Source organism: Lactuca sativa, chromosome 1 (assembly GCF_002870075.4).
Source record: "Lactuca sativa cultivar Salinas chromosome 1, Lsat_Salinas_v11, whole genome shotgun sequence".
Classification (NCBI taxonomy): Eukaryota; Viridiplantae; Streptophyta; class Magnoliopsida; order Asterales; family Asteraceae; genus Lactuca; species Lactuca sativa.
The window spans coordinates 68,327,025-68,399,113 of NC_056623.2; the positions used below are offsets into that span (position 1 = coordinate 68,327,025).

Below are 72,089 nucleotides of genomic sequence, written 5' to 3' on the forward strand. Positions count from 1 at the left end.
AAATTACAATTCACATGTCTTGGTTTCAAGAATATAAGATATTATTGTCTCACTAATCACCCGTGATAAAATCCATTAAGTGATTCAAGTGAGCGTGAGTTTAATCCAATACTCAAATCTTATTTTAGGAGCACTTATGAACACTGCAACATACTTTTGCTATGTCTAAAACGCTCCAGACAATCTACAGTCGAATTCATGATAGTCTTACCTCATTACCTACTTCCAAAGTATGATCGACTATGGATGGTTTGAATAATCTTATTATTCGGGAAGTCAAAACATGCAAAGTGAAACACAAGAATAATCGAATCCAATATGGCCCCAAACCTTTGAGTATAAATAAAACACCTTTTATTTAGTCACCATATTGATCACACATTATTCATTGTATAATGTTTCGGATAATCAACTTATTACTTGAATTAGAACAACAGTTGTCCCATGCTCCAAGCATGCACACTCTGTTTACCTATGGTCCATACTTTGTGAAATAGATCAATTGAACACATTTCCAATGATACCCATTTCACAACTCCTAATCCTTGTCATAAGCGTAAGAATACCAAAGTCTTGCCACTATTAGAATATGTTAGATTCTAACATTTTATGCAACGATCCTTTCGTAATGTCACAACACCAAAGCCACCAAGACTTTGCCAATGATATTACAAAGCGCTCTATTGGAGATTGTTACAAGGCAATTCCATAGATATGAAGTCTCACATTCAAAGTACATTCCTTTGAACATCCTTCTTGCATAAAAGTTTCTAATCTAGACATTGATTCTCGATATCCAACTCCCAATATGGAAACATTTCCATATTTTCCATACGACAACTCATTATTAATAGAATCATATCTAATCATAATAATGTCATTATGGCCCATTCGTTACTATACTTCCAACTGCCCACAAGTGACCAATCCTTGGTGAACCTTAGATTGTCCTTGACAGTTGTTTGATTATTTTAGTCATATCCGATTATGGCCTTTTCCCTCTTAATGCCCTAGGCATTTAGAAAATTTAGAACGGTCGAATATTATAGCATATGCAATCGATCTTATACCAGAAGCGTATGGGACACGATTCATAAAAAAACGTGATACTTTATCAGTTTCTTGCTATAATATTGTCATATATAGAATTCTTTTAAGTTGAACCGTTTCAACATAACATCCATATATGTCCTTTGACTAAGTTTAACTAAAATTTCTCAATCCAATCTTTTAGATTTTTGAAATGAAGTATAATATTCTCTCCCTTAATTATAGAAAAACAACTTTTCAACCCCTGCAACTTTGCAAAGTGAAACTTTTGTTTTCTATAATTAATAATGCTAACTTGCAACACTTAAAATAATAATCATGCTCCCACTAACATGATATTATATCCATACCAGCATAACATTTATGCTCCCACTAGCTTTGACACATATTCAGAAAACAGTTGGACTTCTAGAAATCAATACTTATTGACTTCCAAAGTTCATATTTCTAATACGATATGCTTCGATAAGCCTTTATCTAATCTTCTCAAACTCATACACCTTTCCTTAGATAGCTCATATGTATGTCTAAACTAATTCAAAACTTATAGCAATAAGTCATAAATGTTTAGACTAATTGCCAAATCTCACAATTCGAACTATGAAGAGGGATGCCGTAATCATAATCGAATTTGAGAACGCAAATATCACAATTGCTATCTCCTTGAAATCTCTCTTAGTGAAAGCGTTTCCTCACAATCATTTTCATGAAATGGAGAGAAACCTTATGACACTTAGATTTTATGGTGTATGTGCTCCTATCCATGTGAATTGTCATAACCATAATCATAAGATAATGTTTGAGACAAATCCAAACTCTTATGGACAGAACTTGTTCATTCTTAATTTCTTGCCATCAAGGGTCCCATCATTGCTTCCAAGTTATTTAGCAGCTCACCTATATTAGTCTTTCATTGAACAAGGTGCTTGCCTTTATGCAGTCAATTGAGAACTCGTAGAACTCATATGCATAAGTGACTTTACTGGAATGGCATAGAAACAAAATTGTGTCAACTAGTGATTAACAATAGGTTTACTCTTGATTAGTTCTTGAAACCTTTCAAGATCAATAAGACTCCCACTTACCTCTCGACATTTAAGATTCTTTTGTCAATAAACATTTATTGTCAAAAAAATATTCAAGAGTTAGTGCGGTTTCAAGATCAATAAGACTCCCACTTACCTCTCGACATTTAAGATTCTTTTGTCAATAAACATTTATTGTCAAACAAATATTCAAGAGTTAGTGCAGTTTCTTATCATGATAAACACCTCACACAATTGGTCCTAGTTGGTCTTTGTCTTATCCAAGACATCACAACTTACCAATTTCAAATGTACAAGAGTAAGAAACTTTTATACTCCACATTTGATGAGTGTTCTTCAACCTTTTCTTACTCAAGTCACAATCTTGGAGTATTACTCTAAGACTCGATTTTGGAACGAAGTATGACTCATCCTTTTGATTTAACCATTTCTCCAATTCCCAATTCCTCTTCTTAGTCATACTTATGCACTAAGGTGTCCTTAGAGGATCAATTGTGATACGGTTTCATAATCACTAAGATGATCATAAAACATGATACTTAAGTACTCTCCCTTCTTTTCAAATTGGAGAAACTTTTATCTTTCTACCTAATTGATTCTTCTTATTCATTCTACTATTCATTGGAACTTTTTTTCAAATTGGAGAAACTTTTATCTTTCTACCTAATTGATTCTTCTTATTCGTTCTACTATTCATTGGAACTTTTCCAATGATTCAGAATCACACTTAATCTTGTAAGCATGACCATATTTACTAAACTTTTAGTAAATTATGACGAATAGTCTTATCATTTTTGTGGTGGACTTGACCAGTGCACAACATTGTGTTCTAGTCCTTTAGTCCTTCACTTGACTCACATACTTGTGTGAACAAGGAATAAGTCTTAATTTCCCAAATACGAAGGTTCTCATTCATCACACAATACAAGTTGTATGATTCCAAGTTTCTGTTCAGTTGAAACTTGGGCGATGAAAATCTTTGCTTATTTAGTAAATTTCCGACACTACCACAAATAACATAACTAAGAATCACATCCATCTCAACATTGCTAATAATACAAACAAACATCAATTTTCACAAATGCCATTGCAAGGAATTATAAATAAGACAAAAAATTAAAATTTATTTTATTTATAAAAACACGGAAAAACTTGTCCTTACAGCGTAATTCAAATGAAAACTATGTTATTACATATTCCTAACCAATCTATCATAACTCTCTAAGTAGCAGATCAAAAATTTGATCATCGAGCCATGCGATCGAAACCTATTTCTTCGTGATCAGACTTAGCTCACTTTTCCTTTAAGCTTCCTTTCTTTTCTTTGATCCCACAAAACATCAAAATGTAATCTTATCACATCATGTATTAAGAATATCCAAATAGGAACTTAATAGAGTTAGATAGTGGATTTACCTGAAGCATAGTCATATATCTTGACTCTCCCATCCTCTTGATCCTTCAGGTAGGTACAACAGCTTCGCAACCAATGCCCCTTCTCTTGGCAGTAAAAACATATGGACTCTTCTGGAATGGTACACGGGACTATCTCAGAATCAACTTTTCTCTTGCGTAGAGAAAAATTTTCTGGACTTCCAATGTTGCCATTGTCCATAAAATGTTAGGACATTGATTTACCAGACAAATTTGCTTGATCAGTCTGCCAAATCATTGTTGATTCAACAACAATAAGCAAATAAGTCAAATTAATGAGGGTCACGTCGTGATCCATCATATAGTACTCTCTAATGAACTCACTACATGAGTCGGGAAGTGATTGAAGAACCCACTCAACAACCATCTTCCTGAGGAAAACAACATCCATCATTTCGAACTTGTCAATGTGTGACTTCATCTCCAAGACGTGTGCATACACAGGCTTCCCATCTTCATGTCTTTTTGCCAATAGAGCTTGAGTGATCTTGAAATTTTCAAGCCTTCGAACACATGGGTCAGGGAGAATAATAGGAGGAGGTGGATGAAGCGAAGAATGATCTGAAGTTCCTCGACTGAATCGTGGAATATCATCTTCATGTGCAAAGCTTTTTCCATGGGAATTGGGAAGACCACAGTTAGAATCAGACATTTACAAAATGGGAGAAAATTCAAGTTAGTTGATTGAGTACTTAATAAAACACCCAAATGAGATATTAAGGCTAGGACCCAACACAATATTCTACAACTCGGAAGAGGGATGCCATAATCTAGTTGCAGAACATTTGAAGGTAGGTAAATGACGATTTACCAATTTCCACCATGAAAAACGAAAAAAAAAATTAAGTTTTAAATGAATTGAAACTCCTAGATCTTTTGAGATTCATTGAACTTTTCAATGACATGTTTAATCTTGATTATGCCCTTCAAGTTTGTGACTGGGATGTCGAGGATCACAAACAAGGTGTGGATAACCATGCAAATTGGCTTGGTACTCTCGAAGATGTTCATCACCTAATCAATGTGCCGGTTAGCCACACACACTCCATTGATCTATGATAATCTATGAGCTATCCATTGCCATCCTTCATTGGTCCCATATTAGTGTGCTGGTTAACCACACGTGCTCCACTAACGACCAACAAGGTGTAATGTACAATTTCATGGATTAGCACCAACTCCACATTTTTCCTAAAGTAACTAAGATTTGGGAATTTGTAAAAGTGTTCAGTACTTCGTATTTCATTATACTTATAATGGAAGGTTGTGTCCTATCCTACCCGTTCGGCTAACGACCTTCCACTAGTCAAGGGTGCGGTGGGTAAGAGTGGATACCCAATGACAGTCATTTTACATGCAGCTTCCTTAAACACCTCTTATAGACCAACTTCGTGAATGAGACCTACTAACGGTAAGACTGACTCTTTACTTATACATATATAGTATTAGACTTTTAATTTTATATAGTATACAAGTGTATTTTACACTTTTAAAATACTAGGTGACTTAATCTAATAAATTTTACTTTTAATTTAATTAAACTTAAACCATATCATTATGGATTTATTAACTCTCTTTTAATTATACACTTAATTAATTTAATAAAGCCATAAGGGTGTCATTTGAACTTTTCAAAACACTAGGGTTCTAGAATTTAATATTTCAAAATTAATACCTTTTAATTAAATTATAAATTCCAAAACTTGAGGGAAAATTTTGAAACTTTTCAAAATATATTTTAGATCAAATTTGAAAAATAATCAAATATCCTATAATTAATAATTATCACATAATTTGACATAATCTATTTTTCTTACAAGATAATCCAAATCAAAATACAAATAATTAATCTTTATCTTATAAAAACAAGTAATTATCTTAAATTGACAATTATCCATTAATTTGAATAGGATATCAATTACCATAGTTGAAAAATCTGATTTTTATTTGGAAAAACAATTTATGATAATTATCCAAGATCAAATTAGGGCGAAATTTTCAAAATTTGCTGTCAGACTGTGTTCACGAGGTGAACACACTATGTTCAGGACATGAATCTGATAGATTCGAAATTCGCAAATTTTCAGCTTTGAATGATCAAACATAGCATCAAATACATTAGATAAACAACCTAGGCTCTGATACTACTGATGTGTTTTGAGCATTACATCAATCCTATGGTGCATATGCAAACCCTAAAGCTTTGGATCTAGTTTGTCTAGTTGTACATGCAATAATCATCCAAAAGTCATAAACCCTAGATCTAGCATACTATAATCGAAATTAACATATGAATAGGGTTAGGAATATTACCTTGATTGTTATGTAGCAATAAAAATCACAAACCTTCTTGATCTTGACTTCTGAAAGCCTAGTGCCTCAAATGTTGCACCTCTAATGGAGTCACAAACACCACTAGCAACAAGATGACTTAGGAGAGGGAGGAGGAGACACAAAATTCATCGAAGGTACTCTAGATAGGGTTAGGCACGAATTTGGTGGCCTTAAGGGTTTCTTTTAGAGTCAGGCTTCTAGGGTTATCAACTAGGAAACCCTAATCCAGTTACTTATTCCTTAAGCAACCCAAAGATCCTTCCAGAAGGCCCTTTGGATGATTTCTATATGGACTCTCATATAGAATTCATCCACTGCTTCCTTATGGATCCTAAGCCCAACTTTGTAACTATCTTATAATTACAATATCGGTCCCCTTTATTTAATTAATCTCTTTTGACCACAAAATTAAATCTTGATCAATATTAATTAAACAATATGATTTATCTTTTAATATATTATTCATATAATATATTAATGAATCATAATTAATCCTCTTTCTCCTTAATTCATCATATCAGTTGTTATGGTGAAGGCAACCCAAAAGAACCATGCTTATAATTGGGTCAAGTACATACCAAAATAATTATGAGCCTAGACACCTAATCCAACACATTTTATAGATCGATTCCTTATACCCCCTTAGAGTCTGGCTTCGTGAATGAGGCTTACTATTGATTTGACTGACTTGTTTTATACATATATAATATATTAAACATTTAATTATACATATAGTATAAGGTATATTTTAAACTTTTCAAAATACTAAGGTCTAAAATCAAATTTCGAATTAACCAATTAATAATTAATTAATTTTAAACTAAATGAGGATTTAATATTTTATCTTAATTTAAAAATTAATTAAATAAATTTAAATCATATTATTTACCAATTAAACAATTAATTGAATAAAATGGATTAAATAATTATATACCAATTAAGCAATTAATTAAATAATTTAAATTTAATTATAATCCCTTGCTTTCTAATTTTCGAAAAAGGGCAAAGGTTACCAAGTTTTTAAATATCCAAATTTTAAGGCATTTAAAATTGTAATTAAGGAAACTAGAAACCCTAAGGGATCCTCCATATTTTAGAAAACAAGGATGGAGACTAGGTTTCAAGAACCCTAGCCATTATCGAAATCTTTAGCCTTTAGGGTTGAATTTTCATAAACCCTAATCTTGCTCAATTCAATTTAGTGCACAATTAAACAGAAAACCTAAGGCTATGATACCACCGATGAGTTTTCTAGGTTATAAAAATTTCGTGTGGCGTAAAAACTCTTAAACCCTTAAGTTAATATGCAATCTAGAAATGATATATGTTTTCTCTATTGATAGAAACTAACTATGAATATCAAGAAACCCTAGGAAATCCTATTAGAATCGAAATCACAAAAGAGTTTAGTGTTATATACCTTTTGATTAATATATCAATTAATCAAGTAAAACCTCCTTTGACTTCCATGGAAAGTAAACACCAAAAGCTTGGATGCCTCTAATGACTTGTACCTAAAAACCCTAGCAACTAGAAAACTTTAAGATAGGGGAAGAGAGGGAATTTTCGGCTCTTGTGTGGTAGAAGGGATTCACAAAAATAAGGAACCCTTAAGGGGTTTATATAAGTGAGTAAGGAGGCTTGGATAATGCAGATATCCTTAGATAACCCTTATCCCTTTTTTTGCTCCCTAAGGCTCCTAGAAACTCTAAGAAGCCTCCTCCAAAACCTTCCCCCATATGGGAAGGTTCTGGAATTCTTCAATGCTCAACTTTTAAACACTGTCACCTTCAGTCATTGTATTTTTAATTAATCAAATTAATCACAAAATTAATTCTAATCAGTTTTTGATTAGTTCTTCATTAATACATATAATTTCTAATTAATATATTAATCATATAATATATTAATAAATCATTTATTTTGAATTTTAATTAATTTATTAATCATATAATAAATTAATAAATTATTCTATTAAGTTACTAGTTATAAGGGCAACCTAAAAATGATTTTGCTCTTATATCAAGAATATACCAATTTAGTTATTGACTTAGACATCCTAATCCAACACCTTGCACATAAGATAATGACATAGTAAATGGTGACATTCGATACCCATCGACATGTTAACATAATCACCAAAACATGATGCCCTAAACATGACGGCACGTTCTGGTGCGGGTAAACAGGCCATGATTTCTCGAACAAGTTTAGGTTTGCAGATTGTAGTCACAATCGGCTCTTATGTTATGTCATGCTACAATGAAATGAATTTTAATTAGGCCTTTGTTGTATGTTCCATACTAAAATAACTATGTTCCGGACAACATTCTGGACAATATGGGCTTTGTTCCGGCACAGTTCTAAGCATTCCGGAGATGTTCTTCGTATTTTAGAGTTGTACTGGGTAGACTCAAAATTAGGTGTGTGTGTGTTTTTTTTTTTTGTTGTTGTTGAAATGCACACATATACCCACATATAATCATACAAAAGGCTAACAACAACTAAAGTTCGAAGGAAAACGATTTAGAACTATGTAATCACATCAATTCATACAAAAAATGAAAACATCTTATTTTTAACATATATTCACAAATAAAAACATATAATCATAAAAAGAATCTACACATACACACAAAAAGTGAATATCTTCACTGCTAAAAGAAGACATTCTATGGATTTGATATACTCTGGAACAGTGAGTTTGAAATGAAGTTTGAAACGGTAATTTCGAATATGGGGTCTGACATGCTATATCATTTCAAATATAGAGGGGGGGGGGACCACATTACTGAGTCAGATCATTTTACCCGTTTACCCATTTCGGAATTCGGGTTCGGAATAAGCATTTCGGACTGAATGGTCATTTTTCAAAATAAAAATCGAACTGGTTATTTTTTAAAAAAACCCACAAAAAACAGTTAGATTACTTAATTTCCCATAAAAACAAAACATTTTACCTTGAATTTCATACTTAACAAACATCTTTCTTAAGTCGAATACGGTCTTCAACAACTCATATGTGAACTTCCATCTCGTTGTACAATCACCACACAAGAATTTCTTCATTTCTAAGTTGAATTCTTTCGTACACTGTTTAAACTTTGTAATCATACCGGTTGAGTGTCTAATATATCTTACGACCTTTTGAATACATTTAACATTGTATTTGTGTTTCTTAGCCCATCTTTGACAATTAGGTTAACAATATGGGCCATACATCTAATATGAAAATGTTTTCTACCTTCAAGTTGGACAATTTTTTAATATATAGTTTCTATCTTATCATTTGAAATGACATTGTTGATTGTCATGCTCACCTTCTTATCCCCTGCCCATATGTACAATCCAATAACAAACGGCCCATGTCTTCCCGGTTGTGACTATATATACGTCTAAAGTTTAGAATTCTTTTATACATTACCTCATTATCATCTATAAAATGACCCATTACAACCATATAGCTCACTTTTTGATAAGGGGAAGTCCAAGTAAATCTAATCAAGTGTATTGTGCTACTTTGGTTACTAAAGTAAGTAAATAACATTTTCTTTTATCAACATAATACTTAGAAATCATTATGACTAATTTTATGCCTAGATGATAAAGTAACTTTTTGTTAATAGCATTTGTGTATTCAATAAAGTATAAGTATATATTAAGCTAAATATGAATATTGAAGAACACTCAATTGCTTAGATGTCGTTATGTTGCTCAAACCATTGGCAAAGAAATCCGTTCTCAAATTATTTTTTGCGTAGGTTTGCGAAAGAGTGACACAAACAACAAAATCCATTCATAGAGTAAAATCGTAAAATTAGAGTAATGGTACAAAGTTTATTATATAAAATATCTAGTTACTTTATAATATTATTAATATGTGTAAAAGGTATAATCATTAGCGATAGACATAGATCCCCTTCCTATCTTGGGTAGTTTTATCACTTTATGGCTAGCCCATGAAATAATATTGCCTTCATTTTTGCCATGTTGGTAAGATAGAAAAGTAGGCAAGTAGCGTCAATGCAACTTGAAACCCCACACAGAAAAAAAAGGACTAAATCAATATTCAATACCGTAGGTGGGACAAATCGTTACAACAAAAATGGGACCATTTATGTTAGGACATTAATAACCCAATTATTTCATATGGTGTTTTACACGTAATATGGTTCATTTATATCCAAACACACATACATGCTTGTAACCAAAATCCTATCTATACGTCCAAAAACACGATTACTAAAATCAATGATAAAACAGTCGAAAATAATACTTGTTAAATATCGGTCTCCGAGGCTACGAGTATTCTCTAGAATTGGCAATCAATATAAAGGGTGTAAAGTGTAAATATTAAAACCTCATGTAGTTAGACTGTAAGAATCAAAACGAAGAATATTCTACATTTCCAACCCATAATACCAGAAAACCCCATCCTAGTCCGATTGAAATCCAATCCATTGGCCAACGTATTTCTGTAATTTTCGTAGAAATGAAGGGCCATTAATCTCGGACAAATCTTCAACGGATGGCAATCGGCAATGGCTATTAATAGAATTAGAAGTTGGTCAATATATGGCATCTCTAGATATCCCGAATTCCCGATTCCGACACTCAACCCGAAGTCCAAACTTGAAGCCAAATATATACATAAAAAACTAAAACGATCTCTAGATAACATCGCCCGTAACTTCTACCAACTCCTTGCAAGGCGAAAACAGGGAAATTCGGTTATACAAGAAGGTGGGCTGCTGGATTCTGCTTAATTTGTAGCAGCAAAACAAAGTCAAATTCTTCCAGTTTGACGAATTTGTAACTGTAAGTTTCAATATGGGTTTCTCGAATTCGTTTTGAATCTCTGTTTTATTGATCGTCCTTCCATCTGGGTTGCGGTGGTTATTCGAACTTGTGGGCTTTATTTAGTGTTTTTAGGGTTTTAGTGCACTCAGACAGTTCTTGTGATTGTCTTAAATGATGTCTTGTTTGATCATTGTATGGACGTCTCGATCTTTCTCGCATTTCTTTCGGTTTATATATATCTTGGATCATTTCTCAACTGGGTCTCATTAATTCTTGGAGCGATGTAAGGAACTTCGATCAGTTTGCTGAATTTGTAATTTCCGTTATGGTCTTCTTGAAGTCTTTTTGAAATTTCAGTTAGTTGTATCACTTCTCATCTCGGTTTCTTAAGTCATTGCAGCCATTTTTAGGGTTTTAATTCACATTTTTCTCATCATTCCCGCATTTTCTTCCAATTTCAGTATATTTTCCATCAAATCTAATCAGGGTTTCTTTAATCATTGGATCAACAAAAGGAAGTCAAACCGTTCAAGTTTGACCAATCTGTATATGCAAGTTTGACATGTGTCCTTGAACTTTTAAAAAAATTTCAGTTTATATCATCATCTCTCTATTCCCATCTGCGGTTTTTTAATTCTTTAAACTTAATATAAGTGTGTTCATGATCATGTAAATATCTTCAAAATTCTTGTTATCTACAGATTCTTGATACGGAGGCTGGTACAAGAAGTTGAAAGTTCTAACTTTTTAGAATTTTAGGATAATCCCAATTGGTGTTTTGAGATTAATTAATCGATTTTGAAAAGATATTTTGAAAAGATAGCAAATTTTGGGTGTTTATCTTATCATTTATTCTTTTCTCATCTGGGGTTCCTTAATTCTTTAACTTATTGAATCTTATTCTTGTTTTGGGTGTTTTAATGCACTCAAAATATGCTTCTGCTTGCCTTCAATGGTGGGTTATAGTACTTATATGATTATTTTGCATCAATCCTCATCTGGGTTTTTTGTATAGTTGTTGCTTTTAGGGGTTTGTACACTTAGAACTAAAATTTTGTTTCAATATTCACTCTGAAAGTGATAATGTGATATCAGTCAATCAGAATTAGATAATCAGCTACTTCTACTGGTTAAAGTAGTATAACACTTCAGTCTACTTACTCTCAGAATTTGTGTTGCCTGCAGATTTCTTGACACAAGAAGCTAAAAGTTCAAACTTTTTCGGTTTTCAGACCAATCCCAATTGGCATTTCAAGATTATTTAATCGATTTTGGAAAGATAGCAAATTTTGGGTGTTTGATTTTGCAGTTTAATGGTGCGAAACAGTTGATGCTTTTTTGATGAACAGAAATATAGAGTGAAGAATCTTATACATTTTTTGAGATGATAAGTAGATTTGGAAGAATCGTATATTCTGTTGCCACCCCATTTCATCCATTTGGTGGGGCTGTTGACATAATAGTTGTTCAACAACAAGATGGATCTTTCAGAACCACCCCTTGGTATGTTAGGTTTGGAAAATTTCAAGGTGTTCTTAAAGGGGCAGAAAAGATTGTTAAAATAGAAGTTAATGGGGTAGAAGCCGATTTTCATATGTATCTTGATAATTCAGGTGAAGCTTATTTTATCAAAGAAGTTAACCCTGAAAAAGATACAAGTGTTAACGATTCCAACGGTTCATTAGAGTCAAAACAAGATGATTTTGAAGACAACGATAATCAAAACAATAAAATCGATGTACAATTTCATGATCATGCAGATATTATTACAGAATCCGATAGTGAAAAAAGATTTTATGAGTTGCAAGATGATGAATCATCACCTCTAGATGAGTTGTATGATAATTCAGAATCAGAGAGTCAGAGTTCTGAAGTGGTTTTGTTGTGTAGGGATGGTCAAATTTTGTCTGCTCCTATAACATCAATGGAGGAAAACACAGAGAATGTGCAACTAAGTACACCTCAATTTCATTTGGGACCAGTTGAAGGACCTGAATTTGATGGTGATTTGGATTTGAGTAATGACTCTACATGGGCCCATTATTTAAGTGATTTCAACAGACCTATAGATAGCAATATCACCAAGGTTAATGATGCTCAATATGTAGTGAATTTAGAGCGTGAAGTATCGATAAAAAGTGTTGTTGTTGAAGATGTGTCAAGTGATGGAAAGAAAGATGACATCTTTAAGAGCTGTTTAGCACTAGATGATTTTGGAAAGCAAGAAGATGGTGGTGATTCTGAAGTGGTTGTTGAAGAAAAATTGAAGAGCATCGAATCTTCAACTTTAGAGGTAGAAACCGAGGGTACAGAGGTAAATTCACTCGATACAGAAGAGAAACTTTCTGATGTTGCAGTTGTTAGTGATCAAGATCAACAGGGACCAATTGGTGTGATTAGGGAACCTGAAGGGGTTGAAAGACCTGAAATCGAATCTCCAGGGGTGAATTCAAATTCACTGCAAAAGGAACAGAAACTTTCTGATGTTGCAATTGTGGGTGATAAAGATCCACATGGACCATTTGGTGCAATTAGTGAACCTGAAGGGGTCGAAAGAACTGAAACCAATTCTACAGGGGTGAATTCGCTGGATATGGAAGAGAAACTTTCTGATGTGGCAATTGTTAGTGATAAAGATCGGGAGGAACCTGAAATGATTGAAGATAGTCCAAAAGGAGATGAAACAGAGGAGCCTCAATCATATTTTAATGATAATGAAAATTTTGAAGGCCCAAAACAAACGAGTAAGTGATTTGTTTATTATAAAATCCTACTTTTATTGTCTTCAATACAAACTTTTAGCTCGATGATCAAATATTGTAAAACTTAATCGAAAATTTCAGGAATAGAATTATCTCTTTGTGGGAATTTGCTTCGTCCAGGAATGGGATTGAGTGCAGCTGCAGCAACCTTCAATGCCCATCGAATACCCTCAGAGGAATTTCAAAATTCTGCCACATCAATTATTAAAAATGATAGTTTAATAGTAAAAATCGATGATAAATACTTCACATGGGAAAAAGCTGCTCACATTGTTCTTGGAATGGCTGCATACGGATTAGAAATGGCCGTTGACCCGAATGATTCCATTCCGGTGGAGGATTCCGGTCTACCTTCGACTCCATCCCGTAGATGGCGGCTTTGGCCGATTCCATTCCGACGAGTTAAAACACTCGACCATAATACTAGTAATCTTTCCGGTGAAGATGTGTTTCTTGATTCCGAATCCGTGTTTGATTCCCCTACTACTCAACCAGTCGAAACGACTCCAACATCTTCAAAGTCTCCTCAGAAACAGTTTGCTAGAACACAAGTTCCCACTACTGAACAAATATCATCTTTGAATTTAAAAGATGGCCAAAATATGGTGTCCTTTATTTTTTCAACTAGGGTTTTAGGAGTTCAAAAAGTCGATGCTCATATTTACTTATGGAAGTGGAATGCAAGGATTGTGATATCGGATGTTGATGGGACAATTACAAAGTAAAGATTGTTGTATCTCTATTCGTTATATTTTTTAACCGAAAATTTTATAATCTTTTTTTTGTATGTTTGTGTTGTAGGTCTGATGTTCTTGGTCAATTTATGCCATTAGTTGGGAAGGATTGGACTCAATCTGGGGTAGCTCGATTGTTTTCTGCTATAAAGGTATTGTAATTTGTTTGATGTATCTGTATAAGATATAGTAAAATTACATTTTCGGTCCCTGCGTATAGCTGATTTTGGCAAATTTGGTCCCCAAAAGTTCTATTGCAATTCTTGTCCTTATTTGAAGTTCTTGTAATGTTTTTTGTCCTAGTTCCAAGTAAAATTACTTGGAATAGGGACCAACAATGTTACATAAACTTTATTCAAGGACTGAAATTGCACGAGAATTTTTTGGGACAAAATTGAAAAAATCAGCTATGCTAAGGGACCAAAAATGTAATTTTACTGTATAAAATATATAAAGATGGGAAATTGAAATATTTTGTTTTTTCTTGTATTTGAAACATGCAGGAGAATGGATATCAATTGTTGTTTCTAAGTGCTCGTGCAATTGTTCAAGCGTATTTGACCCGAAGTTTTCTCCTTAATCTAAAGCAGGTACTAAATCTAAATCTACTTTTTGCAACTACAATCACTTAGGTGGCACAAATGGAAAAAGTACAATGTTTATTACTTTAACCTTTTATGATGTGTCAAATACATGTCATGTCATGTCACCAAAAATTAAATTACTTAAATTACCAGTTAAAAATGACCTGATTTGAGTAGAAAGTGTTTTTTTGTAAAAAGTTAAAGTGACGTGGATGAGACAAATGAAAAAGTGGATTGGTATTTTCTTTTTTGAGTTACAATTATTTGGTATATTTTATTTTTGTAGGATGGTAAAGCTTTACCCAATGGTCCGGTTGTTATATCACCCGATGGTTTGTTTCCATCCTTGTTTCGTGAAGGTGAGACACATTTTTTTTTTTTTTTTTTAATATTCTCTTTGTGCAATATTTGCTTCATGGATTATAAACAAAATCATATAGTATAAGTATCCATTTAATTATATCTAAATGTAATGTCTTTTTGTATCCTCTTTGTGACAGTTATTAGAAGAGCTCCTCATGAATTCAAGATCGCCTGCTTAGAAGTAAGTATAACGGATCAAAAAATAAGATATTTTTTTAATTAATCATGCATAAAAAAAACAAAACGGATTAAATATAAAATACTTTTTACAGGATATCAAAGCTCTGTTTCCATCCGACTACAACCCATTCTATGCAGGGTTCGGTAACAGAGATACTGATGAACTCAGTTACAGAAAAATAGGAATTCCAAAGGGCAAAATCTTCATAATCAACCCTAAGGTATTTATTTATTTATTTGTTTGTTTTCCTCAAATTAATCGTCCTTCAAAATACCACTATTTATATGTTTCTTTTATATAATTTTTGATTAAAATTGTAGGGTGAGGTGGCGATTAGTCATCGTATGGACATGAAGGGGAAGTCTTACACATCTTTGCACACATTAGTCAACGACATGTTCCCCCCAACATCCATGATTGAACAGGAAGATTTTAATTCATGGAATTACTGGAGAGTGCCATTGCCAGATGTCGAGTAGCCATGCCATGATACCTTTTTGTTTGCTATCAAATCGAGCTATTCTAGTTTTTTTTTTTTTTTTTTTTTTTTTTTTTTTTTTTTTTTTTTTTTTTTTTTTTTTTTTTTTCTTGATCAGTCACTACTCTGTTAATGGTGTAGTTATGCCACATAGGGTCAAGCTTTGATTCATGAAACCTATTGGTTAGTTTTTGTTTGTAAATCGACTCTAGTTGATGCAACTCTAGAAGAAATTGTTAAAATCATATAATTCGCTTATAAATTTCTTAAATCTTTTTGAAATTGGCAATTTCAGATAAACTGGGGAAGGCATTACTTATACTTGTATATCTGAGATTTCATTATTCCATTGGTCTCCAAATCCGTACTAAAACTCTTGAAGCAAATTCAATGAACCTCACCCTAAAGTTTCAAGCAAAAATCAGAACAAAGGAGAAAAAAACAAGGAATAAGTGTCATCTTATTTCAAAAGAAAATCAGAGGAAGACATATGTATATATACTTTAGGGTTAATTATAAAGATTTTAACCATTGGAATCCCTGTTTTCCTGTAACTAATCTCATCAGTATCCTGATACCCAAGCATGCATAGAATGAGTTGTATTCAGATGGAAATATAGCTTTCATATCCTGTAAAAAAACATTTAAACCGTTTTTCCTTCTGATATATAGCATTCATATCATAATATATTAACCTAATTAATTAATTAAATTAGGTATTATTTAAAGAACTAAATGACAAGCCATAAGCCTCCTGCTGTCCTGCATATGAACTTCATGATGCTGGATAGTAATATCGAAGTTGTAAAGCCTCATGAATCCCTTTGTGTGTTGCGTCCTCAAGATTCACAACACCAAGTTCCTGTTGTTTTTCTGTACGTTTTGATGCACGCTAATTTATTATATGCGTGTGTATGTCGAATACAATAATAAGCAATTAGCAATTAAGAAGAATGATACCTATTCACTCCCACGTTACAAGCTCTTAATCCTTCATGCATCCCTCCTTAATTACAATCTCATACATGCAACTCGTCGACGCTCAGGTTCACTCGTTTATGGCTTGTATCTTACGTATATATATATACATGGAGGGTTGTATATATAGGGGAAGGATACGGATTGCGTACGTATCAGGGTGAGGATCAGAAGAAATCCCGTAAATCCGTAATTCTTGTATGCAAATCTAATTCAAATACCAACTTTACATTTTTGGTCCCTATGAAAAGTTCTATTGATATAATCTATCCTATTCTTAAAATGTTTGTCTATTTAGTACATTCATCCCCTCAACATTCGTATATACTCTTATTAAACATCAAAATATCATATTTATCCTTCATAAAATTTAAAAATATTGTCTATGTCCTTAAACATCAAAATATCATATATACTCTTCTTAAATATCAGAATATCATATATACCATTTTTAAACAACAAAATATCAATGATAATATATAAACTATCATTGTTCTACAAAATCACAATATTCAACAACAAAAGCTAAACAATCAATGCATACATTCCATGTAGATGGCAGCAGATGAAAATGTTTTGTTTGTCAAGAGAGCGACATTCCAACAATTTAAAAATAGATGTTACATTATTATAGACGTATGTATAATATGGTTAAAACTTTTAAATATTATAATAATTCTAAAATATAAAAAATGATTATAAATTATTAAAAACATTGCAAAAAAATATTTGGGCAAATATGATATTTTAAAGGTTATAAAGGGTAAATACAATATTAAGAAATTAAGTTGGATAAATATGATATTTTTATGTTTAAGAAGGCCTAATTGCTACTTATAACTAGGGGTGAACATTTGGACTTGTGGATAGGATCGTTTTTTTGGACCTCCGGGCCGGTTCGCGGTTATAGGATTTGAGCAAAACTGGTCCAGTCCAGCCGATTCCGGATAAAAACCGGTTTTGGACCGGTTCATTTTAAAAAAAAGTTATATTCTATGAAATTCTTTAAACACGCATACTTATTTGTTTTAAGTCGTATTGACATGTGATTTTTTCCAACGTGTAATTTAGAGTTTGTAGATGATTTTTGACTATAATTTTTTTGTTTTTGGTGTTATATTCAATAACTTAAAATCTTTCAAAGATGAGATATCAAAGCTGAAATATTTCTAATTTTCAACAAGAAATTTAAACTTTTGTATTCTGTGAAATTCTTTAAACAAGTATATTTCATTCGTTTTAAGTTAGATTATCATTCGTTTTTTACAACGTGCAATTTAGAATTCGTAGATGATTTTAAACTATAATTTTGTTGTTTTTGGTGTTATATTCGATAAGTTACAATCCTTCAAAGATGAGATATCAAAGCATAAATATTTCAACTTTTCAACAAGAAATTTAAACTTTTGTAATCTATAAAATTCTTTAAACAAACATATCTTATTTGTTTTAAGTCAAATAGACATAAAGTTTTTTCCAACGTGTAATTTAGAGTTCCTAGATGAGTTTAGACTATAATTTTGTTGTTTATGGTGTTATATTCAATGAGTTACAATCCTTCAAAGATGAGATATCAAAGCTTAAATATTTCAGCTTTTCAACAAGAAATTTAAACTTTTGTAATCTATAAAATTCTTTAAACAAACATATCTTATTTGTTTTAAGTCAAATAGACATAAAGTTTTTTCCAACGTGTAATTTAGAGTTCCTAGATGAGTTTAGACTATAATTTTGTTGTTTTTGGTGTTATATTCAATGAGTTACAATTCTTCAAACAAATGGTATAAAATATAAACAATCAAAGTTTGAACGGTCCAAATGGCACAAGAAATGGAAACATATTCATTTTTACGAGTTGTGCTGTATCAAACCTAAAAAAGTATTCATTTTAACAAGTTGTAATGTATCAAACCTGACAACATATTCGTTTTAACGAGTTGTATCAAATCAAAAAACACGTTTTAAGAAGTTGTACCATATGCATGTAAAGTTGTACAGGTCCAAAAGGGTCCAAGAAATGGATAACCCGGACCTAGACTCAATAAGTCTCATCCGTTCCGGTCCACGGTCCACAATATTCTCCGAAACCGGTTCGGTCCAAGAGCCGGTCCGGTCTGGTCCAAATGCTCATCCTTACTTATCCCTACTCATATCATTTAACACCCTTAAATAATTTGATTTCAAATACACCCTTTTTATATTAATTTAGATATTAATTAGACCCATAAAATATTATAATTACTATATTTAATTATTTGATAATAATTAATCGTTACATTTAATTGAATATTCCATCCTCTTAAATATTAAAACATCTAAACGAATTCACGAGTGTTACAAATATGTCACATATGTTCTCAACCTCGGTTTTACTTACATAAAAAATTGACACATCTTTCTTTACTTTTCGACGAATTGAAGCAATGATCTTGCGTATCTACTTCTCTACGTAGACGGTTTGTCGTCGACATAGGGTTAAAAGCTGCTATCGTTGCCACATAGGTCGATTCTTGTAGTGTACAACGCATTATTGAATTATTAAGTCATGAATTTTCGACGATTATCTAAACTATTTTCTCGATATATCTGTTACATGGTCATCTAAATGACTGTTTCTATCTAAACTAAAATATGCAACTGAGATAGGCGAGCACACAAACGTGCTTAAGTGCAATCCTTCAAGACTCCGACCGACTCCAACTCAAAGCTAGATGCCACTTAGAACCCTGTTTTTGATTCGAAATTGTACTATCGTCTTACGTGAACATTATAGTACTTAACATTTACACGCTCCAACCTTTCCTTTGTTGTGTAACAAGTCTGCCTCTACATGCATGACCCCCAGGAACCCAGACTTTCATGCATTAAAGTGCTATGCTTGTGGGACTATATACCATGGCCTCCAACTATATGCATCTCCCTTGACAAACCTCACAACTTACTACGATGCTGATTGGGGTGGATGTCCTGCTGTTATGCAACACTTAACTTTCTGCTACTATGTATTAATATATGTGATAACCTTGAGTCGTGGTCTTTACACGATAACACACACAGTCTCCCGCTCAAATGTCGAAACAAAACGTCCAACACCGTTGCCAAAACATCTTGGCTACAAAATCTTCCTTGTGAGCTCTGTTTCACTCCTAAAACCGCCACCATTGCGGCATTGCCTATTGTAACAATATTAGCACCACATATATGTTGGTAAACCAGTTTAACATCAAAGAACGAAACACGTCATTGAGTTAGACATTCACTTTGTACGTGAGAAAGTCACTCTCGACCACATTTGCGTGCTTCTTTTCCCCTCGAGATATCAGTATGTCGATTATCGACATCTTCAAAAGGCCCATTGTCCTTATTCAAATAATTTTATTCCAGTTTAAGCGTTTTCCTCTAGCTCAAACTAGGCCTGACAACGTGTTCGGGTTGGCGGGTTGGTGGGTCAAAATATGTCAACCCAAACACGAACCATTTAAATATACATGTCATGGGTTGGCGGGTTTGGAACATAAACCTATATATGACCCGCCAACCCATTTATTTATACGGGTTCATAGGTTGACGGGTTCGTGGGTCATATTTCATAAATAAAATTGACAATTAAACATTGTTAAATTCTTGATGATTGATGCAAACATATCCAAATTTTAGACACTTAAGTCGTAAACATCCAAATGAAAATTAAAAATATTCATAGAAATCTGTTCAAACTAAACATTAATACAAACATAGATAATTCAAATGGTCTATGAATCAATGGTATATATATATATATATATATATATATATATATATATATATATATATATATATATATATATATATATATATATATATATATACTTATTAAATATTAATACTTGATACATAAATACATTTAAAAATATATTTTTTTTATTAAAAATATAAACGGGTTGGCGGGTTAACCCGTTTATTTTTTAAGAAACCCATGTATGACCCGTTTAATAAACATGTTGGCGGGTTGACGGGTTGAAAACTCAACCCATACCCGTTTATTTCATGTCGCATTGCAGGTCGTGTCGAGAATTGTCGGGCGTAGCTCCAGCTGCGAGTGCATATGTATATTCATCGGCCTTCGATTGTATCGGGCCATCGGCCCACTGTTGTATTCGGGTCTAGCATATTCATTTATTGTACTCTATAGTCTATACTATTTATGAGAGGAACGAGAATCAGTCGGTTATGAAAAAAATACGTTTTATCTTTGTGATCCCATGATCCCATATTTTCCGAGTTTTGAATGGCCTGGCCGTTGGACGTTGGTAACGCGGAGTGGCAAATCAGTCAAATAATTAAATGAAAGCGAAATTGCAGGCAAACGAGCCGTACGAACGTACAAAACGTTCAACAAAATTCCCAAAACATTTTTCCCGTTTTTTAGTCGACAAAAGAAATTCCGCCATTCTCTTCCGTCATCCTCCTGTAATCCACCAAAATTGCTGTATTTTCTCCTTCGCATTTTGATTGAGGTGGTAGAAGGTCGTGTTGATGTCATGGATAAGATCGGCGATGAACAAAGCTGCCGAAGTACCCGGCGGCGCCATATTAAAAGCCGCTGTCCGTACTTACGCCGATTCCTTCGTCCAACACGCCGGCTATTCTGTTTCCGGTGCCGCCAGAATATTTCAAGATCGCATTGTACCTACTGACCTATTTCCTCTTCCTTAGACACTCGTGCATGCTGTAATGAATTTGTTGTGTTTCTTATACGTAAATATACCTTTTTGATAGAAACATAAAAATTCAGAGGAACATTTGTTGTTTTCAGGCGTAAGCAAGCAACTCCAAATCTCTATTAATAAATGAACTGCGTGAATCTGATTGTTGTCATAGGCATCTTAACGGTTGCATTTGAATAGAATTTCTGGAAAGTAGATGCAATTCGATTCTAACATCTGATAATCCTCTAGGCATCACTCTAAACACCATGAAAGCACTTGAGTTAAACGTACTACAACTTTACATTGTGGCTATTGATAGTTGGTGCTCATAAAAATTGTATTATGTCTAGATATATTTTCCCCCAATAGTTTGAATGATCACTTCATGAAAGTATATAACAATGTTCATTATCAAAAATCAGGCTTCTCGGAACATGAAAAGCTTTAGTGAAGCAGCTAGAAGGCTTGAAGAAGCTTCTGTTTCCTGTAAAGGGGAAGATAGAGTTCAGTTGCTAAGAAGGTGGTTAGTTTCTCTAAGAGAATTTGAAAAACTAGATGGAAGTCTTGTTGAGATTGATGGGAAAAGTTCTGAGGATCCTAGTTCACCAAGTGATAAGAATGTTACCCCTGGAAAATCAACTATGGTAAGTGAGAAAACAGGATCCAATTTCTGCTATCCTATTGTTTTCATTGTGTTACCACTGCATTCAGGTGTGTATTTGTGTGATTTTGTATGTGAACAAGGTTTGTTTGAACACAGTCTTCCATTGGTTTGTTAGATTTTTTTACCAGAACAGTATTGATATCATCAATATCATCTATTTATTTTCTTGATGGACATATCTATCATTTTATTTCTTTCCTCTTTTAACAGATTCTGTATTATGACCCTGATCTTGGTAGCTCACCTATGAATTTCCGTGATGTTTTTCTTCAGAGTCAAGCTCTTGAAGGCATGACAGTGTCTATGGTAAGTATAAGTCCATGAAAACAACCAACTATTATTATTGTTTTTATGTACAGTTTATTGATGAAATGTATGGTTTATCTTTTTCTCTTTATTGTGTTCATTCATGATGCACTTTTAGCTAGACAATTCAATGATGGTTTTAGAGAAGGCTTCTTGTGGTGCCTTCATGTTCCTAGAAAACTTTCACGTCAGAATTCTAACAAAATACAAGAAAAACACCCAAAAGTCCCTTAATTTTGGTAGCTGAAGCTATGGAGTGGAACTACAAACTCCTTGATTTATTCAATTATATTGTTAATCTATGCCATCACTCTCTTACAAATTTAAATCATGCTAATTTAAATGTGGGATAAGGTCATAAAATAGCAACATATTTTCCAATTTGTCCCACTTATGTCACTGCTTATTTTTATACATACCTAGTCATTGTATACTTGTTTCATCTGATTAACACTTTGGTTTAATATCACAAACTCACATTACCAAACTATTTGCATAGTATATTAATTAAAATCAACAATACTAAATCATTTGCAAAGATTTTAATTCAAAATTCTAATAGTATGTTTGCATATGTGTAGGGATGATTGTTGTATTTTGTTGATTTCTAAGTAATGCTTTGCATATGGTAGTTAAATTTTATGTCAACACCATATCAATTGTTTTGTATTTGCTGATTCATGGAGTTTAACCGCAGGTTCACTCTTTTGTCTGAATCAGATTCTTGGAGCACCAAATGAGGAGGAAATTTTGTTAATTCACGAAATCTTCGGGTAACAATTCTGTCATTATTCTGATTATTTTCTTTTTTTCCTTTTTCATGTTCTCATTTTTCTTCATATTGTGTAGGTTGTGTCTAGCAGGAGGGAGGGAAGTCCATGATGTAGTTGTGAAAAATATTCAAGATCTGGCAAAAGCATTCTCACTTTATGATGTTGAAATGCTGGTAATTAATAATAATAATAATATCATCACTTCAAAACTTTTGACTTTGGAGAATCTACAGGGTTGACTTTTGTATGCCCCACAACTTGTTTCAGGTAAGAAGGGAAGAATTACTTCAGTTTGCTCAAACTGCAATCACTGGGCTTAAAGAAACTGGTGACATAGCACGGTAGGTGAGGCAAGAGTCTAAAACTGTAAAAAAATCTGCTGAATTTCTTGTTTTTAACCTAATTTTATATCTATTCTTTGTTGTGTGATCTGCCCTCAGAATAGATTTTGAAATCTCACAAATACATCAACGATTGAATAGCATGAAATGCCAACAATCTGCACATGAAGGCACTGAGAATTCTTCTGAGGCAACAAGCACTGGATCATTAATGGTTAAGTTGTTGATGAAATCAATAAAGCAATAAACCCTAATAGAAGGAAACCATATGTGAAAAAAATACACCTTTTCTGATGCAGGAAATAGAAGAACCTGTTACACATATTCAGTTGTGCTGCAGATTGAAGTCACTTTTACTGAAGAAACGATTGTTGAGATACGGGGATACAATAGAGACTCATGCTCAGAAAGTATGGTTCATCTAGTTTATTAAATGTTTAATTGATTATATTTTGTATGATTGTGTAATTATTGTGCAGGTTGATATATTAAAAGTTCTAGTAGAATCTCTTCATAACTCGGCCTCCAAAACAGAAAAGCGAATTTTGGAGCAGAGGTAACTAATTATTTTATCATTTCTTTTGACTTTGTATTTAATTTATACAACTGTATTTTTCTTGATGTGTTGGTAGGGAAGAGAAAAACGAAGCCCTTACTTTTCGTGTAGCTAGAAGCAATGAAGTCAGCCAAATTGAGAAGGTTTGATGGCATTTTGGAAGTTTACTTATATTTTTTTATCTTAATTTGAAGATTAGCACATTTTTCAGGAGTTGGGAGCTGAAATTAGTGAGCTTGAAAAGCAAAGAGACAAAATTGAAGCTGAATTGAGAGAGGTAATCTCCTTCTTGCTCAATGAGTTCCTCAAAGTCATTATTTTTATCACATCACCTAATAACAGCATTCTGACAACATTCTCTATAATTTTGAATCTATTTTTTGAAATACACATTCCCTTTTAATATGTTGTTGAGTCATTATGAAGAAAAAAAATAAGCATCATTATCACAATGTTTTGTCTGATTAGATTTGCATTTTAGGTTAATAGCACATTGTCTGTTGCATATGCTCGTCTCCAACATGCCAGGGAAGAAAGGTTCCAGTTTGATGAAGATAACAATGATTTTATTCTACTCTTAAAGGAAAAGGTCAGATCTGCTTTTCTTATACATCACATTTAGGATATTCTCTTCTACTCATCTAGATATGCTTATATTAATGATATTATTATTATTAATATAGGAAGACGAACTCTCAAATACAATTGTTTCATATAGAGCAGAAGCAGATACTTGTCATGCATTTGTTAACTTTCTAGAAGCTACTTGGGCTTTCCAGTCCTCATATGTGGAAGAAAGGGACAAACTGGTCAAGTATGTCAAATTATTAATATTGAATGAGATAAATTCTCTTATTCAATCATTTATTATCTGATTAACTTTGTGCTTATGATAATATATTCTGGCATGTTGAAGTGATCAATTGCAGGATCATGAAGTATATTTTGTAAATACAACTATTAGTTTCTTATCTGCTTACAAGGTACTTTGAATCTTATTAGATATTGACTATATTCAACCATTCAGTAAATAATTACATCTCATTGCATTGGTAACTTTATATCTTATCAGGATCAACTGCCACCTGCTATTGCCAATGTGAGGAAACTTGAGGAGAGCTTGAAAGGGTACATTACTACATTTTACTTCCTTTGTCCATTAGAAGTATGTTCTAGAAATATCAATTTCAGTGGAAGTAGATTGGAGGAAGAATTGTTTAAAACAAATATTATATTGTTCCTTAGAGTTTTGGTGTGTGGTAGGTTTCGGAAAATAATCGATCCAGATGAGGAGTTCTTGCAAGATATCAAGAAAAGGGAAAATGTTGAGCAGGAATATCTTGATGCAGAAGTCAAGGTGTATATATATATATATATATATATATATATATATATATATATATATATATATATATATATATATATAAACAATTAAAGTTGTCACTTTTAATATTAATGATGCTCATCTTTACGTGTTAACTGATGCAGGTTATAAACATCTTTGATGCAGTGGAAAGCATTAAAGACCATTTCTACACTACAATCGATGACCCTTCTAGGTAAGAAAGATAAAATCAGGTGAATCCTTCCTTAGGAGATTGTTAATTCCAATCATATGTTGTCAGGAAAGGTGTTGAAGTGATCACGGAGTTATTAGAAGCAATTGAAAAGTTAAAAATCGACTTCAAAATCATAAAAAGACCAAATCTAAGTATTGAGAAAGTAACCGAGGGTGAGCACACCCCATCAACAGGAGGTCCTGAAGGAGTTATGGTTCCACCTCCTATACGTGTCATGCCAGATTTTAAATCCATTTTTGCTCAGAAATTGTTAATCAAATCTCCTAGACAAAAACCATATATACCCTTAGGCGCCTCCCCAGAAAACTCTCCTTTTTCAACCAATGAAAGAAAAACATTTGAGTATCAGACTGAAAAAGATGCATCAAATCCCGCTTTGGTCTTTGACGACGAAACCTTACACCAAAAATCAACAGTAAAAAGTGATCAAGAACGCCTTACGTTAGACTCTAGCGATGAAATACCAAAAATACCCTTGACAGATCAAGAATCCGGTGAAACATCTCAGTTTTCGTTAGGTGATGACTTGGAGTCTCTAGACTCTAATGAGGAAATGCCAAAACCGACCTCAAGAATTGAGAAAGAGATGTCGACCAACTAAATGATTTGATAGATGAGGACTTTTTGTCGGTAAAAATGACAAAATTGCCCCTGGTAAGTTGAAAAACTTTTGAAGATAGACAAAATTGCAAGAATAGTCCCTGTGGTTAGGTGGAAATTGTCACTTTGGGCCAAACAGGTTTTGACTAGCACTAATGGTCCAAAAGTTTCCATTTTGTTGTGAGTTTGGTCCAAAACGATTTAAAATGACGAATTTGCCCCTTTCTATTTTGTTTTTTGCTTTTCTTTTTGTTATTTAATTATTTTCCAAACAAAAAAATAAAAAATAAAAAGAAAGGAATCTCTCTCTCTCTCTCTCTCTCTCTCTCTCTCTCTCTCTCTCTCTCTCTCTCTCTCTCTCTCTCTCTCTCCAGTTTAAAGAACGTCACCGTCCTCACCCGTCCCCCAACCTTCACTCCCGCTGGGAAGCTTGAACACTACCGCCGGAAAAAGATAAACGACACCATATTGAAGCTCTGGCAGGAAAACCCTAACCCTAAAACTTTCAGGTGGTGGCATACATATCGAAATTAAGGTTTCTAGCAGCGGCGACCTTTAAAAACCCTAAGATTTACAGAAAAGAGAATGGCGATAACCTCTAAAAACCATAGGGTCTCCTTCTTTCCTTCTTCAAACTCGATTGAAGCTCACCCGAGGGTCATTTGGCGTTCTTTCCTTCTTCAAACTCGATTAAAGCTCACCTGAGGGTAATTTGACAGAGCCACGAGAGTCGAGAGACAGTGGGGATGGTTGGAAATGGTGGTGAAGAGGGGTGGCAGTAGGTGTTTTCAGGGGTTGTTGATGGTTTGGTCTTCATCGTTGTGCTTTGGTCTGTAAAGATGAAGCTCTTTGATTCTCAGGAGAAGGCGGATCTGAAACCCCCATTTACAAACCTTCGTTTCAGAGTTAGAGCAACAATTAGGGTTCTCCCCTCTCTATCTCACAGAAGCTTGTCTGAAAACCATTGGATCTTGCTGAGATACAGATTAATGGGCAAAGTTGCTTTTGATAATGGAGATTACAATTAGGGTTTCTTTTTTCTGCATATCCTTAAGAAGAAGAGGACGATGAAGATATGGGGTCTGCAATGAAGAGAGAGAGAGAGAGAGAGAGAGAGAGAGAGAGAGAGAGAGAGAGAGAGAAAGAGAGAGACGGGTGGGAGAGAGAATTTAAGAGAGAGAGGGATTTTTTTTTCTTTTTCTTTTAATTATGAAAGTATTTAAATAAATAAATAAACTAAAAAAATAAAAACAAAGGGCAAAATGGTCATTATAAAAGAATTTAAAGTAAATTGGACCAAAGTGGCAAGAAAATGAATACCTGTGGACCATGAGTGCTAGTCCATACCTGTTTGGCCCAAAGTGGCAATTTCAACCTAACCACAGGGACCATTCTTGCAATTTTGTCTTGAAGATATGTATGCATGTTAATTAATTAATTAATTAATTAGCATCTCTGTTGATTTCGATAAGCGCACAGGGGAGGGTGCTAGCTTTGAAAGTAATTAAGGAATGCAAAGCTTGTGAATAACATACATACACAAGGTATACCTTAACATTTTACATCAGATATTAAAAGAAATTCATTTTCATTTTGTTTGTTATATATATAGTCAGGCTTAAAGTTTTGAGTTTTCAGATTAATTATTGCCAAGTGTGCATTTGTTCTGAATAATATGTAAATGAAATGTTTTCAATATATTATATAGCAAAAGAACATCATTCGTTTAGTGTTGTAAAATGAAACTAGGGTTTGACCGTCCGCGCGATGCTGCAGAAGTCTCAGTATGTTCAAAAATGCAGATCGATACCATACATACCACAGAGACGATTAAACCATATAAAGTGGAGCATAAAAGTATAAAAATAAAACTTGGATACAAATAATTATGTACGTAGGAGGCGGACAAAAATAAGACTTGAAATTGTATCATAAATAAATTGATAAAAAAAAGATTATTAAAAAAATATGTAAGGGGTCAAAGTGTAACTTTAAAATATAATAGGGGATCAAATCGTAATGTATAAAATACCAATAACTTAACTTTAAAATTATGAGGGGTGAAAACTGTTAAATAAAAATTAATTGAGGGGAAAAGATTATAAATATGAAAATCTTCTATGACGAGAACCTAAATGGCTATTTCCATAAAACTATTGTTTTACATTGACAAAACTACAAATTTGGTCCAAATTTGGTCCTTATGGTTTGCAAAAATCTTTGGATAAGGTCCAAAAAGTTCCCGGCTTGCACAGGAGGTCCAAAATCAAGAGTTTTCTGGGTTTTTGGTCCTAAACTTAAGAAATTCTTGTATTTTTGGTCCATGAAGCACTTGAATTGACTGTTTTGCCCTTTAAATTTCTTTTTTGTATTTTTTATATTTTTATTTTATAAATATTAATACAAAAAGGAATTAAGTTGGCTCTCTCTCTCTCTCTCTCTCTCTCTCTCTCTCTCTCCGTTGATTATTCTCCCTAAGTACTCTTGTTCTCTTTGAAATGAAGAGATTGAGCAATCTCAAAACCTCTAGCAGCTTGCTTTCATGAGTAATAATATCAAGTAGAGATCTAGATTTGCAGACACCATTTTCATGATTTCTTGCACTGAAAAGGTGAGATGGGATGTTTAAATCGAGCAACAATGGATAAATCATGCAATAATGTTGAAATCAAGCAACAATCGGGCACATTCCCTTTTCATTCTAGACTGAGGCCTAGTAAAAAAAATGGGGAGAAGTCTCCCTTGTTCATCATCTTCTTTACATAGACCTATAAATCTCTCATTTTTTTGGGGGTTTCTTTATTTCAATCGTCAATTAACACTTCCAACAAAAAGAATCAAACCTTTGTTCTTGGTATTGGCTGTTAACTGATTGGGGAAGTAATACATCTGTTCTTCATCTTTTTACCCATCCTTGGTAGGGTTGATTGGGGGTGGAACACGTATAGTCAACTTGTGGTCCTCGAGAGTCCATACAAACACACACACACACACATCAAAGAAATTAGGGCTCTTAAGAAGAAAGGACAATCAAAGCATATTTCCACAAGTAATCGAAGTTTTGACATCTGGGTTCAATACACACATTGAAAAATTGAAACACACACACACACACACACTCGAGAAAGTCAAAAATGGTGTAAACCCGATTGAAGAAAAATGAACTTGTGTGTGATTTCTTTCTGATTTGCAGCTCGTGTTTATGATTACAGTGGTCGAAGGTGGGAATTATGATGTCAAGGGGGTTTGCTTATTGGTGAACTGTAACAAATATGAGGTTGCGGGTGGTGTGTCCATGGAGAGAAGATGGTGAGAAGATGATAGACCTGTGGGAAGAAGATGATGGAGTAGTTAGGTTTTTTGGTCTTAGGATGAGAGAGAGAGAGAGAGAGAGAGATAGAGGGTACCAGTAGGGGTGGAGTGCTATCTTTTTTGTTTTTTTATTTTTATTTCATAAAGTATTAAAATAAACAAGAAAAGAAAATACAAAACTGGAATTTAAAGGTTAAATAGGTAATTTCAAAGTTTTTTGGACCAAAAACCCAGAAAACTCTTGATTTTGGACCTTCTGTGCAAGCTGGAAACTTTTTGGACCTTATCCAAAGATTTTTGCAAACCACAAAGACCAAATTTGCAGTTTTGTCTTTTACATTTAATAATGAATGCTTGTCAATATATAACATGATTTGGTTTTAGTAAACTTGGATTTGGAAATAGAAAAAAGAAATATAAATGGCGGCAACATCATAGACAAAGAAAAGGACACGAAGCATAATCCACGGATAAAAATAGAAGTTGAAATGAATAGTGATACTCCTCACAAACCAATTTTGGTAATTAATATATATATATATATATAATTCGGTATTCTGGCTTGTTCAGATTTTATGTAAAAAGGCAAAAATATAACTCTTTAGAGAAAATAAAATAATATAATTTTACAAAAAATGTCTACTTTTAATTTAAGGATAATGACTTAAAAAGGTAATATATTCTTCGATTTGTACACATTTGGTCATTGAGTTTATTTTTTGTTCATATTTACCCCTTCAACTTGTTAAATTGTACATATTCAGTCCTTATGACCGGTTATTTTAGGTTAACCGTTAAAATGTCTTAATAGGGTAATATATTTCTCATTTTGTACACATTTAGTCCTTAATATTTTTGTATACATTTAATCCTTATTTTATTTATTTATTTATTTTTTTTTTTGCAAAATAATTTATTTTTGTTTTTGTACTCATTCAATACTTATGAATGTTTTCTTTAAGTTTTTCTTACATCTTACATGGAACAATCATTAATGAGGTGTTTTAGGCTTTTGATGCTTATGTCCATCGCGATCTCGACTACTTGGTTGCTTAGGTCATGTGTTTTGAACGTCATAATTTTTTCATATTATCTGGGATTTAAACGATCTTTATATCTATGTGTTTGTATTTTAGTATACTACAACTTTTATCAGATATTGTATGAAGAAGTTATGACATTTGGAATACAAAACCTAAGCCAAACCACAAGACCTATGCAACCAAGCAGTCGAGGCCGCGATGGACATAAGCATCAACAGCCCCAAACACCTCATCAATTAGGGACGGACGTAGGATTTGGTAGTAGGTGTTGCCGGTAAGTAGAAAAAAGAAAAATAATCGAAAAATATCGAAAAATGTACACTGCGTACTGAAAAAGCAGGGGTTGTCGGTGCCACCGCCGGCACCCAAAGAGAACCGTCCTTGTCATCAATGATAGTCTCATGTTAGATGCCTTGAGAAAAACCCTAAATAAATCATTCATAAGTATTGAATTTGTACAAAAACAAAAAATGACTTATTTTGAAACAAAAAAAATATTAAGGACTAAATGTGTACAAAAATATTAAGGACTAAATGTGTACAAAATGAGAAATATATTACCCTAATAAGTCATTTTTCCCGGCTAACCTGTAGTAACCGGTCATAAAGACTGGATGCATACAGTTTAACAAGTTGAAAGGGTAAATATGGACGGAAAAAAACTCAGTGACCAAATGTGTACAAATCGAAAAATATATTACCCTTTTAAGTCATTATCCCTTTAATTTATTAAGAAAAAAACCGGTTTGGCCCGCCCGAATAGGTCTAAAAAAGCCCAGTTCAAACTTCAAACCATATTTAAGAAGAAAAGCACTAATTTCGTTTGTGTTTTTATTTCCAAAGATAGACTAAATCCAAAAAAATATGCAAGAAATCTAAATTGTGTTGAAATATAATATTTCAACTACTTGTGTTTTCATCCATTCTACATATTATTGTATCACATAATCCTCGTATTTACTTACTGTATCATCTCTACTCACATGCAAGATGTTCATCCTTAACCATTGATACAAGATTTTGAATCAAATGTTATATTTCTTGCCACCATTTTAAAATATTAAGTTGTATTAATTGCTACAAGTGTAGTTGGTTCTTTTATAAATTGAAAGTTGAAAGTTTGTCTAAATACGTTTGAACTCGAACATTTTGATTGAGTGTCATTAAATCATGAGGTGCTGATACTCATGAAACTATATGATCTCAAAAAAGTGGTTTGATAAGTTGGTGGCCTTGAAATAGAAGCTCGTTATTCATCACTTGTATCAGAACTTGAGTATTTTTTTTTGAACGGCAGGCAGATATATTAAAAAACTAGCCAGAGGCTAGAAGTACAAAACAAGAGGAAAATTAAGATTAAGAACCAACACAGAAACAAAACAAAAATAGAAAGCAAAGACCAAAAATTATAGCCTGCTATAGCATTCTAGAATCGGATCACTACACCATTCAGACCACCGCAGAATCTGACCTTTCTTCTTTCTAGCATTGATCCAAAAGATCGAGAGTGATTTCACCTCAAAAGCCAGCGCCATAATCGATTTTGAAATTGGAGCATGCGAGTGAGCCCTTAAATTCCGATATTTCCATATCACCCAGATAAAAGTTAGCATTATAGATTCATGAATCCACGCTAGCCTTTGATGCCCTGCTACATTCCCTTTACATTGCAGCAAGTCACGGATTGAAACGAGAGGGTAATCTAACAACCGCCACCATTTGTAGATGAGCTGCCAAACCTCCTTCGACACCGGGCACTCTAAAAAAATGTGTTGTTCAGATTCCGGATCTCCATGGCAGATCCTACATAAATTTGAGGAGCATATACCAATTCTTGATAAATTAACCATAGTGGGGAGTTTACCGTGACAGATACGCCATGCAAGGATGTTTAATTTTCCTGGGGTCAGCGGGTTCCAGGACCGTATACCATCGCTATCTGGAAGATAGAGTGTGTCAATACGGCATCTTAGAGACCCAACCGAAAAAACACCAGAAGATTCGAGCGACCACGACCATTTGAGATCCCCATTGGAATTCAGAGACCGGAGAAAATGATTTGAAAAAGATACACCATCCTTTTCTAGAATTTTTGGAATATTTGCAATAGTGCCCCAGCAGCCACTTTTCCTCTTCGCAACTGAAGGCCTGTCGAAACCCCCATCAACTCCATAAATAGATTTTATCACCTCTGCCCACATACTCTCTGGATAGTTCTTGAATCTCCACCACCATTTACCCAACAGAGCTAAATTTTGAGCCTTTAAACTGCCAAGTCCAAGCCCACCTCTATCTTTATCAGCCAGGATTTTGTCCCAAGAGATCCAAGCCATTTTCTTGGAGGTTTCATCCCCTCCCCAAAAAAAATCGCATCCTAATCTTTTCGAGAGTTTTTATAACTTTAACCGGGGCTTTATAAATAGAGAAATAAAAGGTGCTAAGACTACTCAACATAACTTTACATAGTGTTAAGCGCCCACCAAAAGATAGATTGATGGCCTTCCATTTTGATAATCTCGCTTGAAATTTCTCGATTATAGGGTTCCAGTACGTCACCCTAGCCATAGAAGCACCAACCGGCAGACCAAGATATATGAAGGGAAAGGATCATTCATATCTAGCATAAAACTTATTTTGTTGTCAAATTTATGTAAATGGTATGTTCAGATAAAAAAACGCATAAACAGATGACACAACTACTTCCTCCACTACCAACATTTTCAATTGTTTAGAATTAGAAATTTATAAGATTGATAGAATTGATAGAATTCCATAGAGATTTCAAGAAAGAGTAGATATTGGGGTGAGAAATATGGTTTTGAATTAAGTACGGGGTATTTGCTGGATGAGTTATTTATTATTATTATTATTATTATTATTATTATTATTATTATTATTATTATTATTATTATTATTATTATTATTATTATTATTTTTGGGTGGGAGAGAGGGGGGGTTGGTTGAGGGGGAAAAAAATAAAGTAGCCGTTGGGGGGGGGGGACTAAAAAGTCGCCATTGAGGACCGATATGAAATCGAGACTGATTGGACTATACAAATGAATAAAATACCTACCAATTATCTATATAATTTTTTAGAATGATTATTAGATTAAGATTTAGTAAAAAAATCAAATCCAACCATGTGCTCTAGGGTGAACATTTGAACATGGACTGGACTAGACCATTTTTTTGGACACCTGGGTCGATTCTTAGTTCTAAGATTTGAGCAAAACTGGTCCGGTTTTTTTACCGGTCCTGTCTGGCCGGTTCCGGGTAAAAACCGGTTTTGGACCGACTTATTTTAAAAAGAATTAATTTTATGAAATTTCTTTAAACAAACATATCTCATTCGTTTTAAGTCGGATTGACGTGTGGTTTTTTCCAACGTGTGATTTAGAGTTTGTAGATGATTTTAAACTATAATTTTGTTGTTTTTCGTGTTATATTCGATAGGTTACAATCTTTCAAAGATGATATATCAAAACTGAAATCTTTCAGCTTTTTCAACAAAAGTTTAAACTTTTATATTCTGTGAAATTCTTTAAACAAATATATCTCATTCGTTTTAAGTTGGATTGACGTGCGGTTTTTTCCAACGTGTAATTTAGAGTTTGTAGATGATTTTAAATTATAATTTGTTGTTTTTCGTGTTATATTCGATGAGTTACAATCCTTCAAAGATGATATATTAAAGCTGAAATATTTCAGCTTTCCAGCAAAAGTTTAAACTTTTATATTCCATGAAATTCTTTAAACAAACATATCTAATTCGTTTTAAGTCGGATTGACATGCGGTTTTTCAACATTTAATTTAGAGATTGTAGATGATTTTGGACTGTAATTTTGTTGTTTTTGGTGTTATATTCGATGAGTTACAATCCTTCAAAGATGAGATATCAAAACTGAAATATGTCAGCTTTTCAGCAAGAAATTAAAATTTTTGTATTCTGTGAATTCTTTAAACAAGAATATCTCATTCGTTTTAAATCAGATTGACATGCGGTTTTTTCCAACATGTAATTTAGAATTTGTAGATTATTTTAGACTATAATTTTGTTGTTTTTGGTGTTATATTCGATGAGTTACAATCATTCAAAGATAAGATATCAAAACTGAAATATTTCAGCTTTTCAGGAATAAATTTAAACTTTTGTATTTTGTGAAGTTCTTTAAAAAAACATATCTTATTTGTTTTAAGTCGAATTGACATACGATTTTTTCCAACATGTAATTTAGAGTTTGTATATGAGTTTAGACTATAATTTTATTGTTTTTGGTGTTATATTCGGTGTGTTACAATCATTCAAACAAATGTTATAAAGTATTAACAATCAAACTTTGACCGGTCCAAATGGCACAAGAAACGGAAACATATTCATTTTTACAAATTGTAACGTATCAAACCCAAAAAATATTTATTTTAACGAGTTGTAATGTATCAAATCTAACAACATATTCGTTTTAACGAGTTGTATCAATCCCAAAAATACGTTTTAACAAGTTGTACCGTATGCATGTAAAGTTGTATTGGTCCAAACAAGTCCAAGAACCAGAAAACCCGGACATGAACATGGGCCTAGTAAGTCTCATCCGGTCCTGTCCACAGTCCACAATATTCTCCGTTACCGGCCCGGTCCAAATGCTCACCCCTAAATTACGATTTAGTCGTGGTTAAAAATATTAGATCTATGAAAATTTACAAAAAGTTTTGGAATGCCTTATAAACAATATTTATGAATTATTTTAGTTTTAGGGACTTTTGGAATAAGGTCTTGTGGCTAGATTTTTGTAGGGTTGAACTAAACTTAAGCCGCCTAATATATATATTATTTTATGATGCATTTTAAATTACAAAATGAGGAGATAAGTAATTGTAATTTGTTTCTAGATGGAGAGCACTTTAAGGGTACTTAGACATTTATTGGCATAAAAGAATTTTTAAGAATGGTGTGACAGATTCTAATTGGCTATAAAGGAGAGATTTATTGGCATGAAGAAATCCAAGAATGACTTGACTAATTCTAATTGGTTATAGAGCACTTTAAGGAGAGATGTATTGGCCCGAAGAAATCCAAAAGTGAGGCGATTAATTCTAATTGGCTATAGAGCACTTTAAAGACACTTGTGATGATCTAGTGCTATTTAGTTGGATATGAGCTCAACACACATTTATATAATAGAAACCAAAAAGTTTATAGCTTAATCTTATCAGGAGTTGGAATTTTCTTTTAGATGGTTCAAGTTTCAATTTCATTAGAGACATCAGTGTAGCATGTTTAGACTAGAAGTCCTTCAAAAATAAAATTATATGATAGAAACCAAATCGAGATACAACACTGTTGTGATTTGTATAGATGATAGGAGTATTTTAAAGAATCAAAGAGGCTTGCACAGCTTAGTGACTTTTATTTGATTTATGAAAGAGCTAGTAACACATAGAGCACTATATTTTTTCATTTTTACAGGTTTAACCATTTAATTGTATTTTGTGTTAAAAAAACATTCATATTAGGATAAAATATTATATCGCAACCATTATGATATGCAAACATTCAAGTAATTTTAAAAATAAATGGTTAAACCAAATTCTTGGAGAATAGTATATATATATATATAATATATATATATATATATATATATATATATATATAGAGAGTTAGGTTCAAATGTTTTCACTATCTATTGTGTGCCTGTATGATTGATTATGGACCAATCATTTTAGTTATTTTAAGAAAGTAATTAATGTTTATTAAATGTTGAAGATGTAATTAATACCTATTATATCTTCAACATGTAATATACATTAATTATTTTCTTAAAATAACTAAAATGATTGGTCCAGAATCAGTCATACATGCACACAATAGATAGTGAAAACAAGATAACCTAACCCTATATATATATATATATATATATATATATATATATATATATATATATATATATATATATATATATAGATATAAGATGAGGTTCAATAGAGAACCATAATTAACCAAAAAACCAAGGAACCAATTTTTTTTCAATATTTAGAACTTGATTTTTTATATAAAAAAACGAAAAATATAGAAATTCATAATTTTTTATCCTTTTACCAATGATATCAAATTCGTAAAAAAAAAATCGTCGAATTCACAGTGTGAATCTGTATAGATTCCCAGCATGAGTCTGAATTCACACGGTAAACCCGAAAAATATATAATTTATTTTTTTTAGCATTCACAATGTGAAGTTATTAATTTAGAAATTTTTAGTTTTTTCCGATAAACAATAAACTCTAAAACTTTGAAAAAAAATTGGTTCTTTGGAGAACCAATAGTTAATGTTCTCTATTGAATATATATATATATATTATATATATATATATATATATATATATATATATACTATCTTATAAAAGAAATCCCACTATTTCTAAAAATAGATTGAATATAATAATATTATTTTTTTAAGACGTTCAAATCATTAAGCTAATAGTACAAGTGATCATCAATAAAATAATATTAAATTTTAACCTGTGTTTTGAATCCTTATATTTCTCAACAAATTCTATCTCCTTCCCTGAATTTCGGATAATTCAAAATTTGAAACCATCAGAAAATACATGTTGATTCAAATATACCTCCTGCAAATGGCTCTTTTTTAACAGGTTTTTATTTTAATCCTTACTTGTAATTGTTTTCATCATTTTTAACTTTTTGTATTTTTATCTTATAAATATATTGGGTGAAGGCTTTATTATATCAAGTTTGTTCCTAAAAAGGTTTTTACTATGTTTCTTTAATGTGTTGGCTTTACAGGTTCAAAGAACTTAACCAAGAGGGCCAGTTAGAGCATTGCATTATCATTAGTTTGTATATTTTGGCATCTTACTTTTGCAATAAAGAACGGTTAAACACAAGATTTGACATGATTAAGATAGTTTGTATATTTTTCATCTTGTTTAGTCTAAAAATGAAACCTTTTTCATCATTGGTCCTTATACTATCAAGTTTCATCACATGGACTTCTTGATTACAGTGATTATTGTCCTTGTTATAAGGTTCTATATAGATTTTGTTCAATATTTTAAGGTTTCGAGAACCTAAATCAATATGAATCCTTGAATTACATATCGTCATTGAAAATGTTTTAATTTGTGACCAAACTTGGTTTAAAATCACAATGAACAAGTTGACACCTGAGTATTTTGGCCTTCTCAAAGGCCTATTTATCGACTTTTGAATCACAACACCTGATATTCTAAAGGTTTATTTTTATAAACTATTATTTATATATTTTATCATTTTACTTAATAGGACATTAAATTAATAAAGGAATTAAGGAAAACGAAAAAAAGAGGACGATAAATAGTACAAGTGGTTTGGGTATGTATAAATGGAAGTAATAACCATTTAGGGGGTGTTTGGTAAAAAAGCTTATTGCTTATTAGTTTATTAGCTTATAAGTTAATAAGTAAGTGTAGGGTAACTTATGAAAAAAAATAACGTATTAGAGGTTCCCCACCGGAATAAGTTATTTTAATCCAAACACTTTTTTAACTTATAGTAATGTGGAACCTAATAAGTTGTTTTAAAAAAGCTTAGCCAAACACCCCCTTAATATGGTATGATAATGCTCTTGAAAAATAGATGTCATTTAATATTCATTTCTCAAAGTGAACGCAAAATGGTTTTAACTCTAAAGAGATCAAATTATTCGCCGCCCGCCGCTTTGCACGGGTAGACGGCTAGTATATATATATATATATATATATATATATATATATATATATATATATATATATATATATATATATATATATATATATATATATTCGAAAAAGTTGTTAAAAACAATGTTTTTTTTTTTTTTTTTTTTTTTTTGTATTTTAATGGACTCAATTTATTCTCATACCAATAAATATTAGTCGGGATGCCTTTTTGTAAATGTTTTTTTGTTTTAAAAACACCGAATATTTGCTGGTGGATTTGTTTTGATGCAAAAACCGACCAAATAAACTGAATTGAACCGATACTAATAGAAGTTTAATATTTTTTTTATTCTAAAATATAAAAATGGTTCATGTGTTTGTATAAAGGTTACACTCCCATAAATACCAAATTTTATGGTTTGGTTTTTCAACACTACAAAATCTAAAATCGAATAGTTTTTCAACAAAAAAATGAAATCAAATGTTTTATCAAACGAAAAAGAATGATCTAAATCACATAAAAACGAAATTGAATGAGTTTTCAATCAAAAAAATTGAAACTAAATCATGGAAACCAAAACATAATCCAAATGTGTTTCCAACAAAAAAAAATAGAACTTTATGGCTTGACATCAACATTCATGCTACATGTTTTATGAAAGATGATTTATGTATATTTTATATCTTAAAGTGCAAACATGAACTTTCTAAAGTAGATTGCATGAAAAATGTTTTTGATGCTTATGACACGAGCTAAGACCCTTTTGTCGATGACAATAAATTGTAGTGATAATCGATAGACTTGTGCATTCCATGTCGACACCTTTTATACGTCATTGAATAATGGTGAATATGATGATATGCGAGCCAGTTGTGTTGTGAAGTACATTCATATTTAATTAGATGGTTGAAAAGACGGTGCACTTTTTGTGAGGTGCATTCCTTCAATACGATTAGGGACCTCAAAATAACATCCCACAAGTGAGAATTTGGTAGCAAGTTACTATCATAAAATAACAACCAATAATAAGCAGTTTGCTATTTATGTCACTTATATTTTAATTGTATTAAAGGTCACTAAACATTTTTTTTTAAATTCTATAATACCATTGGTAGCTTTCAATCGACAAACTGATATTGAATCCTACGTGTTATCCACTATCCACTGTAACATTCGATACGACATAATTTGTTTAATTGTATGTGTCTTTAGGTGTATATGATGTTAACATTATATAAACATCTTATAACAAAATTATTTGTACTCTATTGATATTGATGCAATGAGAGCAACAAAAAAATAAATGAACTATTAAATATAATTAAAAAAAATAAATGACATGAATAACAAATTGCATATTATAGGTTATCATTTTACGACATTAACAATATCTAATTTTAGATGTATATGACGTCAACATTGTATAACTATAACATCTTATAACAAAATTATTTGTTTGAAATGTACTCTATTGACGCAATTAGAACAACAAAAAAGTTAATGAACTATTAAATATAATTAAAAAATAAATGACATTGAATAACAAATTGCATATTATTGGTTATCATTTATGACATTAACAATATGTGATTTTTATAATATTATAATAAAGTTAAAAGTAGAGTAAATTATTTTTAAAGAAAAGTCTCACCAACCAATAAGATTCAGAACTTTCACATATCAAAACAAAGCTGAAAGTTGAGTAGAAAAGCCTTTTAAGAAAATCATGACCAACAAAATTTAGAATTTTTACAATATGATAAGAAAGTATACGTACGGTGTATGAATAATATAATTGGGAATGGTGCATGAAGATTGCATGTAAGCAAAAAATTAATTAGAAATGTGGTCAAAGGAATTTTATATGCTAAGCATGTTTAATTAATTCACAGTACTTTTGGTGAGAATTATTTAAATTATTTTTGATTTTTTTATAAAGTTAGAATTGTATGTAAAACTATTAAACTCCGAGAAGAATTTAATTATATTCTCAAATCCATATATATATATATATATATATATATATATATATATATATATATATATATATATATATATATATATATATATATATATATATATATATATAATCTCTTTATAAAAGTTTAAAACTAATTTGAATCATTAACTAATTACAATTAAGAAAATTTTGAAAAAGCACATGTTTTGGCAGAAGTTTTCCAAAAATTTAATATCAAATGTTCTTAATAATGTACTCTTCTCCATACTTTCTATTAACCTTTTTAATAAATTTTTTAAAGCAATATATATATATATATATATATATATATATATATATATATATATATATATATATATATATATATATATATATATATATATATATATAGTGTTCTAAAAGGCGCGCCATGGCGTAAGGTGTGGCTCCGTCGTTACGAAAAGCCTCATAACGTTGCTGTTAGGCATGGCGCGTGGCAAGACGTGATATGGCGCGCCATGACACGTTATGGCGTGTTATGGCCCGTGTTTTTTCGTTTGAGACACAGTTTTTTGCTCTTTGTTATGTCTTTTCTAATCAGAGATACAAGTATTATGGTTTTTGTTAAAATTTTATTACTAGTTATTGATTTAACACTTCTAAAAAGTAGTTATATTTAATATAAATTTATATTTATGTGGTAATATAATTTTAAATTAATACAAAATCGCCGCCTTACATCACGCCTTGAAAAACGCCATGGCTCGTTAAGTTTGAGGCTTGACCTTGCCACCACGCCACGCCTCACGTCATTTAGAACATTGTATATATATATATATATATATATATATATATATATATATATATATATATATATATATATATATATATATATATATATATATGAAAAAGAACTTCATCCTTGTCACCAACTATTATGTCAAAGTTATCTAAACAACTCACAAGATCTTAGCAAAGTTTCATTAATCTTTGTGGATAATTGTTTTTACCAGCCAAACGATTTTAAAAGAAAGTTTCGTTTGTAAAAAAATATGTTTGAAATGATAGCCAACGCCATGGAAGCAAGATATCGTTTGTTTCAAATTTTCTAATTTATAAATGTCACTTTTAGATAAAATAAATACAATTTTTACATGTTAAATATATATTTAGGTATGAATTTTTCCATTTGAGATATGATGCTAGAGATAAATGAGGTTTCACAAGGTTGCAAAAATGTGTTGCTGCAATTAAACTTATGGCAATGGGGGAGTCGCCCAATTCTATTGATGATTATATGAGAATGTCTGAGAGGACCGCACGAGAAAATTTGTAATTAATGGCAAGAGGTGTTGTCAAAACCTTCGGTGACCAATACTTGTGTAAACCTTCATTGCATGATATGCAACAACTATATGCGGTGCATGAAGAAAGACATGGTTTTCCGGGTATGTTTAGGAGCATTGATTACACACACTGGAACTGGATAAATTACCCCAGTGGCGTGGAAATGCCAGTATTCGAGCGGTCATCATGGAGCGCCTTCGTTGGTATTTGAGGCTGTTTCTTCACAAGATTTATGGATTTGGCATGCTTATTTCGGGGTTGCGGGTTCCAACAACGACATCAACGTTCTCGATCAATCACCAATATTTGACGATCTTTTGTCAGGATAAGCACCGGATGCTCCTTTCCACATTTACGAAGGCGTTTCGACACCCAATAGACCTAAGAGACAAATATTTCAAGAGACGACAAGAAGGAACGCGTGTTGAACGTGCTTTTGGGGTTTTGAAATCAAAATGTCATATAGTTGAACATGCGACAAGACCTTATGAGTTAGATACTCTACGAGATATCATGTATGCATGTATCATAATGCATAACATGGTTGTCGAAGATAAAAGACGCAATATTGCAACGTATTCGCCTACAGAACCTAGACACATGCAATTTCAACTAGGGACATCAGAATATTTACATAGAGTGGTTGATATTCAAGACCAACGAAAACACAAGCAATATTGTGAAGACTTGGCAGATTACATCTATGTTGGTCACGAAGATGAATTGTTTAGTTCAAAAAAATGTAGGTTTTATCATCATTTTTTTGTTTTTTGTTTTTTAGGTTTTTAAATGTTTTTGTCTTTTGTTGTAATTTTTTTAATGTTGTTTTTAATTTAAGATTTATTAAAATATTATTTTTTACTTTTCAAATGTTATTTTTAATTTATGATTTAATTTATATGATAAATATAATTATTATGATATAAATAAAAAACAAATTCAAAATATAAAAAAGAAAAACCATCAAAAAGAAATTAAAAAACCAAATAGAAAATAACTGGTGTTATCACATGTTATAAGATGTTGCATATTTCCACCTTGGGTGTTATAACACTCATGTATGAGTAGGATGCTGACGTGACACTTTTTGGATGTGGTAACATGTAATAACATGTTGCCCACACCTAGTAGTCTAATAATCAAAACTTGTGGGTTTCCGGCACTGTGTGGCGGGAAAATGTGACGGTTTTACTTTGATAATACATTTACACATGTTGGATATATTTAGAAAAAAAGACAATTGTGGTACATGCTATGATGATGTTTTTTATACCAGTTTTGCCCCTTAAACAAACATACATACTAAAATATTTTTATTCCCAAAAGACACGTCCATATCCAACGTTTCAATCCCCATCCATCATTCAAACTATGAATTACCAATTTTTTTTGTTTGTTCAACTGTCACCGTTGCTCCATCCGTTCCCTACTTATGTGTTACCTGCTTGAATGTTAGATTGTGTAAAGAGAAATAAACTTTTACATACTTGGTTAAACTTTTTGAGAATTTGAGTGTCCAATGTCAACAATGAAACGGCTATATCAAAAGAAATGACGAAGAATAGTAACACACTTCACTTGAGTTTTGATTAGTAATAAAGTTTTATCCACAATAGCTTTTTACTTTCTAAGTTTGATGGTTTCATAATGAAACATCCTAAAAATACGGTCCAAAAATTTTGTTTTAAAATCATTATTTAAACCATAAATCATCCATCATCATAATAAAAACAAGAACCATGTATCTCAAAAACATAATGTCAAATACTATATCAAAATCATATAAGTAATCATCAGAGTCTAAAACAATCCCAGACTGAATCTGTGGTGTGTGCCATGCGATCATCCTAAGCCATTCCCTTTGCTAGTGGAAGTACCTGAAACCAAAACTGAAAAATGTAAGCACAAAGCTTAGTGAGTCCCCCAAGCTACCACATACTAAACACATAATCACGTATTGGGCCTCGCCCGACATCGGACCAAGGTCCGGCATAACTTGGGCCTAGCCCCTGCATCGGTCCCCGCCTGGCATCAGACCGAAGTCCGATATACATATCATAAACATAACATAAACATAATGTAAACATAAGCATAACAAGTAAGCTATCATTCCTCGGGCTTGCCCCGACATCGGACCGAAGTCCGGAACATATAATCATACACATGCAAGAATCACGTAGACATCATGCATACTAACTTCATCGGGCTTGCCCCGACATCAGACCGAAGTCCGGAACATAAAACCTACATCAGACTAACCCCGGTAAATACAGTCACACATAAACGGGCCGGTATTGGTGCCTTAGACCCGTTCCTATAGGAGAGGACTAACCTCTCAAACTGAATGTTGAACTCGAGCGTGAGGAATCTCCGCTAGCTGCTCCCACGAATCCCGACTAATTCTATACAACAATACTTAGTCAGACAAACTAAGAATCTTTCTATTGTTAGCAATGTTGAAAATGGATTTGATTCTTATTTATGTCGCTTGTGGTAGGATTCTCGTCACCCAAGTTTCAATTGGATAGAAACTTGGAGTCATGCGATTTAGATTGTGTGACGTATGAGAATCTTGACCTTTGGTAATTTGAGACTAATTCCTTTTTCACATGTATATGTGAGTCAAGTGAAGGAAAAAGGATCTAGTACACATTGATGTGAACTGGCCAGACCCATAACAAAATACGATAAAATCTATTCATCATGATTTGCTGTTGGTTCAATAAATATGTTATGCTTACAAGATTAAGTGTAATTCTGATACCTTGAAAAAGTTTCAAATTATAGTAGAATTAATAAGAAGAATCCATTGGGAAGAAAGATGAAAGTTTCTCCAATCTGAAAGGATATGAGATTACTTTAGGATCATGTTTTATGATCATCCTAATGATTTTGGAACCATGTCACAATTAATCCTCTAAGGACACCTTAGTGCATTTATATGACAAAGAAGAGGAATAAAGAATTGTTGAAATGGTTAAATCAAGAAGATGAGTCATGCTTCATTCCAAAGTCAAGGTTTAAAGTTATACTCTAACTACTCAAAGTTGTGCCTTGAGTAATATGTTCTAAGTAGGTTTACAACACCTCATGAAATATGGAGTAGAAATGTTTTCTTACTCTTTCACATTTGAAATTGGTAGTTGTGATGTTTTGGTTTAAACAAAGACCAACTAAGATCAATTATATGAAGTGTTTTCTTGACAAGAACCCACACTAAATCTTGAATATTTTTTTGTTGAGAAATTTTCTTTGACAGAGAATCTTATACTTGTTGATCTTGAAAAATTTCAAGAATAAACCTTTTAGTAATCACTAGCACACGACATGAGGTTGATAACCTATCGTGTTGACATAATCTTGTTTCTGTTCCCATTCCAATTAAGTTGACTATGCATGTGAGTTATATAAGTTCTTATTTGATCGTATAAGGCAAAGCACCTTGATCAGCGAAAGCACATGGATTTGTGTGGGTGAGTTTCTCAATAACTTGGAAGCACTGGTAGGCCCTTGTGCTACCGGATGACAAGAAATTAAGATGGAAAAAAGTTCAATTCAGATAAGTTTGAATTTGTCATAAACCTTGTCTTATGATAGTGGTTGGAAATGACAAATTAACATGGATAGGAACACATACACAATAAAATCCAAGTGGTAAGAGGTTTCTCTACTTCAAGAAAATGATTGTGAGGAAACACTTTCACGAGTAGATTTTAAAGGATTAGAGTAAGCATTTGTGGTAATTGCGTTCACAATTTCAAATATGATTACGACATCCCTTTTCATACTTCGAATTGTGAGAAATGGAAAATAGTTTGAACATTCGGGACTTATTGCTATAAGTTCTGAAAGGCTTTATATCATAATGGATTTCATCACGTAGATTCCCAGGACCGCACATGGAGTAGATTCGATATGGGTCATCGTGGATCGGTCGACCAAAAGTGCTCATTTTACCCTAATCCAAGAGAGTATATCGGCTGAGAAGCTGGCCGAGATCTACGTACGTGAGGTAGTGGCATGACATGGAGTGTCTATTTCGGTTGTGTCAGACCGGGATGTTCATTTCACTTCTAAATTTTGGAAGCGGTTTCACGACGAGATGGGTACTCGGCTTCACTTCAGTACTGCTTTCTGCCCTCAGACTGACGAGCAGAGTGAGAAGACGATTTAGATTCTAGAGGACATGCTGCATGCGTGTGTATTGGATTTTGTAGTCAGTTGGGATATGTATCTTCCGTTAGCGGAATTTTCATATAACAACAGTTACCACACTAGCATAGATCGACCTCCCTTCGAGATGTTCTACGGGAGAAAGTGTAGGACTCCAATCTACTGGGCTGAGGTCGGTCCGAGAGTCATGAGGAGTAATGAAGTAGTACTCAAGACTATTGAGAGGATCCAACAGGTCCAGAGCATGCTCCAGACTGCTCAGAGTTGGCAGAAAAGCTATGCCGACAAGCGTCGTTCAGACTTGGAGTTTCAGGTGGGCGACATGGTTCTGCTGAAGGTGTCACCTTGGAAATGTGTCATCTGGTTCAGGAAGCGGGGCAAGCTGGGCCCCAGGTACATCGATCCGTTCATGGTTTTGGCTCGGGTGAGTCGGGTTGCTTACCGTTTGGATATTCCAGCAAAGCTCAGCCAGATCCATAACCCTTTTCATGTCTCCCAGCTGCGGAAGTGCTTAGTGGATGACTCCGTGATTGTGCCTTTAGAGGATATTCAGGTTGACGACAGCCTGAACTATATTGAGAGACCAGTAGCTATTATCGAAAAGAAGACAGATGAGCTGAGGAACAAGATGGTAGAGTTGGTGAAGGTGCAGTGGCAGTACCGCAAAGGCTCGGAGTGGACTTGGGAGCCTGAGGAGGAGATGAGGGAGCATTACCTGGATTTGTTTCCCGACGCGGCAGGCTTCGAGGATGAAGTCTAAGAAAAGTAGGGGAGAATTGTAACGCTTGGTTCCTGGTACACATTTAAATTATAATTTATTATTTTTGTAGAGCAACTAGACGAGTTGGGATCCCCAAACTCGTCGATTAGAGATCGGAAGAGACACAGGTTTTTAAGTAACCTACTCGATGAGTTGAGAACCCTCAACTCGACGAGCATCTTAATCCCTACATGCTGGCCTCATTTCCAGCCTCCAATTCCCAAACCATAAATCCAGAAACCCTAATGCATTTGTCAGCTTGTGAGCCATTTTGAGTGAAGCTTTGTGTGTGTTGAAGCTTGTGAAGGAAAGAGAAGCTTGGGGATTCAAGAAGAAGCTAGTAGATCTAGAGACTCCATTTCATTCTCATCATTTCCTGGTAAACAAGTCTCAAACTTGCTTAGTAACTTCTTAGATCTTCTTATTATCATTTTATTGGGGTTTTGGTCCAAGAAGCATGACCTTTGGGAAATGGAAGTCCCAAGTGAGTATACCATCAGATCTGGAACCATGGAGGGCTTTCATGGCATAAAGGTGCAAACTTTATTGCCATTGAAGCCCCATGCAAGCTATAGGATGTCATTTTGGCCTTTTAAGCTCCAAAAGGCCATGTATGAAGATAAAGGTGGAAGGTTTACATGTTCTTGTAGTGTCTAGGGTCCAGATCTCCGTTTATATGCCTTGGTTTAGAGTATTGATGGCTTTAGGGCCAATATCTAGGTCCTAAAAAGTTAGGGTTGAGCTAAATCCATTAAGTAAGTGTATTAATGGGTAAAGTTGGAAACTTTACCCTTAAAAGGACATTTTCAGTGTATATGAAAAGTATGAAGCTTAGATCTGAAGAGTAGGAGCTTAACCCATTAAGATGTAGCAACAGACTGAAGAACTCGACGAGTCCATAGAGGAACTCGACGAGTTGAGTCAATTTGTCCCAATTCTATAAAGGTAGTGATGTGCACGAAAGTACCCACTAATTTTATAATTTATAACCTAACTAACTAACTAACTAACTAAAATGCACCTAGGCAGTGTACCTAGTCGAATTATAGAATAGTTTGGTAAGTCGGGTGTCGATCACAGGGAACGATGTTGACTAATTAATTTATTTACTACTAAACTAACCTAATTACTAACAAAAGAAGGGTTTTTATCTAATTTTGCAAGTTTAGATGAACTTAATTCTTTAACAAAAACTTAATCAATAAACAAAACACTTCTGTTAGTTCGAATCCGCTTTCACTCAATGGTTATACATTAGCTATGACTATTATTGTTGGTTACCAATTAAGGAAGTATTAGCAATTTAGTTCTAAATCTACTAATTATTAATCAATTCATGTAAATCTATGTATGATCACACAATAGTTAACACATAATCAATTATTAAATAAGATTGGAGCCATGAAGATTGATTAATCAAAACACAATTACCGTCATAATATGAGTTCTCTAACACAACTTAATTCAATGATTCAATTACTTATCTAAGATTGGTTTGATCTTAGATCTAATAAACTAGTGTTCATTATATTATTAGGTATTCAGATTCATGCAGATTTGTGTTCACTAACTACACAGAACAAGAATTTAAAGCAATCAAATAATTAATTAAAGCATGCTAGGTAAAATCAATCAACACAAGCGTATCACCAACAAGTAAAGTCAAATCTAATGCATTAAAACAATGAGTTCCAGCTTCATCTAGCTAACATAAGCAGCTAGATTTAGTTGGACATACTAACAGCTAAACAAACAAAAACTATAATCAAAGACATGTTTAAGTGTACCAATCTATAAACTAAATTATGAACTACTTCTTTGGTGTTAAAACCAGCTTCCAGATCTTCTTTTCCTCTGAATTTCGTCTCCAGGAACCCTTCTAAGCCAGCCAAAAGTCTCCCAAATCGTAATGGGCAAATATATTTATATTATCTTCAAATTTACCGTTCACGTCGTGAACTCGAGGTAATCGTGATCGGCAAGGATTCCTTCACCCGGATGCTTATCTTCTATCTCTCTTTACTCATGTCGTGAACCATCAACTATTCACGTCGTGAGTATGTCTTTTTTTGGGTGTTTTTCGTTCATCTTTTCTTCAAGTCCCCCAAATTTCCAAGCATTGTCATTTCTGGTCCCTTCCTTCTAAAATGCTTTATTTTGGTTACAAATAACATTTTATCCTCATAAGTACCATAATTCTATGCAAACAACCAAAATATTAAATAAAATGTAGATCAATATTGCCTAAAACTATGTATAAATATGGCAATATCAAAATACCCCACACTTATGCTTTGCTTGCCCTCAAGAAAATCTACTTATTTAAACTTAAACCTTCATCACTAGCATTACATAGAACAATCCAATTCCAGCTCAGCCATTATGCCAAGACCTCAACGCATGCATTTGTGTCTAATTTTTTTTTCGTAAATGACCCCACCCCCATACTTTAAATACTCACAATCTTCATAAACACTTCTTTTGAACAATGCTCATTTTATACAACCCTCCAAATCCATCCTCAGAAAACTTTCTAACCTCAAGATATTTTTGTAAAACTACCCAAGCATACATAAACTAGAGAATTACAACTTCTTAGAAGATACCACAACTTGGAGCTCTTAAATTCTTCTTTTCTTTGATATTTAACCTTTAACTTCATTGAATTCACTTCTTTCATGATTTTTAGCATCTTCAAATTTTTATTCTTTAGAACTTTGATCTTTGATCTTCATACTTTGATAGCTCCAAAATTCTTCAAGAATTTTTTTCGGTAATTTCTCTCTCTCTCTCTCTCTCTCTACATGTATAACTAACTTTTTTTTTTCACTCAAAAACCTACATACTTAAGTAGGAGCGCTTAACTTCAACCTTTATTGGTTAAGACATATCTTTCTTGGATACATTTCAGGTTCAGGCTGTTAAACACTTTGCATTCCTCAAACTAAGCAGGGTCATGCTTTTGTTCTATGATTTCACTAAAATAAGGGAGGCCACAAATGCATTATAACGTATATCGGCTCAACTAAACATTTGAGCTCTTATCGGATTATCCCATATAACATTAGCAACTACAGTTCAAATTATTATTGTTAGATTCAATTATTAAAAATTTCAAAATTTACCAAATTATCTAGTAATTTACTTTTTCTACCCCCTATCCCACACTTAATTCATATAATGCCCTCATTGTATGCATAAAATAAATCAAAATTAAGAAAAAGGAGAAAAAGGAACGGACTCCCCTGGGATAGTGGCGTGATCATCTCCAAAAGTGTGGTTGAAATATGCATCTTGAATATTGGACCTCTTCAAAAATAAGAACTCGGACTTGATCTTGCGAAACCAGCCATCAAACAAAACTTCAATCTTCAAAAAGAATGGTGTAAGTCTCCAAATCGTGTAGACAATGTGGGAAAGCATACGCCACATTGTATATTTAGAGAAAACAGCCCATCGAATCGTCACAAAAGTGTCATAAGGAATGGTAGTAATTCCGTATAAGGAAGAAGAACGGAATGAAATGAATATGGTGGAAATTCACAACTCACGACGTGAATGAGTACAGGCTCACGACGTGAAAACGCTGAAGCGCGCATTCTGAATTTCCTCGGAACTTTATTCACGACGTATGACGTGAATCCTGGGTAACACAGAATTAAAACTGACTTCTTCATTGTAAATATATATGCTCCACTCAACATCTTAACGAATTAAGACCCTTCTAAATGCAGTGTATTCTGACGACTCTTCTAACTATATCCTCTCTCTCGACTGACCCCACACTTATTTCTAATTGTGGGTTTCGACTTCCAACTTCTAAACTTGAACGACACTTGCCTAAACGAACACAACTATTGACTCGACCTTACTCCTTCCTCAAGACTCCTTAGCAAATTGGAAGTTAACAACCAAAGAAGAGCAAAGTAACATAATATCTTAAAGTCTTACAATCCAAACAAATTTAAAAACAAAATAAAAACAAACCAAACAAGTCTAAAATAAATAAAACTAAATGATCGATCATCTTCATCCTCCTCGTTTGCTCCACTAGTGCCCGCTCTGTCGCCTCCATGTCCTGATACTCCGTCCACCTCGGGCAAATTGGGTAATGATACCTCAAATGAGGCGGCTGCTCCACCCCAAGGTGTCGAACCACGTTCTCCATGGTACCCCCAATCCAGTTGACACTCAAAGATAACTGGTCAAAATAACTAGCCATATCATCAAAAGGTGCTCCTACCATGGATGCGGGTGGATGCATTGGTTGCCCTCTTTCTCCTCTTCCTCTCACATTTCTGCGCCTCGGCCTCGGTTGTGGTTCAGGTTGGTCGGTCGGTTGCTCATCACCATCATCATTATCATCAAGAATCCCCCAATGTGTTCCATAATTCTTGACCACCTTCATTGTCTCTAAATACCCTATAGTAAACTCGTTCCCCTCCATGAATGTTAAAGAACGAGTGATGTCGGGAACAATGAGTCCATAAGACCGGGCCAAACGCGTAACAAAGTGCCCCCCCACAAATAGGGCTCCCGCAACGGGCAATCGTTGCATACTCCGCCAAGTAGCGGGCCAAGAAATACGGAATGTTACAGCACATGCCTGGCTGTAAAATGCACCACAAAAAGAGCAAATTGACTCTAGCAACCTTATCACCATGGCGTTTGTGGTGAATAGAAAATGTGATAAGGCGATGTAGTGGTGATTTGATGCTGCTTTCAGGAGATACACCGGAATTGAACACACCAGCCGCAATATTGCTCCAAAACTCCGGACCTGAGACCCCATTCTCATAACCACGTGTGGCCTCCTCAAAAATAAAACAAACTCATGAGTTATGGTCTCATGAGACTCGTACAACCCCATTCTTCATGAAAACTCCACCAATCTGCATTCCCTATATTCCCCTCCTAGACGAAAAACCAAAGCTTGCGGGAAAGTATGATCTTGGACATTCTCATGGAATGTCACCGTTGAAAATAATTGCATGCATAGCTCTTTATAGACCCGCTCTGGGATTGCAAACAAATTGTACCACCCCTTGCATGTGAACGAAAATCCATTCCCCAAAAACAACTTAGTAAGATATTAGGACATCTGATCCACCGGTCCAACCTCCCTCAACTATGCTCACTGAATAGTGGGGGCAATAGCAAACTTCTGGTTGTAAAGCCATCCCAACCGATTGTTCCATCGTGTATATACATCCCGAGGTGTAGTTGTTGGAAAGTTGTAAAATGGATGTAAACCAGCTACTCTAGTTGGAATCTCTCTTCTGGGAGCCATTTCTGCAAAAAACAAACAACAAACATATCCAAAAGAAACAACCCAACAAATTAGAAATTAACAGAACTGGAGTTGTCCAGTCCTAGTATTCACGTCGTGAGTTTGTAACGCAGCAACCATAATCGCTAAGATCAGGACGCAAATCAGGTCATGATGTTAATGGGGTTTACTCATATACTAATTCCAACCACAAATCATCAACATTCCAAGGCTATTACGGGGTTTTTAAGGAATAATTTCGACATTTCATCTAACTAACAAACCCTAAACCTAAGTTCAACTATTAGAGAAGAATTAAACTTAATAATTAAGAATCATTACCTTAGATTGAAGTATTAGGTAAGCAAAAACGAAATTGGAGTGTTTGTCGGCCAAAATCGGAGCAAGGGGGGACCAGATTTCTTGTTTCACTTTGTGAGGAATAAACAAAGTGGGTCAAACTGATTCTTTATCCTTTAATCTGTGGTCCTGAGTAGTTTACTGTTCACGTCGTGAGTCCTGCTTGGGCTTAATGTTGGGCCATGCATTCCTCATCAAAAATGGATTAGTCTTGGGCCAATTAGTTTAATAGAAAATGGGCTGATGTGCATCAATGATATATTGTCCGGTTTATTCAGAACTCACGTCGTGAATCATAAGGATTCACGTCGTGAATTCTGTATGAATTTTTTTTTATTAAGTCAAGTTTGTCTATTAACTAAATTCTTAATTATCACCACTTCATTTTTAGGGACCCCACACTCAGTGTTTAATTATGAATAAAGCGAGTTGGATGATATGATATATGTTTCTAAGACTAAAATGCAAAAACTAAAACGAAAAGAAAAAAATGCAAACCAAACTCGGGTTGCCTCTCGAGAAGCGCTTCTTTTTGAGGAGTCTTGAGCTGGACTTAGTGCCTCCTACGTTGAATCATCTGAAGAGTCCAACACTAGGATCTTTTGTTCCTTGAAACGCCTCTTGTAAGCTTGAGCTCATCTTTTGTACGCCTTTTTCGGATTTTCCTTTTTAGCATTGACCTCGTCTCCATCAAGCTTGCGTTTGGTCCCTTTAGTCTGTACCTTACACTCCATAGCGTCCTTCTCTTCTTTCACCAATGGATTTGTTACTTTTGAAGTAACCTCCTCTTCATCACTCGTCATCTCATCATCTTCCTTGCTCACCCAAGAAGTTGGACTCGTGTAGGCAATGACTTCAACTAAAAATGAAACAGATGCTCTTGGTTTTGTTCTTTTAACTTGCTGAATTGTTTTGATTTCTTCTTCCATGAGCTTCTCTAATTCTTCAAGTTCATTGTCTTCATCAATGTTGCAAACCTCTTCTTGAGCATGATTCCCTTGAAAGCCATCTTCTATCCCAAAAATTTCCTTTTCATCACCAACCCTCAAGGTGAGCTTAGACTCCCGAATATCAACAAGAGCTCCAACAGTGTTTAGTAGTGGGAGACCAAGAATAATCAGTACATTGGGATCTTCTTTCATATCCAATACCACAAAGTCTATTGGAAAAACGAATTTCCCAATTTTTACTAAAATATCTTCCACAATGCCCCGGGGCTGTGTCACTGAACGGTTCACCATGTGAATAGTCATCTTTGTAGCTTTCAATTTGTGAATTCTTAATTTTTCATAAAACGAGTAAGGCATCAAATTTATGCTAGCCCCAGAATCGGCTAAAGCATAAACCTTCATGTTATTCCCAAACTCACATGGAAGAGTGAGTCGTCCAGGATCCCCCATCTTCTTAGGGATTTCCCCCAACACAGCTTTTGAGCTTTGCTCACTTAGGATCACCTTAGAATTCTCCTTTAATTGCTGATGAGTGTTTAATAAATCTTGTAAGAACTTAGCATATTCTGGAAATTTTGCAAGTGAATCAGTAAAAGTAGTATTGATTGGAATACCCTGTAATTGCTTGATAAACTCCAGATGTTCTCTCTCTACTGGACTGAGATTAGCTCTAGACGGGAATGGCAAAGGTGGTTCATAAGCTGGAACAAATACATAATTCTTCTGTTCGGACTGAGCCCACGACGTGAGCATAGCGGGCTCACGACGTGAACTGGGTGTTCCAACAGTTTCTTCAATTTCACGCTTTGGCTTCTTTGGCTTTGAATCGGGCTGTTGTGGCTCCACTTCTAAGGCTTCTAGGAACTCAGAAATTGCCTTTTCTTCAATATTTATGGCCATCGCATGAGATTGGGTTTTTGTTTTCTGGATTTTTCGGGAACATCTTCTCATTAACCAAAGTGGTAAGTTGACCAAGTTGTACTTCAAGGTTATTGATGGAGGCTTGCTGATTTTTTTTATTAATGCTTGCTGATCTATCATCATTACATGATGATTCTTCATTATACTTCTTTGTTCTTCCATTGCAGCGTCAATAGCATCATGTCTTTTTTCTGAAGCTTCCATGAATTTCATCAACATGGTCTCTAATTCTGATTTCTTCTCAACTAGTGGTTGCTCTCTTTGGTAGAAGCCCCGGGGTGTTTGCCTAAATTTCTCTTCTTTTTGCTTCTTGTATTCTTCGTAAGACAACCACTCCTTCTTTGGTTTTCTCCAATCTTCTTCATACTTGTCCCCACTTGAGTAGCATACTTGAGCTTTCTTGTTTCCATATTCATCCATATTGCAATCCTTTGTCAAGTGTGGGCCACTACATCTCTCGCAACCACCTCGAATTGCATGAATTGATTGGTCCAATTGAGTCAATCTCATATCCATAGTGCTAAGCATTGCTGTCACAGCAGCCATCTCTTCAGTTTGTGTACCTCAACTGCCTTTTATTCCATCACGCCTTGGGTTGTGATATTCACGAGAGTGCCTTGAAAACTCTTCAATCAACTCCTTGGCCTGATTTGGGTTCTTCTTCGTTAGTGGTCCTTGCGAATCAAGGAGTTTTCTAGTCATGACATTCACCCCATCATAGAATATTGACATCTCCTGCTGAATATTGAGGTCATGTTGAGGACAATTCCTTAACAACCCCTTGTAGTGTTCCCAGGCCTCGTATAATGACTCCCCCGGATTTTGCTCAAAGTTGGCAATTGCCTTCTTGAGTTTAGAGATTTTGGAGGGTGCACAAAACTGATCTAGGAATCTCTCACGCAACTGGGCCCATGTGGTTATTGTACCAGGTGGGAGTGCCTTTAACCAGTCTTTTGCTGCTCCCTTGAAAGTGACTGGTAGCATCCTTAGCAAAGCTGTCTCCCTTGGGATATTGGGAGTATTAAAATAATCCGCAATATCGTTCACCTCGTCTAAGTGTTTAAAAGCATCCTCGTGATCTTTCCTGTAAAATGGGATATCCTTAAGTGCAGTAAGGATATGTCCCTTCAACTCGAATGTGGCATTTGCAGGAATCGTAGGATGTACTAAACCCGACCCCACATCATCTCGAATGCGCTTCTTGTAGTCCCCCATGGCTATCTCATCAATGTTTTCCATCTCGTTCTCCAACTCGTTCTTGGGCTCACTTGTATGTAATTCAAATTTAGGCTCAGTATCGTACTCGGACTCGGCTTGGACGGGTATTTGATCTAAGTGTTCAAGCTTGCTCTTGTTCTTTAAAGACGAACTTGACTCCTTCGTTTTCTTTCCCGACTTCTTTGAGAACAATGATTTGAATTCTTGTAAAGGTGTCTTCTTTGGTGTTAGATCTTCTTTCACGCTCTTATCCTTCTTTTTGTGAAGTGTAGACTCGGGATCTTCAAGTGGTGGTACCAAAGGTGTGTTAGAACATCTGGTCATGAACTCCTGAAATGAGACAAAAAAAAAACGTAAAACTGAACTATGAAAAACGAACTGAAATAAACAAAACTAAGGATTGCAATTCTCACGTCGTGAATCTTAAGGATTCATGTCGTGAGTCCTGTAATGCAGAAAAAAATTAAAACAGAAAAGTAACTTCTTGTAGGTTTGATCCTACAAAAAGGGTCGATTAAATTAAAGCAAACAACTAATAGTTAACTAAGCCGTTCCCCGGCAACGGCACAAAAAACTTGATGTGCACGAAAGTATCACTAATTTTATAATTTATAACCTAACTAACTAACTAACTAAAATGCACCTAAGCAGTGTACCTAGTCGAATTATAGAATAGTTTGGTAAATCGGGTGTCGATCACAGGGAACGATGTTGACTAATTAATTTATTTACTACTAAACTAACCTAATTACTAACAAAAGAAGGCTTTTTATCTAATTTTGCAAGTTTAGATGAACTTAATTCTTTAACAAAAACTTAATTAATAAACAAAAACAGTCCTGTTAGTTCGAATCCGTTTTCACTAAATGGTTATACATTAGCTATGACTATTACTGTTGGTTACCAATTAAGGAAGTATTAGCAATTTAGTTCTAAATCTACTACTTATTAATCAATTCATGTAAATCTATGTATGATCACACAATAGTTAACACATAATCAATTATTAAATAAGATTGGAGCCATGAAGATTGATTAATCAAAACACATTACAGTCATAATATGAGTTCTCTAACACAACTTAATTCAATGTTTCAATTACTTATCTAAGATTTGTTTGATCTTAGCTCTAATAAACTAGTGTTCAATATATTATTAGGTATTCAGATTCATGCAGATTTGTGTTCACTAACTACACAGAAAAAGAATTTAAAGCAATCAAATAATTAATTAAAGCATGCTAGGTAAAATCAATCAGCACAAGCGTATCACCAACAAGTAAAGTCAAATCTAATGCATTAAAACCATGAGTTCCAAATTCATCTAGCTAACAGAAGCAACTAGATTTAGCTGGACATACTAACAGCTAAATAAACAAAAACTATAATCAAAGACATGTTTAAGTGTACCAATCTATAAACCAAATTATGAACTTCTTCTTCTTTGGTGTTAAAACCAACTTCCAGATCTTCTTTTCCTCTGAATTTCGTCTCCAAGAACCCCTCTAATCCATCCAAAAGTCTCCCAAATCGTAATGGGCAAAGATATTTATATTCTATTCAAATTTACCGTTCACGTCTTGATAATTTAAAACTCACGTCGTGAACTCGAGGTAATCGTGATCGGCAAGGATTTCTTCACCCGGATGCTTATCTTCTATCTCTCTTTACTCACGTCGTGAACCATCAACTGTTCACGTCGTGAGTACGTCTTTTTTTGGGTGTTTTTCGTTCATCTTTTCTTCAAGTCCCCCAAATTTCCAAGCATTGTCATTTATGGTCCCTTCCTTCTAAAATGCTTATTTTTGGCTGCAAATAACATTTTATCCTTATAAGTACCATAATTCTATGCAAACAACCAAAATATTAAATAAAATATAGATCAATATTGACTAAAACTATGTATAAAAATGACAATATCAGGTAGAACTCGATGAGTCTGAGGAGGGACTCGACGAGTTGACTAGCTTTATCATGACTACGAGTAGCTAGGGAACTTGACGAGTCAGGGGGATGACTCGATGAGTCGAGTAAACCCAAAATGTTGACTTTGACCAGAATGTTGACTTTACCAGGGGTTAAATGGTCATTTTACCCTAAGAAGGATTATTGGATTTTGACTAAGTGTTATTATGATAATGATAGTTGGGGAGTCGTTGGAGCAGCCGTTAGAGATTACCCATCGCGAGATTTCACAGTCAACTTTGCGAGGTGAGTTTCCTCCGGGTTTGAACGGGTCGAAGGCACCAAGGCCAACCCGCATATGTTTTGATTAGTAGCTGAGTGTGGGCGAGGCCCGTATCTCATAGATAGCTGAGTGTGGGCCAGACCCGTATCTCAGAGCATTATTTGAGTGTGGATATATGACTGATTGATAAATTTGAGTATACTTGTTGTCTGTGCGATACTTGTATGCATGCTTAGTAGCTGAGTGTGAGCATGGCCCGTATCTTATAGTTAGTCGAGTGTGGATGGGGCCCGCATCTCATAGTTAGCCGAGTGTGGGCGGGGCCCGTATCTCGTAGCCAACAGAGTGTGGGCGGGGCCCGTATCTCCTAATAGCATGATTATATGTATGGTATGTGGTAGTTTGGGGATACTCACTAAGCTTTGTGCTTACAATTTTCAGTTTTAATTTCAAGTACTTCCAGTAGCAAGTGGAAGAGCTCAGGATGACTGCATTGCACACATCATTTGATTAGACTAGGATGTTTATACTCTAATATGTTTGACAAATGTTTATGATACCTTGAGATACATGATTTATGATTTTTATGTGATGAATTGTTAACTATGGTTTTACTAATGATTTAAAACGAAATTTTTGGACCGTATTTTTAGGATGTTTCAGTTTTACTTCCCGAATAATTGTCTAAGTGCTTACACATAACAAATGTTTGTTGCAGTGTTCATGAGTACTCCTGAATAGGAATTTGAGCATTGGATTAAACCACTCTCAAGTATTACTTAAAGGATTTTATCATGAATAATTTTGAGACGATAATATCTTATATTCTTGAAATGGAGATATATGGGTTGTTGTTTACGAGTCGGTCGTGCATTGATAATACATAAACGCATCAGTAACTTGATGTTATAAAACATATTGTTGTGTGTGATTTGATGAGTAAATTGTGTAAGCATATGAGTTGAAGTTTATCCGTTCCTTTTACCGTAAATGGGTTAAAAGCGATATATGTGGGCCCCTCGATGATTTAGTGATGACAACCTAAACGCTTGGCCAAGCCTGGACTGATTTGATTTGTTCAATTAGTCAGTCGTCATAAATCGAAAACTGGGAAACAAACCTTGGACAAAGAGAATAATTATCATCCATGTCTCGTGTCCATATGATATCTTGTAGAACAGAGGAATATTTGATCCCTTATCTAAGGACACGTCACTGATAAGATCAGAGTTCGACAACGGCTTTTGAGAGCTACGATTTCTAGTCAGATTTTGAAGTCATACTTGCAATAATAGTTATTAGACTTATCCAAGTAGGAGACTGTTGGATTAGGTGTCTAAGTTCATAACTATAATTAGTATGTACTTGATTTGATATGTAGCATGATCCTTTTGGGTTACCTTCACTCATGGAACTTGATAGGATGACTGGTGGAGAGAGAGTAAGATTTATTATTTGAAATAATAAATTGGTATTAAAAATGATTTTATTAATATATTATAAGATTAATATATTATTTGGAAATCATATTATTAATTACTGTTTAATCAGAAATTAATTTGTTATTAATTTTGGGATTAAAGAAACTGATTAATAATAGAGGGGCTGTAAATCATTGATAGTTGTAGAACTGGGCTATTGGACTCCTTAATTAGGAGTCGAAAATCCGATAGGGAGACCCTATAGATTTCTTCTAAGGCCTTATAAGGAGGAGTCCATGGGTTGTTTAAGCCTTAAGCAGGAATTAGGGTTTCCTCCGGAAACCCTAGCAGCCCACAGCTATAAAAGGAACCCTACCATATGTAATTTTCGGCTAATGTATTCTAAGAGAAACCCTAGACAACTTTTCTACCCCTCTCCTCTCATCCTTTGCATTGGGTGTTTGTGACTCCATTAAAGGTGCAACACTTTGGGCACTAAGCTTTCAAAGGTCAAGATCAAGCTAAGAACTCATTACAATATAACAAGTGAGGTAATCTTCTAACCCTATTTTGATTGTGAATTTCAAAAATAGTATGCTAGATCTAGGGTTATTGCTTTGGTGTTTTACTTTCATGCTCAATTAGTGAAAAACTTAGATCCAAAGCAATTAGGGTTGCATGATCACATAGGAATGTAGATATGTTCAAAACCCATCACTATGGATGAAGAAAGAGATTACATGAGAAGGGTTCCATAGTTAGGTGTTATTGAAAGTCTCATGTATGTTATGGTCTTTACTAGACCTGCTTTGGTTCAAGCAATTAGTATGGTACGTAGGTTTATGATTAATCTAAGAAAACTCACTAGGAAGAAGTAAGTAGGTTATGTTATATTTGAAGGAAAGGACTAACATTTGTCTGGTTTATGGTATTACGAGCATACAAAATAATGGCTTGGTTGGTTATGGAGGATTGGACCACGGTGGTGATCTGATGAAAAGAAGATCACTTACATATTATATCTTTACTTTATTTAGATATGCTATAAGTTGGAAGTTAGCATTACAACCTACAATTGCATTGTCTACAACTGAAACAAAATACATGCTCATGAAGAAGGAATAAAGGAATACATATGGTTACGTGGTCTCGTTCAAAGTCTTGGGTTGAAGGTGGAGAAATCTATCTTATTTTGTCACAACTAGAGTGCTTTGTCTTGCAAAGAATTCAGTCTATCATGAAAAAACAAAATATATTGACGTAAGCCTAGATTTCATCTATGATATTTTGGAAGAATGAATGTTCTCTATTCAAAAGATAGATACCAGGGAGAACCTGACTGAGTGTTGATAAATTTGTGCCACAAAGAAGTTCAATCATTAAGGGTTGAGGACAATTTAAGTTAAAATGGAGATTGTTAATATATGATTTGGAATTTTGGTGAACTGAATAAATAACCCGACTCGAACAAAATAAGAAAACCTAAATGACTTTCGAAGATATAAGTTTTTGGAGTAGGTTGATTGATGATATGCACGAAGCCGTTTAGTTTTTCTGGATTTAGTTGTATAGGGGTTCGACCGTGTTGTAGCGTTTTATAATTATAGGTATTCCTAGTTAAAGATTCCATTGAAATTACTTTGTACCAATCGAGTGATATATTAGTTCTTCGGTTTTCAGGTTTTTTCTTTTCTTTTTTTTTTTTTTTTTTTTTTCGTGGACGTATGTCACATCGACGTAACTATGCTAAATCCCAATGTCGTTTTATCAATTTGTTTTACTTTCTTGCGTAAGACATACTTTCCTTACACTTTATCCTAATTTTCAATTTTGCCAACGTACAAAATTTAAAAACCACCAACAAAGACTTCACTTTGAATTTTTTTTTTCTGCAAGTAATTTAGATAAAAATTGATTTCTTTTTTTATAATCAAATGAAAAGAACAACCAACTATGTATTAAGATAAAAGAAACTTATAAAATTAAAATTTTCATGAATTTTGAAAATTTGATGAAAAATTAAAAACTAGAACTATTTTATTATCATTTTCTTTATTTTATTTTTGTGACACCAATGTGGAAATAGTCTCTATATCGAAATTACCGTTTTAAGTGTGCGAATCCCGGTGCGTAAAAATTAAACGTTTTTAGTGTTAAAACATACGGCCATTAATGGGGAAGCATTTTCCCAGTGTCCCCCGTCCTCCACCACAAGCGAAACCGTATAAATAGCGACTACAGGTACGGCCTTTCACCATAGAAGAACGTGCCTCATATCCAACCAAAGTCAACCATCGATCGAGGCGCGTAGAGAAATGGCTCCAGTCTCACTCCCCTACGCTCACTGCGAGAGTAAGTTACGAGCTCTCGCCGGCCAGGCTGAGGGATTCGGCCGCCTTGCTACCGGTGGTCTTCATGGAGCACTCTACTGCGTTACTACTCTGGCAGGTGTATATATAAATATATATACTTTCTTGATTACTCATCATACATACACATTCTCTTTTCATATTGATCATGATCATTGATTTGACATGGAAATCAACCCATGTTTACTACTGTTATTGTCCTTACTGGTTCGCTTTGACATAATTTAAGTTACGAAATTGTGGATATGTGGTTATTTTGGATGATTCCTGAAAGTTTTGGAAGGAGATCATGAGTTGCCTTTTATGTGCTTATGTATGTGAAATATTTTCCTGCGATGAAAATTAAGTAGCTTAACCAAATTAAGCATACAACCAGTTTAAATCATGTATTGATGAAATGCATGTATATAAAAAGGCTTCTGATTTGTTGTAGATGATGGTCCTGGGTCGCTTCGTGAAGCATGTAGCAAGAAAGAACCTCTGTGGATTGTTTTTGAAATTTCGGGTGAAATCAAGCTCAAATCTTTTCTACCTGTGTCTTCATATAAAACAATCGATGGTAGAGGACAATGGATTAGGATCACTGGCATGGGCCTTAGGTTGGCCCAATGTGAACATGTGATTATATGCAATTTAGAGTTTCAAGAAGGCAGAGGACATGATGTCGACGCCATTCAAATCAAACCAAACTCAAAGCATATATGGATTGATCGCTGTAGTCTTAAGGATTATTCAGATGGACTTGTTGATGTTACTCGAGGAAGCACAGACGTCACTATTTCACGGTAATTAATTAATCAGCTACTTAATTATACTCTTTAGTATATATGTTTGTATTTCACCAACGTACGTTGTAATTTACTTTGTTCATGCATGCATGCAGTTGTAAATTTGGGTACCATGACAAGACGATTCTTATTGGAGCAAACGCTGCTCATTGTGATGACAGAAATATCCGTGTTACTATTCACCACTGTCTCTTTGATGGAAGTCGTCAGAGGCTTCCACGTGTTAGGTTTGCCAAAGTACATCTGTACAACAACTACACCAGATACTGGGCGATCTATGCTGTGGGTGCCAGTGTTGATTCAGAGGTTAAATTGCTAACACAACTTTTAGAGATCCTTGTTTGTGTTAATTAGATTGGAAATAAATATTATATAGTATATAATAACTTTTTATTCTTCTTCATACAGATATACTCACAGTGTAATATTTATGAAGCCGGACGCGATTGCAATGTGGCTTTTAAATATATCCCTGAAAAGGTAATAAATAGAAGTAAAAACCATAAATAACCATATCCATAGGGACTTATGTTGTAAATTATGTAGGCTGGTGACAAAAATGCGCCAACTGCTGGCGTCATTGTATCCGAGGGAGACCTATTTTTAGGTGGAACTCAGTCTGGCTTGAAACCTGGGAACTGCTCATTCCGTCCAAGCCAATACTACCAAACATGCACGGTTGAACCTGCAACAATGGAGCTTAAAAAGGCTCTCGAGTGGTTTGCAGGATGGCAACGTGTTCCACGTCCCGGGGATTGGTAGTTTTCCAATCTCGAAAACCAGGTATATGATATGATATGCTTTTGATTATCTTAATGGGTGCAATTAGTTAGGGTTTAGATCAATTAACACACATATACAGATAACAATATATATTTTAGTGGGCTATATATCATAGAAATTGTACATCATGCATATCCAAATAGCAAGATTTCTTTGTATAATGTCTACCCTTAATAGACTAAAGAAAATTGTAATTATCTAACTAACAAATTGATTGAACCAATGCATCTATGTTAATTTTGTGTGTGGTGCAAAATTGAAAAGAAGGGAAAATATAGAAATCTAGGTACTAGTTATTCTAATTTATCTAGATTGGTCATGAAAGTTTTTGTTGTACATTTTGGGTTCCTAAAATTTTGTTTTTCCATTCTTTTGGTACATCATTATTATTAAGGAGTAACGAAATAAGTAGATTTTTTTTTCTCTGGTTGCTAATTAATTTTGTTTTACACATTATGACTCTGGAAAAGAAAATATTATTTTCTTATGCTTTTATACAGTTTTTGGGCATTAATACAGTTACTAATATATTTTTATTTATTATCAATAGTAATTAAATTATAGTATTTTATGATATATTTTCAAATTCTATACATAATATCTGTATTACAGTTTATAATAGAGATAATTAACACAACAATATGTTTACTATATTTGGTAGTGGGTTAAAATACATTTTGTAATTTTATTCTGAAATGATATATTTTGTTAATTAACCAAGTTTCACATTTTTATAATTTATTAAAGAATTAAAAATTCAAAAAACGAGTATTAAACATGTAACCTGTACATTTTGACTAACACATAAATTTTTATATCATAATGTATTTCAATTTATTAATACTGAACTAGAGTTACAAATAAAATGGTGAGATATAAAATGATGTAATTAAAAATATGTAAATGTACTGAAATACGTTGTGAAAAAAGTTATTTTTACACGATTTTATTGGTAACCATATATTATAATTGGTATGCCACTATTCCATAATGACTTTTTAGTTGTTGCTAATATTTATTGCAATACATAAAACTAATTATTTGTACATCTAGATAAGAGATAGAAATACATTGTGATGAAATAAATAAAAAAAAAACATAAATTTACTTATTTATTTATTTAGTAAGAGACCCTATGAGTAAAAAAGGTATCGTTGTCATTTTGGAACACAAAAAACCGATTTCAGTACTGACGCAAATTTATTGTTGAGGGACATATATATCTATATTCACTGTATATGAAAAAACTTTCATTACCGATCTAAAATATGAAAATAGTTTTTTTGAACGACAACTTAACTGGTTAGATATTAGTGTTAATACTCTAATTCTTATTAGCACCAAGGATTGAACCGTGGTATCTCCGTTATCCCATACTAAGAGGCTAAGCCTCTACCAATTGAACTATTCCCAAGCTAAAACATGAAAATAGTTAATTGATAGGTTAATTATATTTTTGTTTATTTTAACAAAAGACTTAACAAAAAAATCAATAGAAAAGTGTAAAGATGCCAACATTGTTATCGGTATCAAATATCACTATTATACACAGAAAAGTGTAAAGACACCCACATTGTTATCTGTATTATCTATCAAGTATCACTATTATACAAGCCATTAGGAGAGAGAGGGAGTGCCGGAAAATTTCATTTATATCGTTACAAACTTTAAATATTATTTTTATATCTTTATAAATTTTAAAGCTACATATATATATATCCTTACAAAACTATAAAATTTACATCTATTAATCTTTTTATTTAAAAAATCAAAATACCAAATAATATTACTAAACTACCCTCCCCATATTAAAGATTAGTATTAAACCATTTATAATTAGAAATAAACCGTTTATTATTGAAAAGCTTTAAAATTCGTTTTGTTCCTCTTCAAAATTATTGTTCTGTTTTTTCCTCTTCAAAATTGTTCTTCTCCATTAATGAGATAATAGCTTCACATTCATTTTTTTTATTCCTACTAACTAGTCTATAACCTGTGGAAACCATGGTTATAAAATCAATTGAACTTTTATAGTAAAAATTCAGAATTATTACTCAATTATTTTAAATAAATTATTAATTTAAGAGATATTTTTTTAGTTATGCGAAATTATAATCGTTGATTCAAATAAATATGTAAAATTAATTTTTAATATATATTAGACATTTTTTATTTGTGAATTAATGAAAACATTAATATAAAATTTAATTTTTAAAATAGAGAATAAATACATTGACAAATAGCAGCACATTAATAATGATGTCTAAAAAATTTAAAAATGAGAACTAATATATTGACAAGTGACAACACATTAATTAAAATGTCCAATATGATGACACATAACAAAAAAAACTACTCTTTTATTAGTATAAGGATGGACCATTGAATTCTCTATTTATACGTCACCTTTTAATTTTTATGAAGATCTTCAACTTAAATTTATATGAATGGAATGAGAAAGGATCAACAAATGGAAAACATTTCCTTTGTAAATATGTGGACTCACCAAACTGTATCCATATATGATAAACCCCCACCTTCGTCCTTTCTTTTTCTAAAATCTCTCATTTCTCTTTGCAGAAATAAGGAAGAAATAATCGACATAAAATTACAATCTTAGAAAAGCTTTTAATATTAAATTGATTTAATCTTAATTAAATTATAAATTTGGATATAAATGTGAATTTTATAGTTTGAAAAGGATATATATATATGTAATTTTAAATTTTATAAGGATATAGAAGTAATATTCAAAGTTGGTAAGGATACTGTTTTACAAAAATGGTTCCTTCTTAATATATATGTTTACAAATGAGTAAATTATACGAATGATCTCTATGGTTTAGGATTATTTGTGTGTTTGGTCCATAACTTTTTTTTTTTAACTTGGAAGGTTCCTATTGTTTCTTTTCGTTACGCCTTTGGTCCCTGCCATATCTAAAAATACTATTTTTCCATTGATTTTTTAATTTATATAAATAAAGACAACCCGACCTCACCATTCACCTTATATTACCTACCCTATCATTTTCTCTATTTAAATAATAGTGTTTTTCGGTAAGACAGGGACCAAACACGAAACAAAAACAAATAGGTGACCAAACGCGTAACAAAAACAAACAATATAGACCTTCCAAGTAAAAAAAAATAAGTTAGGGACCAAACACGTAAATCATCCCAAATCGTAGGGACCATTCGTGTAATTTACTCTTTACAAATATGTCCATGTTTAATAAAAAAATTTATAAAAATGGTCATCTCTTTCATAAATTTACAGAAATAGTGCTTGCCTAATCAACAATTTACAAAAAGGGTCCTTGTCTTTCACGAAGTTATAAAAACAATCCTATATAATAGTGCATTTACATAAATTTCCTTTCTATTTCATAAAAATAAAGGACTTGTCCTTATCTTTTACAAAAGTATTCAAATGGTTCATGGCTAATAGAGAATTTATAGTCATGGTCTCCATGTTTCACAAAAATTACAAAAAATAGGCCGTATATAAGAGGTCATTATTAAAATAGTGTCGGAGATTAATAAATCTACTGCAACGCACGAGCCATCCCGCTAGTTCCACATATATATCGGGCCTTATGTATTGAGATTTTTTTTGCAATATTTTATTTTAAGATATAACCTTAAATGCTTGTAACAACAATATACGAATATCATGCATTTATTTTCTTTTATCATGGATATCGAAAAAATCCTATAAGTAATTTCAATTATATAAAACAATTTAAGCATATATCTACCCATGCTAATGAATTTAAATTCACAAGAGGTAGGTCATAAAACCAAAATAACTCTTAAAACAATATATATATATATATATATATATATATATATATATATATATATATATATATATATATATATATATATATATATATATATATATATATATATATATATATATATATATATATATATATGGTGAGGTTCAATAGAGAACCATAATTAATCAAGGAACCAACGAGCCAATCTTTTTTTCAACTTTTAGAACTTACTTTTTATAAAAAAAAAAAACTAAAAATACAGAAATTCATAACTTTTTATCATTTTTCCAATGATATAAAATTCGATTTTTTTTTACGTCAAATTCACAATGTGAATCTTCGAAAATTCACAATGTGAATCCGGATTTACACGGTGAATCCGAAAAATCTTTTTCACATTCACAATGTTAATTTATGAATTTAGATATTTTTAGATTTTTTTTTCGATAAATAATAAGCTCTAGAAATTGAAAAAAAGATTTGGTTCCTTGAAGAACCCTTAATTATAGTTTTCTATTGAACTTTTCCCTATAATATATATATATATATATATATATATATATATATATATATATATATATATATATATATATATATATATATATATATATATATACACACACTTATGAGCACAATTTTTTATATAAATGAATATAGTTATTTTTATGTGGTTCTATGGTTCTAAGTTTTACTTAGTTCTATATTCTTTCTTTTCAAATCACCGTTTAAGCTTTTACTGATGTCTGTTACTATTTATGGCATATAGGCAGGAGCATGGATGGTGATACATGTTGATGTTGGTACTTGTCTCCTTGTGGCCATGCATTAGACTAAACATATATTGTATGTCACGAAAATTAGAATAAAACATACTATGAACCTTTCCAGATACAATATTATACATGATATAGTATCCCATAAGTGTTAAGTATGTATAATGTGTATGTTATTTTGCATGTATGTAATTTAATAATGTCATGATGAATGGGAATAAAGCTTCTTTTGAAGCTCTTTGAGCTAGAGTTTCGCTTGTTAAATTGCATACATTTGTATGTTAGTTTGTGTATGTGAGCCCATCTTGTAAGAAAACATAAAACTAGAGTTCAAACACATCGAAATCTTATCAAACTATCTAAGTTGAATCGACTTGAAAATGTTCATATTACAAGAGTTTATGTCCATGAACGAGTTTAATGTATGGCAAGGTGGGTCCATTGACCCACCTAAAACTTTAAAACTTACTACAAATTATATACCTAAAATTTTACGATCCACTTTAAATTTTTTTGAAAGACCTACCTTATAGTGTCGGAAAAAAGAAAGGAAAAAAGAAGTATAGACTATAGGCAATAAAATGTATAACATATTTATGGCAAAAAGGAGTCCCACATCGACTCCAAGAAGAAAGTTGTAGAGGGTTTTCCATTATAAATAAATGTTTTCTTTTTTTCAAACCTTCATACGTAACACCTCTCACTAGATCCTATGAGAAATCATACTTAAATTTTTTTTTTTTGTAATTTTCCCAAAATTTTCAGATTTATTTTTGCATAAAATCTATTGGTCACGAAATAGTAAACTCTAACTAAGTTTGAATACTAGTGGGGTTGTTAACAATCAATATATCAAAACAAGATTCAAGCATACACTACATTTTCTGTGGTCTTCAAAAAATCCAAGCTCATGCCTAACTCAAGATAGGGCCTTCAATCTGAATACAAATCAAATAAGTTAGGCAATGAATTTTTCTAGCTGGTGAGTCACCCAAGGCTAATTCATTTAGAGTATGGGATGACAATTGAACTTACTTGAATCAAATCTCCAAAACCAACAAATAAAATGCATAAACTTTGGGATTTATCAACCTAATCAAAATAAAGGGTCTTATATGCCCTAAAAGTTTAACTCTAACAATTATATTCTAAAAAACCCAATAACCCTACAATATATGAAAAGGGTGGTGAAATCATACATAAATCATATGCTTAGTGTCATCAAGGAATAGGAATCACTACTAACTATTCTCCCATAAAAACAAACAAACATTAGGCAATTAGGGGAACCACCACTCTACGCCACATAAGGGGAAGCGAGAATCCATGAGTACGTGAGGATTATCTAGAAATCTATTCTAAAACGAAAAACAAATAATATCTAGTATCTGGGATCTCACAATCACAACCCATCCTAGAATGATATGCACTAGTAGGATGATTTAATCATTTTCAAAAAATATACGCTCTTTACTTTTATAACCAAACCAATTTTGAAAAAAATGACATTTCATGTGCATGTAAAACAAAAGTATTTTAGAATATTATCATTTCATGAATTCACATATAATCTACATTGTAATCAAGGCTTACATAAACTTTAATATATTGAAAACCTCGCAAAACTCATCAAAACACATAAAGCAAGGTTGACGATGTGTATTCCCGATAACTCACATTATTTTTGGTGTTATGTTTCTACACCTCATTCATCATATACATTGTTCTTATACGCCACAACATCATGCTGGTCTAGAGAGAAAAATAGACATTTGATGAATATGGCTAGATCTTTAATCTTGTAATCAAATCTACTTTTGAATTTAAGGGCGGTGTTGTGTTAACAACAACTTTTTTGATAATAGGGTTCCTAATTTTTTTTTATAAAAAGTAAGTCTCCACTTAAAATCATTTATAAAATAAAAAACTAATTTGGGTTTTCTTAGTGTTTCCAATGTTTTGCTACCTAGCTAACCATAACTAATAAGTTTGCAATAAGATCTGAAAATATGTTTTAATTAGGTACTGAAATGTATAAAAGGTTTAAGAACATCTATGTGTTAACAACTATGTTTTCTATTCTAGAGATATGAAGTTTTACATGTCAATTTTTTTTCCTTTAAAGATGAGTTCAGTGGGTGATTCTTTTAGTTCTGATGTTGGTGATTTTGATTATATATATATATATATATATATATATATATATATAGAGAGAGAGAGAGAGAGAGTTAACATTACCATAAATGGTCATGTTAAATGTAACATACATCATAAACGAGACGTTGTCTCGTCAGGACTTTGGCCAAGAGTCTAACACCACGACGGCAATACGTTTCCCTCCATGAAGGATGAATATCCCCCGCAATCTTCTCATTCACTCACGACCAATCAGGATGTGACATAAAGCTTAGGTGACGCCCATAACTGACGTCACCAGGCAGTTAGCCATCATGGACGTGATCCTCCTAGTCAGAGGAGGCCACGTTTCACGCTGATCGGACGAGGTCCTGACAATCCGTTAGAGGCAGGCATTTAAGGATCTCCTCCACCTCAAGGAAGGGATCCATATTCTCTCTCGCAAATTTTATCCTAAAATTACCTCTCTCAGAAAACTAACTTGATCTTCAGAGCAACGTCTCGGGAGAACACCCGAACGTCCTTTAACGATTCTTCTTTGTGTTGTGTTCTCAGGAAAACTATCAAGGCATATCCATCTTCCGACATCCACACCCCTGTTGAACATGTCAGAACATTTGGTGCCATCCGGACGTATCCTCAGAGTGATACAACCAATAAACGATGTTGGTTCTTTGCAAAAAGGGGATCTACACCCAATAACATTGGGGACAACGGTAGAAGAACTGTTCAAAATACCAGTAACGTTCAACAACGACCATCATCACGAGTATAAAATAAGGTGCTAATGGCATAGGTCCCACCAATAGCGGCAGAAATAACAGAACCAAACCAGAGCAGTTCCCGATAACCACCGTCGGATGTTCTGCTTCCTTAGATGGTGATATTGCATCCCGATCTGTTGCAGAGAAATCCATATGACAGCAAATAGCTAGGTGCTCACCATATCTAACTCTCGTAATATTAGCACACCTCATTACGCCGAAGACGAGATTAAGGCGCTCTCGAGAAACCTACTCAATATTAGTCTCTCAAGAAGCGATCCTAGACCATTGAACTGGGATCCATGAGACCCACTCCTTATATCTGGGTTCATTCGCAACACGAAGGTTCATCGAATATACATCAACAATGGTAGTTTCTGATGGGTTTGAGCCATAAGAACATTCATATGTGCACATACAAACCCTAATGCTTGGATCTAGGTTTCTCTAATTGAACTTGCAATGTATCCAAGACTTTGATCAATAGATCTAGTATAATAACATAAGAAAACAGATCTAAAGGATTACCTTAAGTATCTTGCTTGAATCTTCTTGTCCTTGGAGCTTAGAGTCACAATTGTCACTCCTCTAATGGCTTACAAACACCAACTTAGCAAGAGGATGATTAGAGAGAGAGAGAGAGAGGAGTGGGGGGGGGGAAAGTCGGCCAGGGTTTCTTCAAAAGCAAGAGTGCCGATTTCCTTGACCCCATGGGTCTATTTATACTATTAAGGCTCCTAGGGTTTCACCCTTAAACCCTAATTGGATAACTTAGGCCCTAAGTAATCCAATCTCCCTAATGATAAGCCTTGGATGATTTCTAGGTCCTTCCAAACCCCAAACCCGTCCACCCCTTATCCATAAGGAATTATAGCCCAAAGTACAACTATCATACAATTGACAGGTTATGCCTTTTTATTTAATTAATCTCTTTAAGTCACCAAATTAATCCCTAATTAATTTATGACTTATATTAATCAAATAACAATATTATTATTCCTTATATTATTCTCATAATATATTAATAATATTTCTTCTCTCATTATAAACCATCCTATCAAGTTGCTATGGTGAAGGCAACCCAAAAGGACCATGCACAACCGGGTCAAATACTTGCCAAATATAGTTGCAGCCTTAGACACTATTCCAACAGTCTCCCACTTGGATAAGTCTAGTAACTATATACACAAGCATAATCCGATTAGCAATCGTAGATCTCAAAGACGCTGTCAAACTCTGATCTTATCAATCTTGTCCTTTAGATAAGGGATCGTACAGTCCTCTGTTTATATCATGCAGACAATTCTTATGGAATTAATTGTCCAACAGTTGGTTTCTCGATCTCAGATTTATTTGACATAGAACTTAATCGAACACATCAATTTAGTTCTGACCGGGCCCGACACATAAGTCAAATCAAATCATCGAGCGGCCGAGATATCGCTTTTACCCTCTTAGGATAAAAGTAACAGATAAACTTCGACTTATATGCATTTACTTATTCATTAATCAACTATACATAAAAATGCTTTTATAACATCAATTTATTGATGCGGTTTTGCATTATCAATGTACAACCAATTAACAAATAACAAACCATATATCTAGGTTTTAAGACCATATGATATTATCGTCTTGCGATCACCCTTTTTTATCACATTCCATAAGGTGATTCCAGCAAGCGCGGGTTTGTTCCAATGCTCAAAACTAGTTCATAAGCACTCATGAACGTTGCAGCAAACTTTTGCTATGTCTAATACCATTTAGACATTCTACACACCAATTCATGACAATCTTCATTCATACCTACTTCCAACATATGAACGATTGTGGATTGTTTGAATAACT

At 33.3% G+C, this 72,089-nt stretch overlaps 3 protein-coding genes, 1 long non-coding RNA gene and 1 other non-coding gene across 5 annotated transcripts; 4 read left to right on the forward strand and 1 right to left on the reverse strand.

Annotated features, from left to right (window-relative positions):
• Nucleotides 1–10,249: 10,249 nt before the first annotated feature.
• On the forward strand, nt 10,250–15,778 carry LOC111887550 (phosphatidate phosphatase PAH1). Its single transcript, XM_023883724.3, has 9 exons — nt 10,250–10,682; nt 11,850–13,408; nt 13,508–14,147; nt 14,228–14,312; nt 14,664–14,750; nt 15,031–15,103; nt 15,245–15,288; nt 15,380–15,508; nt 15,609–15,778. The coding sequence occupies exons 2-9, from the start codon at nt 12,049–12,051 to the stop codon at nt 15,765–15,767; spliced, it is 2,577 nt and encodes an 858-aa protein (XP_023739492.1). The 5' UTR covers nt 10,250–10,682; nt 11,850–12,048; the 3' UTR covers nt 15,768–15,778.
• Nucleotides 15,779–16,203: 425 nt separating this feature from the next.
• On the reverse strand, nt 16,204–16,896 carry LOC122197386 (uncharacterized). Its single transcript, XR_006190786.2, has 2 exons — nt 16,727–16,896; nt 16,204–16,639 (listed from the first exon to the last, which is right to left on the reverse strand). It is a non-coding gene; the product is annotated as an uncharacterized LOC122197386 (long non-coding RNA).
• Nucleotides 16,897–21,051: 4,155 nt separating this feature from the next.
• LOC111887542 (uncharacterized) lies at nt 21,052–28,189 on the forward strand. The gene is made up of 19 exons (XM_042896710.2): nt 21,052–21,409; nt 21,855–22,076; nt 22,307–22,402; nt 22,521–22,570; nt 23,089–23,175; nt 23,252–23,348; nt 23,443–23,516; nt 23,616–23,730; nt 23,816–23,926; nt 23,996–24,072; nt 24,149–24,215; nt 24,284–24,349; nt 24,554–24,661; nt 24,756–24,886; nt 24,989–25,055; nt 25,145–25,200; nt 25,336–25,429; nt 25,561–25,631; nt 25,698–28,189. Exons 1-19 carry the CDS (start codon nt 21,260–21,262, stop codon nt 26,251–26,253), a joined length of 2,295 nt encoding a protein of 764 aa, XP_042752644.1. The 5' UTR covers nt 21,052–21,259; the 3' UTR covers nt 26,254–28,189.
• Nucleotides 28,190–54,768: 26,579 nt separating this feature from the next.
• LOC111887553 (small nucleolar RNA R71) lies at nt 54,769–54,875 on the forward strand. The gene has a single exon (XR_002848797.1). It is a non-coding gene; the product is annotated as a small nucleolar RNA R71 (small nucleolar RNA).
• Nucleotides 54,876–61,095: 6,220 nt separating this feature from the next.
• LOC111887544 (putative pectate lyase 11) lies at nt 61,096–67,588 on the forward strand. Its single transcript, XM_052770808.1, has 6 exons — nt 61,096–61,294; nt 61,649–62,000; nt 62,099–62,309; nt 62,412–62,483; nt 62,550–62,786; nt 67,335–67,588. The coding sequence occupies exons 1-5, from the start codon at nt 61,162–61,164 to the stop codon at nt 62,763–62,765; spliced, it is 984 nt and encodes a 327-aa protein (XP_052626768.1). The 5' UTR covers nt 61,096–61,161; the 3' UTR covers nt 62,766–62,786; nt 67,335–67,588.
• The last annotated feature ends 4,501 nt before the right edge of the window (nt 67,589–72,089 follow it).

Excerpts from the sequence above, each read along its gene's own strand:
- LOC111887544 (XM_052770808.1), top strand. The coding sequence starts at position 61,162 with ATGGCTCCAGTCTCACTCCCCTACGCTCACTGCGAGAGTAAGTTACGA. Across the intron at positions 62,310-62,411 it reads GTGCCAGTGTTGATTCAGAG|ATATACTCACAGTGTAATAT; the intron begins GTTAAATTGCTA and ends TTCTTCATACAG. Across the intron at positions 62,484-62,549 it reads TTAAATATATCCCTGAAAAG|GCTGGTGACAAAAATGCGCC; the intron begins GTAATAAATAGA and ends TAAATTATGTAG.
- LOC111887550 (XM_023883724.3), top strand. The coding sequence starts at position 12,049 with ATGATAAGTAGATTTGGAAGAATCGTATATTCTGTTGCCACCCCATTT. Across the intron at positions 13,409-13,507 it reads TGAAGGCCCAAAACAAACGA|GAATAGAATTATCTCTTTGT; the intron begins GTAAGTGATTTG and ends CGAAAATTTCAG. Across the intron at positions 15,104-15,244 it reads TCCATCCTTGTTTCGTGAAG|TTATTAGAAGAGCTCCTCAT; the intron begins GTGAGACACATT and ends TCTTTGTGACAG.
- LOC111887542 (XM_042896710.2), top strand. The coding sequence starts at position 21,260 with ATGTCATGGATAAGATCGGCGATGAACAAAGCTGCCGAAGTACCCGGC. Across the intron at positions 23,176-23,251 it reads TTAATTCACGAAATCTTCGG|GTTGTGTCTAGCAGGAGGGA; the intron begins GTAACAATTCTG and ends CATATTGTGTAG. Across the intron at positions 25,430-25,560 it reads ATCTTGATGCAGAAGTCAAG|GTTATAAACATCTTTGATGC; the intron begins GTGTATATATAT and ends TAACTGATGCAG.